Source organism: Vigna umbellata, chromosome 3 (genome assembly GCF_029865625.1).
Source record: "Vigna umbellata cultivar VRB3 chromosome 3, Vumbellata_1.0, whole genome shotgun sequence".
Classification (NCBI taxonomy): domain Eukaryota; kingdom Viridiplantae; phylum Streptophyta; class Magnoliopsida; order Fabales; family Fabaceae; genus Vigna; species Vigna umbellata.
The window spans coordinates 51996166-52067491 of NC_142167.1; the positions used below are offsets into that span (position 1 = coordinate 51996166).

General features: G+C 31.2%; 7 protein-coding genes across 9 annotated transcripts; 1 reads left to right on the forward strand and 6 right to left on the reverse strand.

Annotated features, from left to right (window-relative positions):
• Nucleotides 1-12915: 12915 nt before the first annotated feature.
• LOC124821284 (uncharacterized) lies at nucleotides 12916-19707 on the forward strand. Its single transcript, XM_047293150.2, has 4 exons — nucleotides 12916-13391; nucleotides 15620-15846; nucleotides 16192-17008; nucleotides 17251-19707. The coding sequence occupies exons 2-4, from the start codon at nucleotides 15622-15624 to the stop codon at nucleotides 19446-19448; spliced, it is 3240 nt and encodes a 1079-aa protein (XP_047149106.1). The 5' UTR covers nucleotides 12916-13391; nucleotides 15620-15621; the 3' UTR covers nucleotides 19449-19707.
• Nucleotides 19708-26517: 6810 nt separating this feature from the next.
• LOC124821286 (Tetratricopeptide repeat (TPR)-like superfamily protein) lies at nucleotides 26518-29423 on the reverse strand. The gene has a single exon (XM_047293152.2). The coding sequence runs from the start codon at nucleotides 29218-29220 to the stop codon at nucleotides 26761-26763; it is 2460 nt and encodes an 819-aa protein (XP_047149108.2). The 5' UTR covers nucleotides 29221-29423; the 3' UTR covers nucleotides 26518-26760.
• Nucleotides 29424-29711: 288 nt separating this feature from the next.
• Nucleotides 29712-34780, reverse strand: LOC124821287 (uvrB/uvrC motif-containing protein). 2 transcript variants are annotated; one of them, XM_047293155.2, is made up of 9 exons: nucleotides 34642-34780; nucleotides 33923-34341; nucleotides 33760-33819; nucleotides 33384-33478; nucleotides 33092-33264; nucleotides 32638-32750; nucleotides 30442-30487; nucleotides 30218-30258; nucleotides 29712-30133 (listed from the first exon to the last, which is right to left on the reverse strand). In XM_047293155.2, exons 2-9 carry the CDS (start codon nucleotides 34253-34255, stop codon nucleotides 29993-29995), a joined length of 1002 nt encoding a protein of 333 aa, XP_047149111.1. In that variant the 5' UTR covers nucleotides 34256-34341; nucleotides 34642-34780; the 3' UTR covers nucleotides 29712-29992. The 2 variants fall into 2 exon arrangements, with proteins under 2 accessions (XP_047149111.1, XP_087967171.1); XM_088111045.1 differs by having other exon boundaries at nucleotides 34571-34725.
• Nucleotides 34781-35432: 652 nt separating this feature from the next.
• LOC124821292 (hevamine-A-like) lies at nucleotides 35433-36721 on the reverse strand. Its single transcript, XM_047293159.2, has 2 exons — nucleotides 36090-36721; nucleotides 35433-35734 (listed from the first exon to the last, which is right to left on the reverse strand). The coding sequence occupies exons 1-2, from the start codon at nucleotides 36676-36678 to the stop codon at nucleotides 35433-35435; spliced, it is 891 nt and encodes a 296-aa protein (XP_047149115.1). The 5' UTR covers nucleotides 36679-36721.
• Nucleotides 36722-38722: 2001 nt separating this feature from the next.
• On the reverse strand, nucleotides 38723-48086 carry LOC124821290 (uncharacterized). 2 transcript variants are annotated; one of them, XM_047293157.2, is made up of 15 exons: nucleotides 47945-48086; nucleotides 47208-47672; nucleotides 45635-45712; nucleotides 45315-45370; nucleotides 44756-44875; nucleotides 44601-44671; nucleotides 43946-44039; nucleotides 43598-43801; nucleotides 42393-42644; nucleotides 41206-41314; nucleotides 40943-41010; nucleotides 39732-39801; nucleotides 39569-39643; nucleotides 39395-39486; nucleotides 38723-39029 (listed from the first exon to the last, which is right to left on the reverse strand). In XM_047293157.2, the coding sequence occupies exons 2-15, from the start codon at nucleotides 47526-47528 to the stop codon at nucleotides 38954-38956; spliced, it is 1686 nt and encodes a 561-aa protein (XP_047149113.1). In that variant the 5' UTR covers nucleotides 47529-47672; nucleotides 47945-48086; the 3' UTR covers nucleotides 38723-38953. The 2 variants fall into 2 exon arrangements, with proteins under 2 accessions (XP_047149113.1, XP_087967175.1); XM_088111049.1 differs by lacking the exon at nucleotides 47945-48086 and adding an exon at nucleotides 47719-47857 and having other exon boundaries at nucleotides 47208-47636.
• Nucleotides 48087-50559: 2473 nt separating this feature from the next.
• Nucleotides 50560-52760, reverse strand: LOC124821291 (uncharacterized). The gene is made up of 4 exons (XM_047293158.2): nucleotides 52475-52760; nucleotides 52238-52327; nucleotides 52049-52145; nucleotides 50560-50950 (listed from the first exon to the last, which is right to left on the reverse strand). The coding sequence occupies exons 1-4, from the start codon at nucleotides 52692-52694 to the stop codon at nucleotides 50812-50814; spliced, it is 546 nt and encodes a 181-aa protein (XP_047149114.1). The 5' UTR covers nucleotides 52695-52760; the 3' UTR covers nucleotides 50560-50811.
• Nucleotides 52761-56261: 3501 nt separating this feature from the next.
• LOC124821293 (Ankyrin repeat family protein) lies at nucleotides 56262-59956 on the reverse strand. Its single transcript, XM_047293161.2, has 5 exons — nucleotides 59598-59956; nucleotides 59307-59439; nucleotides 57980-58104; nucleotides 57715-57861; nucleotides 56262-56654 (listed from the first exon to the last, which is right to left on the reverse strand). The coding sequence occupies exons 1-5, from the start codon at nucleotides 59787-59789 to the stop codon at nucleotides 56523-56525; spliced, it is 729 nt and encodes a 242-aa protein (XP_047149117.1). The 5' UTR covers nucleotides 59790-59956; the 3' UTR covers nucleotides 56262-56522.
• Nucleotides 59957-71326: the final 11370 nt, after the last annotated feature.

Genomic DNA, 71326 nt, shown 5'->3' on the forward strand with positions numbered 1-71326 from the left:
ATTGTTATATCTTACCAACACATATTCAGATATCAACTTTGTTCTCCACCTCCTTAGTCAACTTGTTCAAGAATCTATTATTCAACACATTCTTTAATATGTCAAGGCTAACTTACACAAGGATTATTCTTTATTATTGATTCTACTATTCAATTAAATTCAAATTGGGTTTCATGTCCCAAAACTAAGTGTTAAACTATTGGGTTTTGTGTATTTATTGATCTTCTCTCATTTCATGAGAATTCAAGAAACAAACCACTGTTTGATGGTCGTCTTTTGAAGTTGAGTATCAACCCTTGCCCCTAATCCTTATGAGTTGTAATGTTAGGTTATCTTCTTTGTGATTTTTATATTTAACCAAGTGTTACTACTACTTTATATTGTGATAACGAGGGAGTCCGACATTTGCTTACAATCTTACTTTCCATAAACATATCAATCATATTGATATAAATTGCAATGTTATTCGTGAAAAACTTCAAGTCAACCTTTCTACCTTCTTTCTATTCGTTCATTCGATCAGCTAACAAATGTTTTTACCAAATCTATAAATAATACTAATTTCAAAACCATCATTTTTAAACTAGGTCAATGAGTACACATTATCCATAATGTATATAACCTATCATTTAACTTTTGTTTGTATTTGAGTTCTTATATTATTGTTTAGGAACTGGTCCTGTATTTGAACATATAAGTTTTCCTCTCAATTTTCCATTCTTTTATGATAATTAGTTTTCTGTTTTAGCTCACGTTTTCTTCTTTTCTATTATGCATTATTGATTTCAATATGGACATGTCTAAAGGAGTCTATGATTCTCAAGACTCATTGTTGTAACAGTGTTACTCTCTAAAAAAATATTATATTAATTTATTTTGTAAAGTGAGACCGAAATGAAAATATTCAAAATAATACAATGAAATTAAAAATATAAAAATAACAAAAGAAAACTTTTAAACTATTTCTAAATAATATATTTAATGAATGTTTTGATGTAAAACTACGGATGTCGTGTTTGGAAGAGTGTTGCCACAACAACATGTCCGTCATTTAAAATCGTGTCACTTGGTCCTTGTGATGCAGAAACTTCTTCTAATTACTTCCAATAAATGCGGAGAGAGAGAGTGTTGAAATAAGTTACAACGTTAGTTTCCAACGTGTGCCAAGGTTTGATTGATTACTTTTGGAGTGCAATTTGCAAAATGATCGATCAGATGTGATTTTCAAATATTTTCCATGATATATCAATTAATGATAATTTACATTTAGTTGTATGATTAAATATAAATTACTAATTAGATTTAAATGTAATTGAATTCTTTATTATTGTCATAAGATTTAACTATTTTGATCCATTATTAGTAAACTGTTAAAATTGACTTAGGTGTGAGAGGTAGTCACAATTTTTTAATGACCTTAAAATTCATATCAATTTAGACATATATCATGCATTAAAATGCATTATATTCAAGAGAAAAACAACCTCTTTTAGCTTGAAATATAGAATGAGATATTGAGAATACGAGTCACATGAATTTTGATGATATATTACTATTTTACAATAAAAAATAGAAGAAATAACAAGTAGGAAGTTGAGCTGCAGTCACTAATGCTAAGCAATGGAAGAAAAAAAAACACAAGACAACATATTTTAACTTTCTAGTTGAGCATGATAAACAAAACTGAGTTATAGAGGAAATCCCTCTTGTAGACTGACAACTTGAAGCACCAATGCATGAGATTGAGGAATTAAGAAAACTTTTTCAAGAAGGAAAGTTCAAGTGTTGAACACCAAAATAAAATGGTTAACCTTGAAGAAAATCTACCTTTGAAAAAAATAATGTTAAGTATTACCTAAAAATTTAATATAATTGGACTAAAATGACTATATTTATTATTTTTAAAACTCGAGAACGAATCAAAGTTTTAAACAGAAACGAATTTTAATTTTACGTCAAAATCCAAAGACTAAAAATATACTAAATATAAAAGTAAGGATTTCTGAAAAGTAATAATAACTTTCAAAGGTTTTTGGATTGTGAGAGAGCTAACTAATGATAAATTTTATTATCATGCAAATGAATTTTATTACGAATTGTTTGGTATTACATTTGTTTACTATTTTTCATCTATGTATTTACTTAGTTTTTCTTTTTATAATAGGTATTTTTTTTGCATATAGATTCAATGTAATTTTATCATAGATTTGAAGTAATCTTTTCATGTTTTCTTTTCAATAAAGTTTTTATATAATGACAGTAAAGCTTAGCACGATTATAGAGAAATGGATGTTCTTTTTTTTGTGATATGTTTTTTTTAATGTGGGAGGCATTTTTTTTATTACTAACAAAAGAAAAAGAAAAGAACTACTGTGATACAGATTTTTTTATTAGAAATACGTTAAACTAATTATACGAACTAATAATTACAAATTGAACAAATGTCGTTAGAAAGTATACAAAATAAATCTAGAGTTTAGACTTCTTCAAACTATAAACTTTTAACATTTTCTTTTCAAACAGAAACTTCTATTTTTATTTATTCATTCACTGAAGTTATATATAAACTCACTTAAATTTACAATTTAAGAAACAAGTAGGATTTATGACATTAAAAAGGTAATTAAATCAAATGATAATTCATATAGTAATTCTCCCGTTTTATAATCATCAAAATTTAAAATTTAAATTTAAATTAAAATTTTTAAACATTTGATAGAATGTACCAATATTTGTATCAACCAATATTATTAGGATAAGTTCTCACTTCACTCTGATACCTCACAAAACTAACTTATAAAGTGACGTTTGTACCCACTTATATATTATAATTGAGCTTTATCTTTAGTGGATGTGAGACTTTCAAGCCGGTTTTGAGGGATTGAATTAGACTTAAAGTCCACTTCTTAATATGGTATCAAAGTCACGTTAAAGTCTATCTTAGCGAGATTTGTATGAACATATTATTTTATCCGCTATCGGGCAACTATCGGACCACCTATTAATATCTAGTTTTATGCTCGAGATGTATATACCTCGGCGTGAAGGAGGTGTATTGGAAGCCTCATCGACTATAGATAAGGTCAATTTAGAGTATATAAGTGAGTTAGACTTAAAATACATTAATGTAATATATAAAATTTTGTAATATTAAATTAATTAAAATTTTTTCGTAATTTGAAACTAGAGCAACTATTTTAAAGCATAAAAAAACTAGAACAGTTATTTTAAAGTGGGGAAATAATTGATAATATATGTAACATTAATCTTAACATGATTTTGAATTTAAATGTAAGATTGTGGTAGTTTCTTAATAAAATTTTCAATTCAAAAAAATTCTAACAAGTTAAAAATTTATTTTAACATTTAGAAAAATCTAATAAAAATGGAGTTAATCCACATCCATAATTAATCTTTATTCCAACCGTATCTTTTCTCTTTGAAAAAACTTCACTAGAAAAAAAATGGAAATCCGTCAGACTAACAAGAGTCAATCTTTTTTAAGCTGAAAATGATTCCGATAAAAGAATTTAAAACAAAAGATAAAAAACAAAAAAAACCATAATTTTATAATTTTTATTTATTTAAAATTTATCTTAAAATAGAGCTCAAATCTTACTTTTATAAAATGTATTGGAAATGTGTTGTGAAAAAGAAAATGTTGTAATTGGAAAGAGACATTTTACTAAATCGATTAGTCAAATTTAAAAGAAAAATAGTTATGAAAAAGTGAGTTGAAAGATTATAATAACAGAAAAAGAAAGACATAAATAGAGTATTTGTTTGGTGGAGGGTATTATTGGATTTGACATTAAATTAATATTTAACATCTAATAATCTTTTCATAAATTTTGAGCCAATCAACAATCTCATTCCATTCCCCTTTCACAAATTTAGTATTAACAAGAATTAAGTAACATGATATTGGTTTGAGTAAAACTGGTTTAGCTTAGACTGATCCAAAATTCCATTGAGAACATTGAAATTAAAAAGGGTTTTGAAAGGAAAAATAAAAAAGTTTAATTGTGATGGTGGTAATTGAATTTGAATTATTGTTTGGGTTGGGTGCCATAATAAAGGGCAATTAAACATTGTAATGAAGATGGTTCAACCATAAAAGCACCCATGTGTGGAACTATTTTTTTGTTTATCAAATTAATTATAACTAAAAATGCTCTCAATGTCAATATTTTAAAAATTGATCTTAAAAATTAAAATTAAAATTAAAATTAAAATCATATAGATTGCAGGGGTCCACTTAGTATTGTTTTTTTCTAGGTCCTCGTTGTAATTTGATGTGGCCACAGGGGCATTTCCATTAATACAAAAACTTCTAAAATAACCTCTTTTTTCCCAGAGTTTCAAGGGGCCCACTTGTTGTCTGCTGCTGTATGAGCCAATGGAAAACAGTGCTTATAAATGGCAGTTTATTCAACTCTGTACTCTTAGGATAGAAAATATTTTAATATTACTAATAAATTAATTAACAATCAGTTTAGACAAAAAAAAGGTTAGATTTGTCAAGCTTTTATTGTTGTGGAGTCGTATACACATGTTTACAATAAATCTTGTTATCATAGTTATGTTGACTTCCTTGAATTTAGTTGTTTATATAAAAGAAAGTAGAAAATAAGGAAGTAAAATAAACAAAGGGGGAAAGAAAGAAATAGAGTAAAAAAATGAGATTATTTAGATTAAGAGGAAATTTCATGAGAAAAAATTGAGAGTGATTTAGTAATTTATTATAACATATAGAAAAAGATATTAGAATATTTATTATCATATAAGAAAAGGTATGTAGAAATTTATTTTATTATCTATGGTTATTTTGTTGATAAGTGTATAAAAAGTTACTTTTTATAGTCATTTGATATTGTTAACAAATTTATTATGTTGTCAAAATGTGCATAGAAGTTATTGTATTTATTTTATTTTTAAACTGATTTTTTCTAAAATGGAAATATATTTCTATATTATTTTTTCATTCTTAATTTTATCCTTTTATAATTCTAATTAATTGATTATTTAATAATGTAAAGAATTAAAAAATGACATTTTGAAAGTAATAATGGTTTAAAAATAGTAAAATTTGATTATTTTAATATTGAAATGTTATAATATAAATAGTTTGATATGACAAGTTTCATAATTTTAGAGCATGCATGTCTTTATAAATCACTTTTCTAGAGTTATCTAACTTCTTTTTAGGAGTTATTATCCTTTATTTGTCTGATTAAAGAATCGAGACTATAAGATTGATCCTTGTAGTGAGTTCTTCAATTTAGACCGATCAATTTCTCCATTTGAGTAAATTGAGTTTCAACAAATTTTCTTAGTCTTTTTTATTATCTATTGCATACTAGTCTTCTTCCACTTCTATGCGTCTTTTTTGACATCTATATGAGCCCCTGTTTATCAGTGATCATAACAGTTTGTCCTAATCATTTTTGTGTTGTTCCTATGTATATATAAGGCATCTTGTGAGTTTGAAGAAATTTGAGATTCGTTAGAGCAAGTTCATATGTATCTCAGGTAAGGGAAACTAATTTATAGTTTTTATGTGATTAATACCTGGTAATTTCTAATTGTATGCATGTATGGTATTTTTTTTTGTATGATCAAGCTGTGTGATTAGAACTTGATGAATCGAAATTGAAATTAGGGTTGTAGTTTGGTTTATTTGAATTGTATGATGAAATTGGAAATGTTGCCTTATTGGTATTTCATATGATGTAGTTTGAATCATTGATTGTCGCGTAATATGAATTTGGCATCTCTATTGGATGTTAGACTAAATTTGTAGGTTTGGAATGACATAAATCTACATAATTATGTTTTGTAGAATTATGCATACTTTTTGGGTGAGAATACACTCGGTAGGAGATAATATACTTGTTGGACAAAGCCAAAGTCAGAGAGATACTGACTTGGGCGAGAATATACTCGCTGGCGAAACCAAAGTCAAATAACTCACTGACTTCATTGTCATTGGACGAGAATATACTCATTGGGTGAAGTCAAAATCAAAGTCAAAGAGCTATTGATTTGGTGGTTGTTGGGCGAGGATACACCCGTTGGGTGTGACTAAAGTCAGAGAGCTCTCTGACTTGCTAGTGGCTAGGTGAGACAAGTCTTTTTGAGCAACTTTTGGCGAATTTAAGTTTATTAGTTCCAGTGTTATTCTGGTTGGGCAAGTTATCTAGTTATTTTGCAAATGTTCTTTTATGCATTACTCGCTAAGGAAATATTTATTATCATTGAGTGAGATTAAGAAAATCTTACTCTTTTTTTATATATTTTCTTTTGGTATGTTTAATGTGTGATTTTTGCGAATGTCAAAAGGATGAAACTAATGTATATGTATAATGTCGTTTATTATTAATACATGATTATGGTTATGGACATGTATGGTAATGGTATTAAGAGAATTTCAAAGAGAAATTCAATGTGGTGATGATCTTAATGTATGCATTAACATATGCGGGGTTAGAAATGAAGTATTGTGAACTTTAATAACTATTCACACCAAATAGAGTAGAATAAGTTATTTGGTACTTTAATAACTATTCACACCAAATAGAGTAGAATAAGTTATTTGGTGAAAGTTGGTCTTAGGCACAAAGGGGACTTATGTTATAAGTTGTATAGGGTGATAACCCCTTTGTTTATGACTTTATAGAGCATAAATACCATTATAAGTGCACGCCTACGTTGAAGCTCTATGTCAAAGACATGTATCCGAATAATGGAATCTAATGTCAATTGTTTGTGTGAACGTATATACATAATTTGTAATATTTTTATACATGTTTAGTTTATAATTGATGTAATTTAAATGTTTTATGAAAAACTCTTTTTGCGCATTAGTTTACCCTTTCTTTTATACTATTTTATATGTGTTTTTCTTTCCTTTGCGATGATCATCTTATCGATGTGAGTAGATGAGGGTAGGTGTTGATGTGTCTTTGGTGGAAGACAATGATGATATCAAGTAGGTTTTCTTCAATTTGGAGTAGTTATTCTATATAGAAGATTTATAAACTCTAAGTCATTCTTAGTTGTTTTATATACATTTTACTTATGCAATTATTTGCTTTTGATGATAATTATAGTTATATATATATATATTTTTTGAGACCATCTATTTTATTTTATCAATCTTCAAATATCTTATTTCTATCAATTATAAGAGCTACTCAAAATGAAATGTTACAAATAAATTATTATACAATAACATATATTTAAAGTAATCACTTTTTATATTATTATTTTTTATTTTATCCTTTTATGATTTCTAATTACTTAGTCATTTAAAATTATTAAAGAATAACTTACATTTAAACCATTAATAATATTTTTATACTATTTCTTTTATTTTAAAATTTATAGGTACTATATATGTTCGAGGACATCTCGACACTTGCTTAGATGTCCTCAAATCTCATGGTCTGAACCATGCAAGGAAACGACATGGCTAGGTACACATCGGTAAGGACAAGAGATATATGAAAGTATCTCAACCATTTACACTTAGGAATAATCAATCCTCAAGATTTGACCATGAACCATAGCAGTATGGTCGAATACATGTTGGCCAACAATTACATTATGTCAGCATGGTGGACTAGATGTGAGCCATGAGCCAAGTAGAGTCAATATGGAAAACTTATTTAAGGTGGTAATTAAGGCACGCTTAAGTAGATAGATTGACTAAAGGCTAATCAAGGTAATTATCCACATGGGCCAAGACCATCTAGGTAAAAAGTCCATAAACATAGTATAAATAGAACGAAATATATGGTAAATTATTACCTTGGTTATTATAGCATTAATTACCTTGTCACATACTTAGCTAATTTGAGCATAAGATAATTTTCTACAAGCACAACCCCTGTTGGGCTAACAAAGAACAAGTACTTTGACAGAGTTATCCCTCTAAAGAGTTGATTTTACTTTTTTATCTATTTAATTTGTTTTTAAATTGCTTTACCCATAAAAATGGACATATATTTCAACTCTATCATTTAATATATAATAAATTATTGGTTTAGTTTTTAAAGGGCAATATTAATTTCTCTAAAGTTTAGAATCTTCATATATCAATCTCTAACACAAGCATGTCTAAGTTTGAAATTGTTTTATTAATCAATCACATCCTAAAATTATTTTAAAATTAGTTTATTCTTAAAATAAATAATTACTTCGTGTTTCTTTAATTACACTTTAACCATAACTAAATTTTTTTAATGTATTTTCAAAATATTTCTTATTAAAGAATAACTTATTTTTAAATTATTAATTCTTTTATTTTTCTATGCTCTTTTTCATTCTTAATTTTATCCATTCATAATTTTTAACTACTTTGTCCTTTAATAAATTATTAATTTTAACTTTTATTTAAAAGTATTAATTCCTTTTTTATATTATTTTTAATTTTTAATTTTATTGTTTTATGATTAAACGAGTTTGTACATACATTGATGAGACAAAAATAGAAAAATCCATAACACGAGTTTAACAATGCACAATAAATGAGTATATTCATACATTAATTAGATGAGTCTAAGAATACACTAATTAGACAAGTATAACAAAAAAATATTATTCACATTTATTGATATACTAATTAGACAAGTTTAACAATACACATTAGATGAGTCTATACATACAAATATAGCAAAAAACATTAGATAAATCATTCCACACAATGATTACATGAGTTTTGGAATACCCATTAGACGAGTTTGTCCACATACTAATTAGATAAGTCTAGCAACAAACATTAAATGAGTTTGTGAATACACTAATAAGACAAGCTTGGAAATATACATTGCATATGCGAGTCTATTATACACATTTAGGCTATTTTATTCATTCACTGATTAAACGAGTCTTGCAAGGCACATTAAAACAGTATGAACATACATTGACTAGAGGACTATGTTCGTACATTAATTAAATGAGTATAGCAAAACATAGTATATGAGTATGTTTATACATTGATTAGACATGTCTAGTAGTATACATTAGACAAGTCTATCTATACATAAATTGGACGAGTCCATTAATATACATTAGATGAGTTTGTCCACTCATTGATTTATAATACACATTACACAAGTCTAAGCGTACATTGATTAAATGAGTCTAACAATACATATTATACGTGTGTGTCCATATACTGATTAGACAAGTCTAACAATACATATTAAACGAGTTTTTCGATGTATTGATTATATGAGTCTAACAATGTACATCAACATGTGTTTTCGTACCGATTAAAAGAATATAGCATAACAATTACACAAGTATAACAATACACATTAACGAGACTATCCATACAATAATAGGATGAATATAACAAAAAAAATTAGACAAGTCATTCCATATGTTGATTACACGAGTATAAAAAAAAATTATCAAACAACTCTAGGAATACATTGATTAGATGTAAAGCAAAAAAAATTAAATGAATCTAGCAATACACATTAGATGAGTCATTTACCTCTCCAGGTTTACACCAAGTATTTTTGTCACTCTTGGTTCCTTAGTTAACACGACTAGTTCAAGCTTAACCACTCGTGGTTTACAACAAGTATTTTTACCACATTTGGTTTCACCCTAGACAACACGTCCAGACAAGTGTTTTAATTCTCTTTAGAATTTAATAACAAAGGTAGAAGTGGTAAATCTCAAGGAGAGGATATAAATAATATGAAGTGTTTTATATTTGCTAAGATTTGTCTCTTAGAAGATATTAAGCTTTAGACGATGTATATGAACACAACAAGCTTAAGTTCACTTTTTCTTTCTATATGATAATTTGTTAAAGACAACATCGTTTATGTGCCCAAAAACTCTCATGTTTTGAAGTTTAATCAAATAACATTAAAACAAGATAATAATGAGAAAACAATTTAAGGTGAAAAATGTTACCCAACAATAGAAAATCAAAAAGCATTTTGTTGTTCTTAGCAAACATTAAATGACATTAAATACTCAATATTCAAAAACATCAAAAGTGATAACAAAAGTCATATTTGTTGCATGCACAATTTACTCTAATTTTGCAGATAAGCTATACTACCCGCATCCACAATGCTACAGATTAAATGTCAGAAAGTGGACGTTAGAGACAAAGAAGATATTCACATAATGTTCCTCATTGAAGAAAAGTATACAAAGATCGTACAACCTACTTCAAGCAAATGACTAAAAAGGCATGCCTGTTCTAACAAAGTTGACTTACCTAACGGTTGCTATGAAAAGAAGAAAGAGAAAGCACAAATATCAAGACTATAAACTATAAACTCAGTCTAACGGACATATATCCATGAAGCCTATAAATATAAGATCTCTCAAGAAGAAAATCAAGAGGATGACTTAAGAGCATAAGAAATGAAAAGCTTATAACGACATATTCATCCTGAAAAGAAGAAGAGAAAGAACTCTAGAAAAAGAATACATCTGAGCTTAAGCAAAGAGAAGACAAGAGAAGGGAAAAAGAAAAAGAGATACTCTCAAGCTTCATTGTCATATTGCTCTATGGTCTTGGCATTGGATAATGACTTGTTGGTGTTGGGCACTGGTGGGCTGAAGTTGGCGTTGGTTCTTGCACTGAGCGCGATCATGCTTTATAAAAGCTTATCAAATTGGAAATTAAAGTTGTTTTTATAATCTATGAAGATTTTCTTATTTGGTTATGATATCAATAAAAATAATTATATGGAGAATTGCTTCATTAAACATGTGTTAATGTATGTATTGAGTGAGAGTATCAATTTTAATCCATCTTAACTCTATTAAACTCATATAAAGATTAGAGTTTAAGTGGTGAGAGTTGAATGAGGTTCCTATCTTGCTGGGATTTTGGTTTGAAAGATAATCCATCTAATGATGATACAAAGAATTAACCTTATCATGATATATGTGAGCCAGGTGGAGCCATATTGATTATTTTTTCTTGACTCCACTATAGAGAATTTCTATGACAGGTGCTTGACTTGATGTGTATTTGACTTAATGTGCATTTGGCTCAATACGTGTTCTTCTGGAAAGTGAGTCTAGATATTGTCAAAGACTTGACAATTTTTTTATCTGATTGAATGATTATATGTATTACAAAATATGAATGAATAGTTAAAGTTTGTGCTAATTTATCTTTATAATATTAGTATATTATAGAACTTTATAAAAATCAATATGCACTTTTTGGTTGGTTGTTCACTTGCTATAATCATATGATTCATGTAAGCAGATGATAGTGCACAAGAAGGAGATGCCCATAATAGAGGCTAGAGATGGAAGAGATGCAAAATGTATAGTGTTTTCAATTATATATATATATATATAATAAAACAATTTAAGAAAATTATTATTTTTTAATTCACTTTACAAAATTGATGAAAAAATCATAAAAAAAAATAAGAGAAGAAAAAAATTTATGAAATAAGTATTAACATTGGAAAAGGAAAATTAGAAAGAAGAGAGATTTTTTTTTCTTAGAAAGAGATAAAATTAAGGAAAATGGAGTGAAGGGTGGGGGAGAATAACATTACATTTTGTCCTTAAATTTTCAAATTAGTTTCTTAAGTCTTCATAAATCTAGTTTCTTGACAAAAATGTCTTAGACATTATATATTGTCAAAATAAATATTTAAAAAGGAAAATAAACATGTGTTAAATAGGATAGAGGATACAAAATTAAAGTAAATGGTTATGTAAATAAGATGTAGTTATTAATCATACAAACAAAAAATATTTAACTAGGTTTAGAGATAAAGGACTAAAAAAATTGTATTCAAAATATATGAACTAAAACCATGATTCTTAAATGTAGAGAATGAAAAACACATTCACACAAAAATTTAACAGAATAAAATTATTTAAATTTTCTAAATAAAAATTATACAAGTATTTATTTGATAACGTTAATATTTGATACATATTATTTGTGGTCAGTTATAATGAGGCAGCATAAACATTACATTATTTATTTAATTAGTATAATTGCTAGAACCTTAATTACATCATTTAATTCAAAAAGAAATGCATTTATTTTCAAAGCGAAATTTATGTTAATTATAGAATGACCTTATTGTTAACATTTTTGAATATTTATAAAAAAGCAAAATAATCTATTCTCCTTAATAATTATTCATGTTAACAAATTTAAAATATATTCAATATGTTATTTAAAGGCTTTTTATAGGAAATTTAATCACCATGTATGCATGATAAATCTATTATTATATTTATATTAATAATATTATGTTTTTTTAATATAGCCTCATTATAATTAAATTTGTTTTAAAAAACATGATATAATTTAATATATATAATATTATATAAATATTATTTTTTCAAGTGTAACTCAGTCAGTAATTTTATATATTTTCTTATCATTATGATTGTTATATTAAATTTTGTTAAGATTAAATAGTGAGTGATTAAATTATCGACGTTTTGTGTGTTTAGAAAAATATATATTATGTTAATTTAGAGGTATAGTCGTTTAATTATTTAAATACAACTATGGAAGATATTGAATTGTATAACTTTTTAACAAAAGTCCATATGTACTTATGTATGTTTAAATGTTAAAATATTAAGTATAATAGTATGAATACTTATGCTGAAAATGTTCTGTTATCTTTTAATGATAATAATAGACAGCATATGATATGTTATTTGATCATTGATATGGTTAGGAAAAAACAAGGAAGATGGAGAGAATCTAGAAATGCCCATTTGTTTGTGATAAATAAAAATATATTCTGAAAAAATCAGCCAAAAAATAATTTTTATTTTTATATAATATAAATGGTAAAGGAAGGTTAAGAGAGAGAGAGAGAGAGAGAGAGAGAGAGAGAGAGAGAGAGAGAGAGGAGTGATGAAAAAGCAGAGAATAAAAAGAGACCGGATGTTGACAAATTTCATGTCACTGTTCTTAGAAGGTCGTTTGTTTGTGTGAAGATTTCTTATCTGGGATCTCTCTCTTTAAAAATGTTTCTCTCTCTAAGAAAAAAAGGTCCATTCTTTCTTCTCCTAATTGTGTGAGTCTTCTTTGAGAGAGAAAGAGAGAGAAGGAAGAGTGGCTGGCCCAGCAGATCGAAATCTCTTCTTTTTCTTCAACCTGATGACGATCTAAGCTCTTTCAATGGTGTTGCAACAACACCCTCTTTGTTATTTTGTCTTATAATTGTTATTGTTTTTAGTTCTAGTTACCCTTTTGGGCTTCAAATAGCTGGAGACTGAAAAGGCTCTGAATTTTCTCTCTCTCTCTCTCTCTCTCTCTATCTATCTCTCTCTCTGTGATTGTGTTGGTGCTTTGAATGGTGGAATCTCTATGGGATTCTTGAAAGAAGGTGTTTAGAGGATGTGGGTCTGAGGTAAATTTTCTTTTACTCTCACTGGATTTTTTTTTATTAATTTATGTATGGGTACATATATAATTTTTTTTTTCACTTTGTGAATGTTGGTTTTGTTTGTTTATTTTCGGTTCTTTATTGACTGTGATGAAAGTGGAGAATTCCTTGGATTCTGTTGTTGGGGAGATTGTTACTCCAATTAACTCCGGCGCACAAGTGTTTTCATTTTTAATTAGGCTTTGAATTTTGTTGACGGAAAGTTCTGATACTTAATTTTAGGCTTTCAAATGCTTCTTCAGGTTGAAAGCATCCACAGCTGTGTTGGTTTAGATAATTGCTGTAGTGGATCTGCTTAATTGCATTTTGTCATTCATTTGTCTGTGTTTGGTCCTTCAATCTTTCTGCCTCTGAAGTTTGAATTGAAGTGAGGGACCAGTGTTCCCTAAAATTTTCGGTTACTTTATGATGTGCCTTGTTTGTAACTGCTCTGGAGAATTTTCATCTACTATTTACAAAGGTTTTGAAAATTTCCCAGTCCTGAGATTAATTGGTGAAGTTTGAATGTGTTTCATGCATATGAAAGCTTTGACAAAACTCGTGTTATAGAAGGTTGTCTACTTTGCCAAGATTTAGGTTTATTGTGATCACTTGTGCTTGTGCTGCTACCTTTATGCATATATTTCAGCTTTTGTTTGCTTTGTTAGGATAATCAATGAATTTATAAACCTTTTCCACTTTCCTACCAAATGTGGTTTTGTGGATTTGGTTATTACTTCCATGGAGTGATTATTACTGGCAGGGTAATGGTTATGTTCAACTGTACTAGTTGACCTATGGCATTCTTGCGCAAAGTTCTCAACAACGAAATATTCAAATACACTAAGAGAATCTAGAGGGTATTCAATATAATGAAGTGTTTCCAGATTGGGGTAAAAGAGGCCATTATATATTGTTTGTATCAGTGCGTTAGATTGACTTCAAATTTATTATCGCATCTTTAGCGAATTGTGGGAGGTTTGCTGTTTGTGGATGTTGTCGGTTTGTCATTACAATAATAATAATCGCTATTATAAATCTTTTGACGTGTCAAAGTAAGCAGTAGAGTAACGGTAATGCATTTATGCATTCAGCGGTTGAAAATCATCTTTTCAAGGGTGTTGCATTCCTATCTACTTTCCTAAGCATTGGTAATTTGCCCATCTACATCCCTAAGCATTGGTAATTTGTGAGTTCTAACTGGTTGTGATAATGTGAACTAGTAATTGTTATGTTCCTTTTATAAATTCACTTCAAATTTATTGTTGCATCTTTAACAAATGATGGGTGGTTTGCTGGTCAATGATTGTTGTCGATTTGTCTTAACAATAATAATGATCCCTATTGTGAATCCTTTTGTGTCAAAAGCCAGCACTAGTGAAACGGTAATTCATTTACGTATTCAGTGGCATAAAATCCTCTATTCAAGGGTGTTTCATTTCGATATGCAACCCAAAGAATTTGTAATTTTGTGAATTCTCAACTGGTTATGGTAATATGGACTAGTAATAGTTATATCCTACAATAATTTTTAATATATTATATATTATATATTCTCTATGGCTAACATGGAAATTCTTAAATGCTTGTCATTCCTATTCTATATTGGATGAAGTACATACACATTTTCTTGTACCATAAAAGTTGATGCATGATGTTAAAAGTAGTAGCTGTGATTCATAGAGTATTTCACAAAAATTAGCTCTAGTATCATCATGCATTTAAAGGCTTTTAGAATTAGTGACTAAAAAATTGACATTGCTCAGAAAGAAATAGATCATAATTGCAACTGGTTAAGATTTAAGATACATGTCATAGGAACAAGTACATGGGAAGGAGTGAATGGGGTTTTATAGGCGGGGATTTACTTGAAGAATCCAATTCTTTGTTTTGACACCCCTATTTCTGAGATAAACTGAACTGAAGTGCAGAAATTCAATCTATCCAATTCTGACCATGTTCATCTTTGTGTGTTGAGAAGTTTACTAAACCATTCAAGTGGAATTCAATTTTTGTTAAAAAGTGAAAGTTTCTGGACATACTATTTGTGAGATTCCTTGCTATCATTGGATGTTACATTGAGTCTGGATTTGTGTTATCCAGTTGTTTGACTGCTTTTTATTGATGGGGTTTGTGGTAGTTGATACAGTGCAGCATCTGAAATGTTAATTTGTTCTCAAATACTGATTTGCATGTTACTGATCAATCATCAGGAATGGGAACCAAAGTTCAGAATCTTCCAGGATATTACTCAATGAGAGATCTTAATGAGGAATCTAGCAGTTGTGGCTGGCCTCTATTCTATGGGGATAAGTCGCTCTCAAATGGGCAGTACTATAATAGTTATTTGCCAAGTTCTGCAACAGATGCATGTTCTGGATATGATAGGGATGCTGTGAAGCGGATGATGCTTGAGCATGAGGCTGTATTTAAAAATCAGGTAGGAAACTTCTAGTTTCGGACTTTGTCCTCATGACTGCAGCATGAATAATTTGTATGGTGTGGATTCAGTGTTTATGGATTGAGTTTTATTGGTTCATTTTTTGTTGTATTTCTTTTCTTTTTATGCATCTGAGAGATCTCTGTCTTAAACTGTGTTATGTTTCAGTAGTTGCAGAAGGAGCTGATAACTCAGTAACTTATCATATTATGTTGCAAGATTAAGTTCACTCAGTTTTAGATTTCCTATATCATGGTTCAAGTGATGTTTTTTTTAAGTTTAATTTCTTTTGTATGCTATGATTGTTGAACCTTTTGATATATTTAAACAATGTATTTCAAGCAGGTCTATGAACTTCACCGTTTGTACAGAATACAAAGGGATTTGATGAGTGAGGTTAAAAAGAAAGAACTAGACAGAAACCAGATACCGATTGAGGCATCGTGTTCCACAGGTCAAATGGCATCTCAATTAACAAATGATGCCGGACAAAAGTGGCATATTCCTTTGGGAAATTCTTGTGGTGCTAAAACATCTGTGTCAGGAGTTGAGGGCATTCATTCTCCTTTGGATTCGATGAAAGGGATTGGCAAACAAACAAGTCCGTTTCCATCCCCAAATGGATGTAGTTCGAAAGATGTTGAGGTGCTTGAGTCCAGACCCTCGAAGGTGAGGAGAAAAATGTTTGACCTTCACCTCCCTGCCGATGAATACATTGATACTGAGGAAAGTGAAAAGCTCAGTGATGAAAAGACAAGTGATCCATCTTTCTTTCTTCCTGATCGAAACTGTAAAAATGGGAAGGAGGGTGATGGGGAACATTTTTGTGGCAATGGTGAGAAGACTGGCAATCAAGAAGACACTTCAAGATCTGAGCAATCTTTAAGGAGAAGAAATGGTTTGGCTGACTTAAACGAACCTCTTCAAGTGGAAGAAACATACAATTCTCCATATGTTCATGTTCTGGACCGTAATCCCTGTCAAGGGGAAGCTGAATGTTCTGATCTCTACGCCACTCCCAAACAAAAGTCAGAGCTTTTTGGTTTATCTAGGGAACAATTGCTCAACACAAATCATGGAACTGACAGTTGGACTCAAAATAATAGTTATTTGGAGAACAATAGGGGTGGAAAAGGGTGGTATCAATCAGTACCTGGGGCAGGTTAGAGAATGAATTACTGTACATTATGCACTTTGTTGCCTTTCTTCTTGTTTCCTGTTTATAAACTATGTTTTAGTAGTAGTAAAATTGAATCTTTTTTCTCCAAGTGAAATTTAAATCTGTTTCCTTTGTGTTTCTATATTTTTGGAGTACATTTGTCTTTCTTATCTGGCAACAATCACCATTGATATTTACTTCGGATAATAATTATTCCATGACAATCATGTTGCTAATATTGACAGGGAAAGCTAATATCAACACACAGTCTGGTCCACACGTCCTCAGACTGGAGAAATCACCCTTATCTTCCCAAACAATACAAGATGCATTTAGCAAATTTCATGAACCTGCATCTGATTATATAAATGGTCGAAACAAGGCTGCTGACATCTGGAGGGAAAAGACAGTTAGTGACTTGCATATCAGTGAGAGAAATCATGAATACTCCATCAACAAGCATCCTGAGTCTGTGATACCATTACTTAGACCTGGTCTTTTTGCAGCTGCTCCTTCCTCTGATTTCTCTAAGTCTTGGTCTCATTCAGCTTCTTCTTGGGAAATGGCCAATAGCAGCCTAAGCCAGAGGTTGATGTTAATTCAGACACCTCCATGTCATGCATCTGGTGCTTTGACTAGAATTTCCCAGTCACAAAGCAATGGGATATTGGAAGAATGCTGGCCTCTGAATATGAATTCCAAGCCTAGCACAGGTTCTCGTTGTGATGCACCTCTACAGAATGGATTTTTCCCTGGGTCTTCTTCTGGCTCCAAGGAACCATCAATGAACATCTCTTCTATTAGCTACGACTATCTCAATCATAAAAATGACTTTAAGATAATTCCCGATCACTTTGTCAATAATGTTCCATCCAAATCCTGTAAGGGTTCAGATTCAAATTGTAATAACATGAAGTCTGGAAAAGATATTGATTTGAATGTTCTGCTTCCGAATGGTTCATCCAACAACTTTTTTCCCCAGTCAGGCATTGTTGGGATAATGGATGGAGAAGAGAAGAATGAGGAGTGTCATGTTGCGTTACCCTGGCTTAGAGGAAAGACAACATGTAAGAATGGAGTACAAAGCTCTGCAGGAGAGTCAGGTTTATTCCATGCTGCCTCATTGTCCAACAAAGATGAAACTGGAAAGGGACCTAGTGGACAATTTATGCACAATATAACTTCAGTTTTGTGTTCTAATGACATTGAGGTGAGGAGGACAGAGGTGTATGAAAGCTCTAGGGATAAGAAAATTCTTGGAGTTCCCATATTTGAGATGCCTCGTATTTCTGCCAAGGAGTTTTCCTCAATAACTTCTCAGTCTGTGTCAAATCATAATCCATCTGATGTAAAAGCAGTGGAAAATAAGAAAAAACAGATATTTGATATCAACTTGCCTTGTGATGCTGCTGCTGTTGAGTTGGACAAAGAAGCATTCACTGAAACTGCTGCTAGCAAGACAAGGTCTCCTACAAAAGCAGACTCTAGAAATCAAATTGACCTGAACTTGAGTATGAGTGAGGATGAAGGATCTTTCACAACTATACCAAGTGACAATGTAAAAATGAAGGCAGATATAGATTTGGAAGCCCCTGTTGTTCTTGAGACAGAGGAAGATGTTCTTTCCGCAGAAAAGCCACTTGAAACTTCTCTACAATCATTGCAAGTCCTAAAACATTCAGTTGAACAGCCAAAGGATAATGAACTTATGACAAAGGCAGCAGAGGCAATTGTTGTCCTGTCATCTCTTTCCTTTGATGAAGTGGATGGTGTGACCAGTGAAAGTTTATCAGAATGTCCAAAGGTGGACTTGCTAAACTGGTTTGCAGACGTAGTTTCCTCATGCAAAGATAATGTAGAGGGAAATTGTGACGTTTCAAGGGAAAAAGATGCCGAGGACAACGACCAGCGTTCCTCAGGAGGATTGGATTACTTTGAGGCAATGACATTGAACTTGCCATACACCAAGGAAGAAGACTACATGCCCAAGCCTCTTGTTCCTGAAAACTTCAAAGTGGAAGAAACAACTACTTTGTTACCAACTCGGACACGAAAGGGGCCAGCAAGGAGAGGGCGGCAGCGAAGGGACTTCCAAAGGGACATTCTTCCAGGCCTTGCATCTTTATCAAGGCATGAAGTAACAGAAGATCTTCAGACATTTGGTGGGATCATGAGGGGAACAGGTTATTCATGGAATTCAGGATTAACTAGGAGAAGCTCATCTAGGAATGGTGGTGGCCGGGGAAGGCGACGGACCCAGGTTGCCCCCTCTCCTCCTACACCGGTGGCAACAAATGAAACTAGCACCCCACTGATTCAGCAGCTTAATAACATTGAAATTGCATTGGAAGATAGAAGCTTAACAGGTTGGGGCAAGACAACAAGGAGGCCCCGCCGACAAAGGTGCCCTGCCGGTAACCCTCCATTGATCCAGTTAACCTAATCACTACTAAGAGGCTTAAAACTTTTAGATGACAGTTTATAGAGGTAAGCAGTGCCGGTTTTTATATTAATGGAACACATGATGTTCTCAGGCATGAGGATTTCTCTTGTAAATTTCTTCAACCCGTATTTGGGTATATGCTTGATTCTCAGTCTTTGGGGTGGTAACAACTTGTATTATTCTTAAATAATGTTGCATGATTTCTTCTCATTTTTTCTTTATAGAACTGTTGAGATATATACAGTGTTCCTTCAATTCACCACTCTCTCACATTCTAGGATTTTTATCAATGATTTTATCATTACAGCCTCACTCTGCATCAGTTGATCCTTCATTTTAATCTAATAGCATTTATATTAGCTTACATTTCTTGATGAATTTATTAGCCGACATCTTAGTGTATTAGATTTGTTCCTTTCTATGGATATGCATGGTCATATTGTGGTCCCAAAACACAGCTCATTTTGTCGTGTAATCATAGATTTAATAAAATGTATTTTGTTGTGTAATCATAGATTTAATGAAATGTTTGTATGTCAAGGAACCGTAGGTATAAATTTTTCCCTTTTTTCCAAAGCATGTGCAAGGTTTTCTCTTCTAGTTCTGTGGTCCATTTGAAGCTGGTCAATGGTAGGTGGAGGGAAAAACTGATGAAACTTGTCTCATGAATGTTGGAATCTCAGAAATATATCATAGTTTGAGGAACACACAAGTAAATTATAAAATATTGGAGTATGTTGCAGTCCCAAGTAAATCTGAGAAAAGATATTTTTTTACAATTAAATCCATGTTTGAGCTTAAGATGACCATCACTAAGTCATAAGTGGGAGGTGCATTTGTTCTCTAACTTAGTATATGTTTTAAGGGTTTCTTCTTCAAAACATGTTATAAGAGAACAAAAAATAAGCACAATATAAGGAGAAAAAAGGTAGCATTACATACTCTATTAACAACAACATTGTCTCTGTTACCCTTCACAACTCTTGAGAAACAAAAAATATCTATAGATACTCTGGAAGAATAAAATAAAAATACTATTTTGTAGGTAAAATTATTATATGTGAAAGTTAGATTGAGAATTTTTTTCTTATTGGTTTCTCTACAAAAGTTATTTTCACTTGTGCTGAATTAATTTTAATTCTTGAGAAAAGTTTATTTTTAATTTATCGTGATTGCAACAAGATAGAATTGCAATAATAAGTAAGATGAAAATGAAAATTAAGAAGAAGAATAGAAATAAGAATGTTTGAAAAATGAGTAGTGTTGTATACAAGTAAAATAGAAAGCTACAAGCTTAAAATGATTATTGGTTCTATAATTTTCCTCTACCCACATGCTGCAGGAAATAGGTTGCAAATATTAAAACACTCAACATATTTAAAGAATTGTATTCATAATAATAATAATTTTAAGATAGATAAATAACTTATATTTTATGTTTTTTTTTAAATTATACAAATTAATATTATATGACAAAACTAGTAAATATTACTTGTAGTTGTCACACTGGAAGTACAATAACATCTAATACATGAAAAATACTAACTCAAACCTATTTTACTTAACTAAAATCACATTAAAATCTACTTTTAATTGCATTCTAAATTTATATAAACTATTAAACTTGACAACTCAATATTCATTTTAATTTTCTATTTCATTTGTTTGTGTTCACTTTATTTCTTTATGAAAATATAGTGAAACTAATCTCATCTGTTATGTAGAGAAAGGTACATGAACAATAAAAGAAGATAACTGAGGTGAAGCTTTTGAATGGTTGACTCAGAAAAACCAAAACAGAGGCATGCTAACATGTTTGTCCACCCTCTGGCCATATTAGGAAAAGTCACATATATGACTGAAAAATGCTCTTCTTTTGTTCTTTTACTTTTCTCTCTTTAACTCGAAAAATAGAAAAAAAAAAGAAAAAAGAAAGAACAAAGGTTGTGTGGTCTTCTTTGTTTCCTTTTTCTGACTTGCTACATATAAGATTGGTTCACATGGTAAAGACAAGAAAGAAAGAAGAGTAATCAAGACAGGATGCCAAACAGAATTGTTCACAGCAAGTGCATATTCTTATTTTAATGTGTTTGTCTATTATCATTTTTATTTATTTTTCTATTCTTTAAATCTTTGGTTTGATTGGTAAAGGAGCAGAAGAATATCTTAATTAAAATAAGTTAGACAAGAATAATCCCACACATGAAAGTGACAAGAGACAAAAATATATATGCAAAAAAGAAAAAGAAAAGAAATGTCATTTTTTTTATGCAATTATTGTTTTAAGTTGTATATTGACCACAACTTTATTATGTTTTGTTGGACTAGTGTTGATTATTACAAATGGCATAATTATTGTAAAATAAGAATTGTGTTATTTATTTATTATTTTTAGAAAAGAGACCTATTCCAAGGAGGGGAGAGATGACAATGACTTATTAGAGAGGGCAAAGAGATTTGTACAATTCTTTTTTTCCTTTGTGTTTTCATCTTTTGAGATAGAAATAATTCTTTTATTTTTTACAAGAAAAATAAAGAAAGAGATACACATTTATTAATATCAACTATCGTGTGTATTTTCATTAGATAAATATTTTTAATAATTTATAAGAAACAATTAATTCTTATCAGTTGATAGTTTTATAATTAAAAAAATGGTTACCTTTAAAAAATGTTAAATAAAAACAAACAATTAAATTTGATAAAAAACAGTTACTTAAAAATTAAAATTAATAAAATAATTATTTAAATTTTAAAAAACTTTTATTTAAAAGATCAAATTGAAAATAAATATGAACACAAACAAAATAAGGATCTCCTATAGAGAGGTATGGATACGGTAATATCCATCTTTATTATTTCATTTATAAATATTTTTTAATTTATTATTTGTAAGAAATTCTTTAATTTTTATAATTCAAAAAATTTAATTTTAATTTTAGTCAATATACTATTTTTAAATCAAACAAGGAAACTGAATATTATTTATTAAAAATATGAAGGAGGTTAATATTTATTCAAAAAAAATTTAAAAAAATTGCTGAATATGTATTTTGAAACCAGAAAGAATGGTAGGATTATTTAACATAATTTTGAGGAAGATAGCTATAATTTTTTAAAATACAATATCCATTGAAAAATAGATGTTTATATAGTAAGTTTTATTTATACACTTCTGTTAATGTGCTTCTTAATATTTCAAAATCATTTATAAAATGAATCTTGTTTCAGATCCATGGTTGTGTGGGACATAGAAAGATGGTATAACAGAGAAAAGAGAAATTTGGATTGGCTATGTCTCTGTTCAGTTGTTGTTATTGGTACTTACTTTCTTACCATAAAATAACATAATTTGGTTCTGTTGTTGTTCAGGATCTCTCTCTATCACTGTTTTTCAAACACAAAATAGGCAGAGGTACTTTTCTTGTCATACATTCATTCTCCAACTTCTCATAATTCACATCCCATTTCAGTGCTCTGCTGTTACTTTTTTTTGTCCTTTTTTCTTTCTTTCTCTAATTCAATCTTCTTCCTTCACCAAATCATTCACTAATTAACAACACCAATCTTTCCCTATCATTTATGTACTTCCAATACTTTTAAGTGGTAGTTCTTAAAAAAATAAAATAACTCAGATTTTTTTAAATTATTATTTTCAGTTTCTACAACTTCTTTTTAAAGTTTTTGTTAAATCCTTGTTTTATATATCAGTCTTTGTCATTACTTTTTTTTCGTTTGAAATTAATCTTTTAAAAATAAAAAATGAAAGTAAAAATCCCAGGTACTAAAAAAAATAACTAAAAAGACCCCACTTAAATAACTAAGGGTAGAAAATATTTTATAGAAATCAAAAGTCGAGTTTTTTCGTACAAAGAGAGAGAATAAAATATGATTTTGTTAGTGTAGAAGGACATAAAAAGGAAATTTATTTTTACAAAAGAAAAAGAAATAAAAGAAACGGTTTTTTTTTATATATATTAATTTATCTCAACTCCATATTATAGTTAGTTTTTGAAAATTATAATTTTTATTAAAATCAAACCTTAGAACAAAACTTATTCATCATCTATTTATGTAACATCCCACGGTTTTACAAAACCAAATAACTGAACGTTCAAAAATCAAAATTAACTAACTCTCATCTATTAATAACCGGACGCTCTCTAAGGCTCGGCCTTGACTTCCATATCTACCAGATTCTCCTCTTCAATTATATCTTCCAACAAGGCATCTCCTTCTGCTCACATTCACACGGATGATCATTGCAATTGACAGGACGGACGTACAAGAACGAAACAACACAAGGAGAGAACACATGGTAAGCTTATGTAATTTAATTCATACGTCAACATATAATTTAAACATTCCAATCACACAAGAATATTTCAACACATATAACCATCCAAAAACTCTCATTAGCCAGACCGTCCGGACTGTATGAATCTGTGTAGCTACAGGCGTTCTTGCACTCGGGTGATGTAGTAACTGGAATAATCACATCAGCTGCCACCCGAGGTTAGCCCTATCCAAAGTACCCCTAAGGACTAGGACCTCCTGCCGTTCCCACACATGACCTACCCTCCTCTACGTGAGGACGAGTACTCACGGAACATCAGGATGAACAACCAGCATTAGCATGCCCACAGTCATACTTTACAAAATTCCATATTCATTCATACATGAGTCGTTCCTCCCTGGAACGCTCGTTCAAATTCCACAACCATTATTTCATCTCATATACTGTTCATTCCTTATAATTTTTCACTTTAACCTCATTTTCGTCTTCCATTACAATTACATAAAATAACGAGCGTTCAGCCCTCTTCATAACGAGGACGAACGTGAAAACGAGATCGAGGACTTCTTGTTTCAGAACCGAATAAAACCAACACATCATATTTGACGAACGTCATTTTCTACTCGAATCAGTTGAATGAACTGACTCTAAGAAGATCAAATCATTCCTCAAAGAATAATTTAAGTAGGAAGGCTCTAGGCCGAATCCAATTAGATAAGGACACCTCAAGATGATTAAATGACCATACCGAGAACAATTTAATTATAGAAGCCGACTGCCAGTCAATGACCGAACGCGGTACACGGATTTACAGAATTTTGGACGAACGCTATTTCCACCCGTTTGGTAAGTAATGACAAGGACGAGCGTTCGGTATAAGATCGAGCGCCACTCGTAACGTACGCTTTGGGTCAAGACCCATCGCGGAGTTGTACTCATAATAGAAATAAAAATAAAGGTAATACAAGATGGTGAAGTTAGGATTTAGGAATAACTGAGTGTTCAAAGGTATATTTATAAAGTTTCTCAACTCCTCACATAATACTCAGGGCATCTACGTTTGGCCGAACGCTCAAACATAGCACTAATACAAGAGGGCGTTCGTCCTCAACTAGGATTCTTTCCGAATGAAAGAATCCATTACCAAATCATTTTCATTAGAAAACCGAACGGTCAAGGACCGTCCAATAACGTACGTACACACTCATAAGGGAATTTCTTATCATAGTCAATGTTATCAAATTTCAGTTTTAACATTAGTCTCACCCATCTACAATCATACCATATTCAAATAATCATATCTTATATCATTAAATCACAGAAATCTTATATCATTAAATCACAGAAATCTCATACAGTTCATGCATCATAACATAGCCCCATCATTTTCATATCCAAATCAATTCAACGAACGTTCATGCAACACATATTCATATAAATTAAATTAATAAGCTTCCCTTACCTTGATTCGTGAGTGAAACGTTCTAAGCGCAAGATTTTGGTTCGTCCGCTTACAGCTTTCTATCCTCAAGATCACTTAACTATTCCAACTTAATCTAACCACATAAAAATTAGGAACAACTTAGACTTACAACCCATGCATGCAACCAGAACTTGGTTTTGCATGTAACCCAAGAACGAACGACTAGGGACAAGAAACTTACCAGTTTCAGAATCTGGAACTGTTCGGTCTAGAATGAAGCTCACGACGCCTGGAATACGTCTACGGTCTCTGAATGTTGATCGGAGAAGAGAATGGTGAGTTACAGTAGAGAGAAGAGAGAAGCTTTCTAGAGAGAAGGAGGAGAAAATGAAAATCAGTTTTCAGGAGGAAGAAGGGTGCATGCAGAGAGAGTGGGAAGAAGGTTTCAGAAAATCCTTTTTCTTCCCAAGGTAAAACGGACGCACTCTCTCACACTGACACCTGTCTTCCATTACTGATTTTCGAACCTTCCATTCTTGACACCTGACGTTAGTGTGCAGAGTTTGGGAGTGCGTTTTAAATGCACATGAGCAGGATTTTGGGAGTAATAATTAAAGCTAACGGGTGGGGTTTGGTGTTCAATTTCCAAGATCTGACAATTTACAACAACTATATTACAAGTCAAATTAAGTGCGTCGATTAATTATCAAATTGAAAACCAAGAAAATAATTATGAAATTGAAAACCAATAAGAACATACTAGTAGTTAATTTAAATCAAGCATACTAATGCACTAATTGACCATTCTAAACCAACAAGATCAAATTAAAACTAATCATTCAACCATTCAATCTAAACATACTAAAATTAATCATTCAACCATTCAATCTAAACATACTAAAATCTCAATATTTTTCAATAGTGATGCTTTATATTCAAGATTTTTTTTTTATGATTCAAAATAGTTTATTTTATCTGAATTCTTGTTCTCAATTTGTTCCAAAGGCTTAATCACTACTAATCTATACATACATCTTGCATAGATTTCACAGTCATCTTCAAAACCATGCATGCAAAATGCTAAAAGAAAAAAAAATCTATATATTTTAGAGAACAAAAAAAACTCACTCAAAACAAAGTTTTATTTGATCCATTTTGGTCATTTATTTGTTGTCTAAACAAAAGTGTGATTTAATTGTGAAAATTATGAAATATCGTTCCAGAAAATTAAAATAAAGATAGAGAAAAAGGAAATTTAAAGAGGGACACAATAAAGAATAGAAGTAATAGAAGAAAGAAGAAAGAAAAGAAGAATAAAAGCAAAAAAAAGAAGAATAAAACTATTAATAGGATTATCAAATTCAGTCATTTATATCAAGTTCAGTCATTTATGGTCATAGAGTCGTTAGAAATTTTGGTGCAAATTAAGAAGAAAGAAATTTAATCTCTACAAATATTCTCTATGTAAGTTGGTGGTCAGGTCAGTATGACACAACAGAATAATCTCTACAAACATTTTCCTAAAACGATTATATCATTCTAAGATTGGATTGATTTGTTCAAAATGCAACTTTCTGATTTCTCTCTGCAAGTTACAAAATGCAACTTCTGGTTTCTCTCTGCACGTTATACGGTCTATAATCCTCAAAAAACACACTAGTTCCAAACATTGTGCCATGACATTCTACATCACATCCTTGTTCCTGTGCCAAACTCTGAAAATTTTCTAAAAATATATAAATTTCTTTCATTTGCCATTCAGAAGAAGTATCTCCGGCTCCGAATCTGTAAATTTTCTTATCTATCTCAATTGAACTGAAGCCAGGGACCTTCTTTAGGCCCAGTCCTTCCATCTTTGATCTCACCTTTCTGGATTCATACCAGTTTCCTCCCTCAGCATATATGTTAGATAACAAAGTGTAGTGTCCTGTATCACCCGTTCTTAATTCTCTAAGTTCTTTATGAATGTTGTTAATCAAATCCATCCTCCCATGTATTCTACAGCCATTAAGCAAAGCACCCCATATGCTAGCATCTATAGGTAGACATGTTGACTTAATTATTTCATATGCTCCATTGATATCACCGGCACGGCTTAGAAGGTCAACTATAGAGGCAAAATGTTCTGCATTAGGCACCATGCCATAATCCTTCATTAAGTCAAAATAGAACTTTCCTTTTTCAACTGATCCAGCATGCCTGCATGCAGAAAGGATGTTCAAGAAAGTTATTTCATTTGGTTTAATATGTGAGTCTACCATTTTTGTGAAGAGGGTGGTGGCAGAATTTAGTTGACCATGTATGCCATAAGCAGCAATCATGGCACTCCATGACACCACACTTTTCTCTGCCATGTTATCAAAAACTCCTTTGGCCGTTAGAAGGTCCCCACTCTTGGCATACATGTCAACCAGAGCTGTATCTATGTATAGATCCCTCTGCATACCAGATACAATGAGCTTATGGTGAATCCATTTTCCCTTCTCGAGATAACCCGAATTGGAGCATGCTTGAATTGCACTTAAGAAGGTTACTTCATTAATGTCAATACAATTGAAGTACATCTCGTCAAATAGCTTGAGTGCTTCTAATGAAATGCCATTTTGAGAAAACCCAGAAATCATACAGTTCCATGTCACAATGCTTTTCTCCCTAATCTTGTCAAAAATTGCGTATGCGAAATCCACAAAGCCACATTTTGAATACATATCCATCAATGAGTTCTGAACAAATTCATCCCGGAAGCCTCTTTTCATCACATGGCCGTGTATCTGCTGTCCAAATAGTATTGAACCAGCATCTGCACTGGCTGAAGTAGAACTTGCTAAGCTAAACGGGTCCGGCATTAGCCCCTTTTCTAACATACGTGCAAAGAGCACCATGGCTTCCTTGTTTAAACCCTCCTGCGCATAAATTGATATTAGAGTGTTCCATGATACAACACTGCTGTTTCCAATTAAATGAAGAAGCTTTTCACAACTGCTTATTTTCCAAAACGCAGCATAGAAATCCATCAGTGCAGGCCCTATATCAAGATCAGCACCATTCATTTCTCTCCTCAAAATAAAGCTATGAACTGACATTCCCTCTTTCAACCAGCCTAACCTAGCACAACAAGACAGAACACTGATCATAGTCACCTCATTGACTTCAACTCCTGATTTCTGCATTTTCCTAAAAGCATCAATCGCCTCTTCAAAGCACCCATTCTGATTACACGAAGAGATCATAGAAGTCCAACAAGAAGTACTTCGATCACCAACACCTTCAAAAACCCCCTTTGCTCCACATAAGTAACTACACTGACTGTACATAACAATAAGAGAATTCCTCAAACTCGAATCACCGACCATCTCTTTCCTTATTCCATACCCATGCACCGATTTTGCCAGCTTAAGGCAACCAACCTTGCCACAAGCCTCAGCCACGCTGAGCATTGTAACAGAGTCCAGTTCGATTCCCTCGTAAACCATCCCACGCAACATTACCAACCCTTCTTGCGGTCGCCCATTCTCCACATAACACGCAATAACCGAACTCCACGAAACTAAATCTCTAACATGCATTTCATCAAACACCTTCCGGGCATCATTCAAACAATCCAATTCCCCATACATGCTCAACAACGAAGTTCCAATGACATGATCAGCGCCAAAACCGGACCTAAGTATCTTGCCATGCACTTTCCTGCCCATAACCAAGTCCCCAACACCAGAAACAGCTTTGAGAACAGAAGGGTAAAGGAAAGTGCAGTCCTGGATTAGGTGGGAACCCTTTTGAATGTTATTGTGGTAAAGGGAAACTACTTGGTGAAACAATTGGTGCCATAAGTAACACTTGATGAGGACACCGAACATGAAGGAATCGGGAGATGGGTGGGTTTCAAAAACGACTCTTGATGAAGGGAGAGACCCCATTTGGGCGTAGGACTCGAGAAGCTTGGTGGAGGCAAGTGGGTCGGTGTGGAGACCAGTGACGACGAGGTGGGCATGGAGTTGGGTGAGTGATCTTAAGGTAAAACATGACCTGAACAATGGCATGTACAATGTCATCTTTTATTTCTCCTATTATTAGTTCTGTGTTTGGGTTTTGGTTGATAATGAAGAAGGGAATGGAGTGAGGTAAAGATGCGGAAGAATGAAGGAAAGGAAATAAGGGGAGAAGAGATGACATCAGAAGATACAGAAAATGCATCAAGCTCGCGGGAACACAAAAGTTTGGATTCTTATGAATTGCAGCCATGAAGTGTTATATTCAGTCTGCTCTCTTACCTTTTAAACAACTCAGTTTAACCCATTTTTTATGTTGTTAAAATGGTTCATGATAACCATTCTGTCAACTAAAAGTAAAATTTCAACGTGAGAGAGATTAAGTTAGGCTAAACAGTGAATGGGGAAGATGAAGGGTAGTTCATGTTTCAATCTCAATTGAAAAAAACATTTGATATATAAAAAAATTTAATAAAATTAAATTAAAAAAAAAACTATATCTGTTCCTTTTTAAAGTTTAATAAATTATAATTTTGCTTTAAAATACTAAAAAGTACAGGAAAATATGTTCATCTATAGACAAACTCTCCACTGTTTGATGAAGTAACACTTTTTAGCAATATACACATATAAGGTTATGTAGTTATTCAGTATCTTCACCACTGTGATGGAGAAATGGAAAGTTATACACAGAATATAAGGTGGGCTAAGTGCGTGATCTCATAGCAGGGCCATAATCATTGTGCTGGCGGAAGATTTTCAACTTCTCAATTCTCGACCCGGTTGAACAGGGCATATAGTTCACATTGGTTTTTAAGCTTTGAATCCATCTTTTTCATTCATCATTTGGTGGGTCAATGGGTATTTCATGCCTTGGTTTATTGTACTTCTCCCGTAGTTGCTTAATTGGGATGAAATCTCCAGCTGAATCCATTCCATAGAAAAGAAAAGAGATGTAGGGATGATCAAATCTTCCCTGAACACCGACAAAAGTTCAAATTAAATTATAGAAATAACAGCATGGTGTGCATGGCTTTCAAGTATAGATCTATCTACTCACCATGTCTGGCTTATCAGGTGTTAAAAGATTCTCTTCTGGAACTGCAAAACAATAAGAGAAAAATCAATCAGCAAGTTATTTGTATCCAGACAGAAACCAATAACTATGCACATCAAAGCAATCCACTTATGAGAAAAATGTAAAGATAAGCAATACTAAATAAGCACAATTAAATGTAATGTAAGTAAACACATAAGCCTAAAGAATTAAGTAATCAGCTTTACCATATGCCACTAATAGATTTGGTTCAGCACGTACATCAACAAGAACCTAGACATTATAAAGAAAACAGATTAAATTCCAGCAGTAGCACACTTCTTGACCATAGCCAGTTCAAAAATAGATAAATTTGTATGGCAAGAGATCAAAATACAACATATACACTTCCAACCACATTGTCTTGCATAACTAATCATGAAAATGATTTTTATACAAAATTTCTGCTCAGTATGAAGAGAAACAATTTAAAGCGAAAATATATTCCTTCTTGAATTCTGATATATACATAATAATAAGGAACAAAGTCAACATCCAAGATTAGGTATCATGAGACAAGTTTTTTTTGTTTGTTTTTGAAGGGAGGTTCAACACTCACATAAATCACCATACCGGTATCACTCCAAAAGGCCTCTTACCAATGGAGGTATCTTATGTGTATATAAACTCATGTCCATCTCTTGTTTTATCTGATTTGGGACTTTGTTTGTACCTAACAAGGTATCTTATGTGTATATAAACTCATGTCCATCCCTTATTTTATCTGATTTAGGACTTTGTTTGTACCTAACAGTTTCAAATGCCATCAAAACAAGACTCCCTGAGAGACCTAGTGAATATTTGCTCTTCTAGGACATAATTTTCTCTTTGTCTAAATGACAATCAATTTGATATATGGTTCATCCTTTCAAATCATATCCTTAACAGAACTTGAGAAAATGTACCATACAAGTCAAGCTTGTGCAAAATGGTCACAGGACATAACACTTGCTAGAAAGCAAAAAGACGCTCAGAGAATGCAGCGGTTGCTGGAAAACAAAAATGATAAATGGGTCTGGTTAAAATGCATACAATTGATTAAACATACATTCTGCGAAGAAAGAAAGACAACCAAATATTCTTGGAGGATAAAGAACATCAATTCGTTAAAATCAAGATTACATGCATCCAGGCATAGTCGGATGTAGCTAAGGAGTGACATTCTGGTTTCTTGTGTAAAATTCACACTTGAGGTGTTTTTGTTTATGTACTCTTGTTGTAAACTTGTTTACCGCTGTTATACTTGCTGTGTAGGCAAGGTCTTAGGATGATTATGTGTAGCATCACCATAAATAATTGTTCTTGTTTGTTAGAGGTTAAGATTGCATAGGTGATCTTGTAATTGTGTAATCTCTACATTCATATAGTGAAATTCCTTCCAACTTAGGTTGTTTTGTTTGTTAGAGGTTAAGATTGCATAGATGATCTTGTAATTGTGTAATCTCTACATTCATATAGTGAAATTCCTTCCAACTTAGGTTGTTTGGAAGAAGACTGGATGTAAACTCGTTAGAGTTGAACCAGTATAAAATCTTGTGTGTGTCTTGTTCTATTCTCTTCTCTTGTATTTGTTAAAATCTTTGAAAAGTTGAAAAAGCTCTTTTAAGACAGCTAGTATACACTAAAATTTTCAAGAAGGGTAAAATTAGATTCTAAACCAATTCAATCCCTCTTGGTTGAGATTTATTGATCCTAACATTTTAACATTTTATAGTTGAGTTGAACAAAACCTACTTACTAAATCAATACGTATATGAGTATTCTTATCTATAATGAAGAAGAGATACAATAATAAAGAACAAAATCAACATTTAATAATGAGAAATGTTTGGTAAAATATTTACTTATGAAGAAAAAGAAAAAAAAAATCTAGGCAAATTTATTAAAAAAATCTAGACAAATTTATTTGACACACACAGAGACACATATAATGAACTGAAAATGATGTTCAAAATTTTGGTCATACAAATAAAAAATGGTATCTTTTTTAAATGTGATTTTGGAATTAGAATTTAAATTTAAATTTCACAAACACAAATATGCATGAGTACAAATGGCACCATAAAAAGAGTGTCAAGTTAAAACAAAAATAAACTTATAAGTGATCTTCTACATAGTTGTTTGAAAGGAGACAACTGATTATGGTTGAGGACATCTTAAGACATAATCAATCATGTAGCCACCCATAATTGATTATATGCCGAGGCATAATCAATCATATCCTCAACCATAATCTCTAACGCTACTATTCTACAAGGTGAGACTGAAGTATATTTAATAAGAATTGAAAGTGTACAAGATGGATTAAGTAAAAATTAAAATTTGATCTTACAGAAACTGAATAATTCATGCAAATGCAATTTCTATGCTGAAGTTAATCAAACCTGATAAAATGGTTGAGTGGAACCACGAGTCAACTTCTTAACTTGTGCATTGTCCATCCATGAACTTGTTTCACTGCATACCGGATCCATTCCACAGATCACAGCTCTATAGCCTGCAACTTATTTTGAGCAATCAAAATGTAGGAAGGGGTACGGAAATCATCCTCCACAATTATTAGATATTCAACTTATGATTGTGCACATCAATGACCCATATGAAAGATTTACAAGGTGATGTCAATGGAGTTCTGTTTTCCTGCATTATCGATATTTTAGCTCCTGACCCTAAATTGGGTATGACAATTTTATCACAACATAATTATAACTTTATCTATTGAAAAGCTTTATATTACAACTAAGAAGCACAATTTTTTATTATTAGATCATATTGCATACTTGAAATGAAATTAATAATAATTTTCTGTATTCAATGGAAGGTAATTCAACCGCTTACCAAATTTTTTATGTCTCACTTTCTGACCCAAGCGAAATGCATATTGTGCATTTTCATGAGCCAAAGCTTTAGCTGATGCAGCTAGAGACTCTGCTTCTAGTTTGGAAATTTCATCCCGTAATTCAGCAGCCAAGGCATAATTTTCCTTCTCAACAGCATTCTGGAGGTCTGAACTGAAAGGAAACAGAAATCACTGTCAGTATTCAAGTTGACCCACAGATATGTGGAAAGGGAAAAAAGCCAATTTTATCATGATGAACAAAACAGCTTGACACAAAAGAAGAAAACTCACCGAAGACGTATAATACTTAGAGCTTTATCTTGAGCTTCACTTTTTGAAGACAATCCCCTTTTTGACTGTTGTTGCTTGATTACCTCTTCTTCAACCTTCCAAAAACATCCAAACAAGCTGCAAGTTATTCAATGCTCCAATCCCACAAAATTTAGATATCTTGAAGACATGTATATAGACAAAGATAAACTGATAAACATGTTATTGCTTCAAATTATAGAGGGACTAGACTCATATTCAAGGCTGATACAAAAACGACATTTAATTAAATCACTGACAGAAACTGAAAAGTGTAAATTCAACCTCAATTAAGCCTACACAATCAATCAAACTCGTTATACCCATATAGAATAGGATAAGTGGCAATTTATCTAACCTCAGTAAGTTTGTTTCTCAGTTGCTGTGCAGCGTCATACTGCTCCATATTCAAAGCATACTGATATTCAAAAGTTCCAAAGAAATGAAGCATTAAAAATCCATAAATTTGAAATAACCCCTAATCCACTAAACTTCTTAAAGAGGAGTAAAAGCAGCCAGACCTGTACTCTTGTGGCCAGGTCTAGCTGAAAGAAGAACATCAAGATATCCTCATTAGCACTCTCACTGTGCTCTGAACTTGCATCCAACCCTTGCTCTCCCCCTCTAAACATCCATGCTGCTTTAGCCTTAAAACCACCGTGCCTTGAAACATAAGGGTACCCAATCAAGAAAAAGCTGTGCACAGAATGGTTACAACAAACCAAGTGTCTGCCAGAGGCAGAGGTAATTTGGGATCTGTTGAATGGCTCAAAGGGTGTCATCCAAGATGGTATCTTTTGATTTGGGATCTTTCCGCAAGTAGCTAGAGTACTCAACGACAAACTTTGCACCATTTTGGGGGGAAGCCAAAAAGAAATTGTTCCTCTCCCAAAGAGGTAAAATAGAAACTAAAATTCACCCTTTCTTCGGGAGAACGTTCCTGCATTAATGAAATTACGAGAGGGAAAATTATGCAGCTTCAAAACCATGCTATGCAAACTCAATAATTCAATATGCACACCCCATTGAAAAAGCAGAGAAAAAAATCACTTTTACGTCAAAATTAGTGAAACTTTGGTTAAATTGGACTTCAACTAAACCGTTTCTTATCTGGGTATTGCGAGAAAATGGAGGATTAGAAATGGAAGCTGGAAACAACTAGAAGGTACCGTGAGGACAGGAGTTTTGCTTTCCAGAAAATTAGAGATAGGTTTCCCGGGAAATGAACAGAAAAAATTACCAAAGAGTGGTGCAGAAAAGGAAGTAGGAACGATTTCAAACTGCGACGATGACCTCACAGTCACATGAGCAGCAAATAATAAAACGAAGAATATACATAAAAAGTTTCAAAAAAATGCAACGAGTATCTTGAAAATTTCTGTTACTTTTGTTTTTTATGAGAATGAACTTTTTATTATACTTTTTTGTGCTCTCATCTCAAAAAAATATAAAAATATGGTTAGCTGGTAGTTAAAACGGTATTCGTTAATTATGGTAATTAAGGGTAGTTAATTCAGATATTATAGTTTTGATTTCTCAGATGAGAATATTTTTTAGAAGGAAGTAAAAATTTTAGTTTGAGTTTTATGCTGAAAGAGAATTACATTTACTTTGTAAATGCTGCTAATTTAAACAAACTGTGAAGTTAAAATAAAATACCGATAATTAAACACAATATATATAGAAGGGAAAAAAATATAAATGATTTTGAATGTTTAAGTGTGGCATCTTTTAATAAATAACAGTGAAAATGAGATTATTTGTGAATGCAACTAGTGTGCCAAAAAATTATTTGGAAGTGCAACAGTAGCAGCACCAAGTACAAATTCTTATTGGGATGTGTATACTGTTAGCATTGATTTCTGTTATCTTCATATTCAATTGTGACTTTCTGGTTGATTTCTATTATGCTAAGAACTTGTTCAGAGCACATGTAATGATATATATATTGATCACACACCCTCAGTACAATATCAAATGTTACACGTTACATACACATAATATGAATAAAAACTCAGACAGATTTATATTTTAGACATGGCTCTTGATGGAGGAGCTGTATCCACTCTGGCCATCATAGTACCTAGACCAGAGCATAACACCCCCATATTTGGAAGAGTCCTTAATTGCTGGAAGCACTTTGGAAGTAAGATCATCCACATCAATGAATCCACTTCCAGCAGCAGCAGGGGAAGCTGGTAGCCCCAAGAAGATCTTGTTGGCTGGAATATCAGAAGACCACTGCTTCCATGCATCTTCAAGGTTCGTAATCTCACTAGAGAATTGGCAAGGAGGATTGTTGTAGAATTGGACCCAAACATTGTCAAAAAGACCTGCAAAAATTATAGGCATACACCTTATGTTATTTGACATGTGAGAAAGAGAAATATACATTACATAGAGTAGTTCAGTATTTAAATGATTCACATATATATGGTCCGATTACAGTTTGATAATGAATAATAGGTTCAACAATCAACACATTTCATTAGCGTATCTTTCAACCTAATTCAACTTTTCAAAACTGACTTATTTGTATTTATATATACTATAAAATCACTATGTCTAATAGATATAATATCTCCACCAAACTATAATATCTGTGTTTTTTCTTCATTTGGTATGTATTGTTGTAAGTAACATGATAGGAGGTAAAATTATATGAAGACTGTATGTTGTTTGATGTACCTGTTTTGAGGGCATTTCCTATCCAAGCATCAGGAAAGGGGCATTGAGGGGCTGCTGTCAAGTACACTTTTCTGCCCTTGTTGCTGTACCCTTTGAGGTACCTTGCAAGATCATCCCAATAAAGGTTTGATCCTCCTTCAATGTCAAAGTCAATGCCATCAAGAACAGCAGGTCCAAGAGGGCGAGAAGGAGAGCTTCCCCCCAAGAAATTGTTCCAAAGGTAAGTGGCAACTTGCCTTGCATCCTGAGGGGATGCAAGGGAGTAGCTACCAGCACCTCCTCCCAAAGACAGCAACACTTTTATGCCTTTGGCTTGGCAAGATTTGATGTCTGAGCTCAACTTGGTGCAACCATCACTATAAGGGTCACAATGACCAGCAAGGTTTATCATTGGCGTTTGGCCATTCCCAAATGTTGGCAAAAAGGCCAAGATGGCATATTCATAGTTCCCTGTGGCACATGTCTCTGCTAAGGTTCCTTCATTGCCATTCTGGCCCCAGTAGATTGCAATGCTGCCACCGTTTGAACCACTTGCCAGTGCCAACAGTGCCAATGTGAAGAATGAGAATGAGGTTCCAATGTTTGCCATTTCTTTTGAAACAACTGAACAAAAACAAGTGTGTTTTCTTTTGCTGATGATACATGGTGTTAGAGAAAGTTCCTTTTTATAAGGATAACATAACATAACATGCATGTAATCCTAAACTGTCTGTTTTTGGTTTTGCCCATGACACCGTGGATTTGCAGTTACTTCATCTCATAGAGTCCGATGTTTCAATTTTTAATGTTGATATTGGAGAAGCACCGTGCAAATTTGCCTACATCTACTACTGTTTCAACTCCTATTTTGCAGATAGAATCATTACACTGGTCAAATGTAATGTAACTGAGAGCCATACTGTTTCAAATTTTAAGAAAATTGATTCCAGTGTGAACTGACTTAATAATTCTTTTCAAAATATTTGAAGAAAAATAAAACTAATTTTACCAAATGAACTGCATCGTCCAATAAAAAACAAGGGCAAAATAGTAAAATTAACCATGACCCTTTGTCTTTCTTTCTTCAAATCAACAAATGCAAACACAAATGAACCACTCATTTCCATTTTCGACAAAAACAAAAAGAGTGTAAATGTTACAAATTAATTTACTCCAAAACCAAGTCTTTAATATTAGTACAATATAAACCATAGCAAATTTTCACTATGACAACCAAAGTTCAAAATAAAGAAACAACATTTTGACTATTTTCTCAATACCGTTTCTTAACGCAAGCCACCAAATTAATTATTTAAAAAAAAAAACTAAAATGAAATTGTGAAACTAAATTTAAAAATAAAATTCGAAAGTGTAAAAACAAGTTATTAAACCACAAATAAATAAGCGTATTTTCTAATTTTTGTTGGCGTTCTGCAATAGTAACGTGATTCACATGCTAAATATATTTATAGCGTAAACCTTTAACGTTCAAACATCGACCAACAGGGAATATTTGAATGATAATTTGGATACACAAACGGTATATCTTTTCTTCCTTCTTTCACCCAAATTTAAATGGGCATATATAAATAAAGGTAAATTTCTTGACATGATGACAAAGTTTTCATTATTTTTACTACATTTAATAGTCTTATATACCTTAAGAATTAGTTTAAATATTTTCTTTTTCTTTTTTCATTCTCTATAACATATTTTATGAACAAAATCCTGACAATTTCAATCTCACCATACTTTCCTTTCACGCATTAATGAATTAGACTGAGATTATCCTTTTTTAGAGTTGGTTTTATCAATACTTTTGAACAAATGTTGTTGTGTGCAGTTTCCTTTCAAAAAAATTTCTAAGTTAAATATATTTTTAATTTCTCAATTTTCAATGAAAATTAGAATTAGTTCATAATCGAAACATTAAACTAATTTAGTTTCTTATTTTTACAATTTATATTAATCAAATTTTGTTAAATTTATTTAAAATTTTAAATGCATTTCATGATAGTAGTTAAATTCTTTACAATGTTTAACTTTTTTCAATATATTTAAAACGTCAAATAAACTTAATAATATTTGATAAAAAAAATAGATCTATACATTTCTAAATTGAGAGTCTAAATTAGGTCAAAACTTTTAAAGAATTAAAAGTTAAGAAATCAAAACCATATTTAATTATTATATGAAGTGAATGTTAAATATATCAGTATCCTTTGCTTTTAGGCTGGAAGCAATGCCTCCTTAGTGAATTATTGTGGTTGCAAGTCTTTTTCCGTTGCTACATTAATTTCTCAACCGTTCTTTGAATTTATTTTTCTAGCCAACATTTTTATTTCTACTTCTTCGTATGGATGAACTAATGTATAACTCCATACTAATTAATATCCAAGTTATGATTGAAATTATCAGTAGCCTGGTAGAAATGTGGAAGGATTTTGAGGCTTTTGGGATTGAGAAGGTTGGTGACTGAAATCTTTTGGACCTATTACGATATTGTGGTATTGTTACGGAGTGTATCGGTTGCTCAAAATTAGAGGGCTTTGTAATACAGATTTCAAAGGTGTTGATCAAGTAATTTTAACAATATTGGTCAAGGGGGATAGAGGCAACAGTGTTACCATAAACGTAAGAAGCCAGCTTCAACAGAGATCAAAATCACCTTAAAATTATATTCACAACTTGGTTCGGCACTACAAAGAAAGACGATGCTATTATTTTACTTACAGAAAAACTTGCCAGTACTTCAAAAAAAGTAACTAAGTCTTCCATACACATATATAGACCCTCTTCCTCTTGCCAAAGAGAATAATGGCATGGCAAAACTAATGAAGAAACTACATTCAGTTAAGCTCTTGTATCAGCTGATGATGGCATGATCATGGTCGGTGATAGACATATTTTGTTCTAGGATCCACAATGAGACCTTTTCCTCCATTCACTTCCAAGTCATGCCTATGAAAACGAGTAAAGAATGAATTAGAACCTGTAATCTAACCAACATTTACCAGGAAATAGATAACAACAAACAAAATATGATAGCAACAAAATTTGTAACATTTTAAGAAGCCAAAATAATTTTTAACATACTCTTCAAACACTGTTTCTTATTGTTTGAAATTTATTGAAAACTAAACCAGTTTGCCTTTGCTTTCACAAGGTAAGTGGATAACTGCTTAGCGCACCTTTTTAAGAAAGTGAAATTTAAACCTAATTCTATTCAAAAAGACCGAATTAGAAAGATAAGATTTGTATCTACTTATATATTATAATCTTCTACGGTATTAAAATATGCAAACAGGAAAACATAAAGACTCAACTGGAAGACGAAATCTGGGATGGTCAACTGTTCACGGGGTACGTATCTGAAGAGCTGCAGTAATCTATCAACATACACCACTTTCTTCCATACCTAAAAGTTAATCATCAATGTTAATAACACGTAAATGATGTTCTTAAAAAGGTTTACGTCTGTTAATAAAACTGATTCATACCACACCATCGACAAGCAACTGAAGCGCGTAAACAGTCAATTTTAGTCCAAGAGTTGGGTGAAGGATGTATATTGCCTGTGCATATCAGATTGAGAGATCATCACAAGAATTACAAAGGCATAACAGAAATACATTTAAGGAAAAAGATGTGTTGTATGCATACATGCAGGTTGTGCTGGTGCTTGCGCCCAAGTATTTGTTGTAATCTTCTCATCCAACCTAGGTCCGGTTGCCTATTTATGTGAAAAAAGGTGGACAAAGGTTAAAAGCGATCATCAGGAAACCACACCACTGAGTATTGCATACAAATCTTGAGAAACTGATGATAAGCTTTATTCATAAACACAGTTTCATAATTGTTAACCAACCATCAAAAGAACAATTGTCTTCCTATATATTCTATATTAAAGTATGGTTCACTTTATTGGCATGCTGTATTAGCTATAGAACAACTTCCCCCAATTACTTTCACCTTGCCCCTCTTAAGTTTTTTTTCACAAAAAATCTACTACTCATACATGCAAATCTGCTACCATAATAAGATAATGAATTCAAACTTATCAGAAAAATCCACCCTTGACAAAGGAACATACATTAAAATACAGTACAACACATCAAAAGATTGCCACATTTAAATGAAGTATGTAGCCATATTTACTAATGTTAAACGGGCACAACAATAAGGCAGAACCAACCACAACAACGGTACATGACTACATAAAGTAACAAGGAAACCATGGCACAAATGGAAAATGGTCAACCTAATGTTTCCAGCATCAATAGAAAGTGCTATTTATACAATGTTAGCTGTTTTGCCAATTAAGTACTCTCAAGTTTAGGAATAATTTGTGATATATCATTTTACGAGATACATCAGATTTATATATACAAGAACCTGCTGACAATTTTAGGAACTAGGAAAGACTTATTCTTCTAGGGAACAAATCCCTGTGATTATGAGATTGTTTCTACATATACACTCCTAGTATTAATAGCAAGACATATTGTAATGATATAAAATAAAAATACAGCAAGGCTAAATAAAACTTCCTGAAATGCATAAAGAAAAACATGGTTTTGGGAAATACCATACAAGCTGAAACAAAAATGTTCAGCCACATTTTGCAACATTGACAATGGAATTTCCAATACCCTTTTTTCTATTTGAAAGTGAATTTAAGAGTTTCAGATACTATAGAATATTTTATCTGTGCAATCAACTAATTCACAAATTATATAACAACTAGCTAAGCAATTAAGGTATACAGTTAGCTCATCCAAATATTTTCAAAGACAACCCTAGCAAATTTCATATCTATAACACAAGAAATAGACCAATCTGAAAATCCCAGAATTCAATCATTTAACACTTACACTTGCAGAGATGCAGCCGAGTGAAAGTATACAATAGTATATGGTTTGTGCATTATAGGCTCAAACTCCTGAAATTTAATACACAACATTTAGTGTACTCAAAAAGTTGACAGCATAAACCAAAAGGATAAGGATTAAAAATTAGTCATAAATGAAGATAAATTAAGAAAATTACACTTCCCAACATTGAAGTTAAACTTATAATAGCTAAACTTATGATTGTCAGCAGTACAATGTCAAGCTGAAGGATATAACTCAATCACCTTCACTACATAAAGCACAAATCGCTCGAGATCAAGACATCTAAGCAAAAAGTGGGCCCCGACAACAACCATAACAGGACGACCTTCACTATCTACCCCTCCACGATAACTGAAAAACATAAATATTTCTGAAATTAAAAGTAAATACCAACCTGAACACATGCATGAAATCTGTTAAGAGATGCAAGAGTGCCAGAAAAAGTCAAAGAGCGTAAAACTGTTATTTATTGTATCTATGGTTGAAATATTATAAGAATTAGATATTATTAAGAAAGTGCAATGTAAACCTAACTCAACTTCGTAAAATCAATTTGTAAAATGAGGTTTACATTTACTTATATATTATAATTTTTGTCATATCTTTAGACGGTATGAGATTTCTAATAGATATAATCTGAAAACATTTTTCTTTTCTCTCTACAATATAAAATTTGTATCATAAATATTGCAAGAGTATCTTAGTATTGTATCACCAGAAAATATATTTTCGAGTTAGTTGTTGAAAAAGCCATAGCGAAAAGGACTGAAGAATTTAGCACCCCAATGTTCAGTTTATCACTTGTTCATATGACAAATTTCTCAACCTAGAAATTTTACTAACAATCAATTGAATTCATTAATCTTGCTACTGTTAAGCAAGCATACAATGAATGGTACTAGGAACTAGCTACTAGTTCTTTTATGGACTAGATTTAGGCCTAACTCAACCTTCGATGTGAAGTTTGCAGTCACTTTTATACTATAATTTGGTTAAATCTCTAGTTGACATGAGATCTCCAACAAGTTCCGCATTTATAGTTCATGCTAATGAGCTCTAAATTAGGATATGGTTCTAATAGGGACTTGGGTGTTATGAGGTGCCCAAGACCCACATTGAGTAATATGGGGGGTCCTTAATGGAGTATTTTAAGTGTTTGATTCACCACCCTTAAAAACTAGTTAGGGTTGATTCTCCAAGTGTTTGAGTGCTTAAGCGTGGTTGGCCCATAATCCATAGGTCCCTAGATCAGAACCTGGCTCAGATAGCAAGTTGAAGTAATACAAAGGAATTAGAATGAATTTTAGACAGTTAAATTTCCCTCCCTTAGGATCTTATATTTATAACAATCTTAGACAGTTAAATATCCCTGACTAATTTAGGACTGAAAGTATGCATGACTCAAACAATGAAATAGATAGATACTTACACAATTTTCATCTCTGCAATTTCGGACAAATTTAAGGATTTTGCTTTTGAAAGATATCTAGAGTGCAGAGAATATTCTTCGGCGGCAGACAATGGAGCTCCACCTATATCACCAAATCCAAGCAAGTTAGAAAAATTCCAGCCTCTCTGCGCTTGAACAGTTTTTTCCCATTGCTCCAGACGTCTTTCATCAGGGTCCTTAATCAGTGACATGAAGGCAGGATCCAGAAATGTATCTAAATAAGATGTAGTCCTGTAAACACCAAATTAATCAGGAAAGTTATACAAGTTATAAAAATGGATGACGCCTATTTAGATGAATACAATGAAAAAGCTCCAAGAAAATATAGCTTATGGCAATTAATACTGTGGAAAACAGACATAAAGCCACAAGAACAGTGATTTTTAAGTGCTTGTTTGAATTGCACGGCAAAAATATTTGAGGATATGAAAAAGTTTTGACCATTTTTTTCATTTCTCAGCATACATTTTAGTTCAGCTGAAGGGGCATTTAAAGAAGAAATTGTTGTGTCTGTTGCAATATGAAGCACAGTAGCATCAAAATTGCAACAGAAAAGTTAGATTGTTGACCAAAATCATATTTTAATCTAGCATCTGCTTTCATTCTTAATATAATTCTTGACATTTAGCATTTTTCACTTTAGTCCTTGACATTTATACAATCCACTCCTTCTACCTACTTTACATCTACGAAACAAAAATGTTTGTTAAAACAAATCTATTGGTTTCCATATTTTGTTATCTCATTTGTTTTCTCTTAGGATAATGCGTCAGTGCTTTAGGCTTCATAGAATATCAACACAATGTAATACATTATAGAATATGTACAAAGTATCTTGTCCCTCCACAACAATACCTAAGACCAAGCAATTTCAACAATTCCAAATTATTACCGTTAGAGATGATAATTAAGAACAAATCTGACAATCGATAGAATGACTGGATGACAACAACTAAAATGATAGTTTCATTTGTCAATTACCATTTGAAGAGAGAAAAAAATTCATCCCACATTCCAAATGGCAAGAAAAATCATAATGGTGTCCCATAACTAGTATATTGATAGATAGACCAAAAAGTGAATTTATAGGGTCTTAGAATAGATTCAGTGAGATCTACTATTAATCTGTGCTTAGTATGGTGATGTATATTCAAGCATCTTGCACTAAATTAAAATTTACTAACCTGCGAAGTGAACCGACATCACTAACAGGAAGATCAACTGGAGCTTTAGCAGGCTTTGAAACAATCTTTTTAGGCAATGGTTTTATTCTGATTTTGCGCTCATCTATGACAGTCTCACCATTCTCATCCCCAACATCTGCAGGAAGCTTTGCCAAAGCCATCAACTCCTCTTGTTTATCCCGGGGAAAGTAGAGTGGAAGCAACCTATATGGATTTTATATGAAAGGTAACAGTGAATAGATAACAGATAGTCCAAACTTGAAAAGAAAAGAAAATTAAACAAATATACTTTTGACAAGTTTATTTCAATAAAGCACTGCATATGTCAATAACAGAAAAACAAATTACCTTTTATATATCTCAGTGTCAATTGTGCTGGTAGTGCAAAAGATGACAGCTGTTATATTGTCTTTGTACTTCTCAAGAAATCGCCGGACAGTTCCTGAATACAAACACCTTAGCAAAGATATACAAAAATACAAAGTGTAGAAACCTAATAATAATAATAATCAGAGATCACAAACAGTTAAAACCAATCATTCGTTATGTCTATACAATGAAATGAGGGTTTTGGAACTACATAAAATGGTATAATTTTGCACAAAAGGATGCACCTATACAAGCCCCAGAGTTCTTCGTAATTTTCACCTTGTCATCCCCTTAATCAATAATCTAAGACTAGTTAGTAAGATGGAACGCTAAAGAAGTAAACTGATATGCACCACAGTGTGTTTTGTCATTCTATCTTCTTCATCTCCCTTTCAACCAATGATTGATTTACTTTTTCTACTTAAGATAAAGTTAGCTTGTTATTTTTTTCATTTTTCACATTAAAGGCTGATATTCTCTGTATGGATAGAACAGCAATAAAGTAATTTATCTCCACAAGAAGGTCAGTTTAATTCCTACAACATTATCAGCGTTAGCCTGTTTAATTTATTTGGTTAGAATAAATATCACAATAATGAACATATGAACTGTAAAATGTGCAAAAAAAACTCACTTATAGCTACATGCGCAGCTGGCTCACGGGGATAGTTCTTTGCCTCAGAATAAATACATCCCATAGCAATACTGATTGATAAGTGCCAACAAAAAAAGTAAGTCTCAGATCTTTAAAGCTACATGGAAAACAAACTGTTTCAAGGAAACAAAAACCTTTTAAGCCCATGTTCAACTAAAAGTTCTAGGCAAGAACGGTAGCAATGGCTTAAAGCATTCTCGGCAGCAGTTTGGTACTTTGAAGCATACTTTGGCCCAACTGTATGGATAACTTTCCTGCAGGAAATTAATTGATGATTTAAATTTCATATGGAATGAAATACAGATCAGAAACAAGGTTGCAGAACCCATTAACATAATTTGTGTAGCATGACAAAAGAGAAAACATGTTTTTGCCAATGTCCACTTACACACATGCACTCACAATCGCATAGGCTACAATTTACATATCCAAATCCGTGCCACTGTCCACTTATACAAATGCACTGAATCACTTATGCCATCCATAATATACAACCAAAATTCAAAAGGGATCAAAGGTAGCATGAGAGAATGCAACAGCACTAACTTAAAGATATTCTCAGTTTCTTTTCTCCAAGAGATTAGACCAAAAAAGTAAACTGTAAAAGCATGGTGGCATTCATCTTTCCATGTGGTAAATGTATACATTGACTTTCGACTTTAAAAAGGAAAAAGAGGGAGCCAATATACAAACCTTGCAGGAAGGTCATAGGCATTTGTTACTTTAGCCATCCCTGTTCGACATCCACCCTGTCAATAATTGAGATGTGTGATATCAATTAAATTATCAATTTCCAGAAAGCTGCTTCCTGACATGTCATTTTATGGATTGTTGAAACATAATCATGACACAATGCTTCCATCTTGAGTCAATCTCCCAACCAAAATATTATCACACCCAAGAAATAAAAAATTCCAAAGAAAATATAATAATCACTAAATTTACGAGCTCAAATAACATTGAGTGCATGACAAAATTATTGCAGAACAATTTATAAATTATAAGAACTATACCAAAGTTGCACATTCTTCTGCAAGGCCAGGTCCAGCTGCGGCATGCAATCCTGGGCTGCTGTGTGCTTCATCCAAGACCTGTAGACAATAAATGAAAGCAAGCTAAGAAATATAATGCTATTAGCTCAAAGTTATTTGCTGGAGGTCCAGTACCGACATGCTACATAGTATCATTATGTACATAATCACAATAGTCTAAGGTGCAACATAATTTTTGAGAATTCATAGAACTTATATGTGACTCAATTTCCAATGACATGACAGACACAGGACAGCAACAAGTGAACAGTGAGTAACAGGCCGATAAAAATTGGTCTTTGTCAAGTTTATTTCAAATATAGACCCTGCGTTATTGACATTATTTGAATAAATTTACCAGAGATTCTTTTTAAGGTTCAATATTGTGAAAATTTAATTACACTCAAGCATCCGAAAGCAAGTGCCACTAAGAATTCAATGACTCAGAAATATTTATGCAATTATAGATTGGTTTCTTGTATGTTGAAATTATTAGGGAAAGTGGAAAGGAGAGAATACAAAAGACAGAATAGTCTATTTAGTATCTATTATAACATTATTGAACTCCTAAATCCTAATTCTAGTTAAATAAAGGAACAAATCCTGAAATATGAAAACACCGTTAAGACTACGAGAACATGTACAATATTCTAAAATACCATAAAGGTACTATCAAATATTTTCTACATATTCTCAAGCTAAAGCTTATTCAGCTTCCAACTTGCTAATGAACATTTAAACGCTCAGGAAGGTGGCAAATGCTAATCAGGGACAAGGAGGTCTGATCTGACAAGAGAGATCAGCGTCTGAAGATTGGAGGTAACAGTGACCAAAAAGGGGCAAAAGGCACCCCATGATGGACATGAAGTCATACATTAGACAAACTATTAGCTCTGATTTATTATATAATAAGCTCCTAGTTCTAGTTAATTAAGCAAACAAAATATTATAAAAAAGGTGGAAATAAATTGTAAGAAATCATTTACAGTAATCTAAAATACTTCAAATAATACAATGACAGTATGAGATATTTTATAGATATTCTAATATCATCAATGCCTGTGTCCAATAGGAGATGCATGCAAATAAAGAAATTGAGCTTGAAGAACAATAGCACTTTCTCAATTGGAGAGAACATGCACACGAATAAAGCAATCGCTTTATATAATAAAACAACCACTGGTGTTCTTTTCAGTCCAAACTGTTCCCTAGGAGTCCTTACAGATCATAATATCATAAAAGAATGAATTATGATCATAAAAGAATGAAGAAAGGAAAACCGATCAGAACAGCAGTAGAAATTTATATTTTATCCAAAATGTTCAATGCCAATTGTTTTCTAGTGTGACACAAACAAGTAAATATCGCAAACTCCTTCAACAGGTGGTCCTATTTTCTTGCTTTGTTTGCACAACTTGAATTACAGTAAAAACAAAGACAATAACATAACATGAAATAACTTTGCAATTACCAAATCAAGAAAAGCTAAACCAAACTACACAAATATATAAAGAAAAATCAAACTATATCACTAAACACACATACACTCACTCACCTCATTTGTTGAATTTACCACAGCATCCACCTCAAGGTTCCAGGGGTTACCCCTCCACAAGTATATCTTCGAATTAACTTCATGGTTAACAGGAAACCTCGACTCAGAACCACTGCCACCGCTCTCTGTCCCGGACTTGAATGTCAAGGGATCAGGAAAGTATGAACTAGAAAATGCTGAGTCTCCGTTGTTATGCTCTAAGGAATGTTCAGCATCAATCCACCTTGGAACTTGATCCAAACTCACAACAGAGTCCCCACTATCATTTGGCAATCCACCCCGGGATGTGGCTGAATCTGGAGTAGCCACAGGCCTATACATTTCAGGGACTCCTAAAATCAACAGCACCAATGCCTATGTTGAGGTTCTTCCAAATAACCTTTGCAAGTTCCACAATTGCACGCTAACAATCCCGAATTCACACCTTGGCTATTCAATCACCACAATCCCAACCATGAGAACCTCCTATAAAACAAAACATGAGATTCCAAAACAAATTTGAAGGACAAACCTTTTCTTCAACTAACATTTGTCCAGTCAGGAAGAAAATGCAATAACAGAAAAAAAATAACTGGATTTTCAATTTTCAGGCTAAAATGAAGAGGAAAACTCATCATATTATTTCCCTTCAATAAAAAGGGGGCAAATTTTTATGTGTATGAAAAGGAAAAACCTTAATTTGATGGAAAAAACGTAAATATCTGAAAAACTGAAATCTGGGTTTGGAAAAGGAGTACCTTTTTTCGCTTCTTTCTCCTTAAAGTTTGTTCATTTGGGGATCAAATGAGATAAAATACAACACTGTTGATGCTGGTTACACGGGACGATGAATTGAAAAGTTTAAATTTTTAATTATTTTATAAACTAAAAAAGATTACATTTCAGATTTCGGTGTCAATGATTAAACAACAATTTCATACTAATTTATTGATTAGTTACTGCAATATTTTTCAAGAATAATTGCAATGTTAGTATTTTTATACAATTATGGTTCTATTTACTGTTTATTTTTACAGATCTTACCTAATTATATATAATTAAATATCTAAATTTACCTTCAAATAAATTTTTCAATTATATATTTCCATGAAAATTTAAGATTCATTTACACAAAAACATTAATAAAACACACCTATCTATCAATCATTATATTCATCATCGTAAGTATTTACTTAATTATATACAAAATCTCCTAAAAATAATTGAGAATAAAATAAACATGCACAAAAGATAATATTTCAATCAATTTCAAATGAAATAATATTTAAGTGAATCCTGTAATATTTATGATAATTTTATAAAAATATAAATGTTAACCCATATTCTTTAAGTTTAAATGAAGTGTGATTCCTAAATATGAAAAAATTATATTAACCATTCGTGTATCTATGATATTCTTAATTTGAACGTGCCAGTAAATCTATCAAAACAGAGGAAATAATGAGAAAAACAGAGAAAATATTTTTAAATGTAGCAATGCATTCATTTCTAAATAAATTACGAATAATATTATGTGATATTATATTAAAAATTGAGTTTAAATCTAATTTGTTATCATAAAATTAGATTATAAGATAAACATTACTTTATTTATATATTATAAATTAGTTTTATATTTTATTGATGTAAAAATTTTAAAGAAGAAAAAAACACAAAAAATCACTTATTAGATTAGGTAATGATAGAGGAGAATTTATGCATGGATTATTTCTGAATTATTATTGCTAATAAGTTCATGTAAAACGAGATTTATATTTGAAACGGGAACTTACCAGTGCTACGAAAAACACTCAATAAATCAATATTTTTGAACTTGATAGTACAAAAGTAATGATATATTAATATAGATTGTTTATAATATTATATAATGTATGCATTATTTTTTAATTAAATTTAAAATATGTCAACATAATAATAATTAAATAATAAATCAATAAAAATATGATGTTTATATTATTTTAAAATATTAATAAAAATTTGTGTTAAAATATATTTTGTATGAATATGAATAAAAATAAGAATGCAATGCACCTTTTAGTGTGAATTGCAGCAATTTATGTTAAAAGAAAAACATCATATACTGTTTTTTTAGTGCAAAATAGAATATATTGAACTACCTTTGTCTAAAAAGTGATTTTGGCATGGTGAAAAGAAGGGTAATTAACTGAGACCAAAAACATCTTGAGAAGTTTGAAACATGGTGACAGAAATGACCGAAGTGATTTTACGTGACCAAACAGAACTTAACATGCCGATGAACAGAAGAGGCAAAGGGAAAAGGACAGAATTGAAGTGGTTTCTAGAAAAAACCCTAACTTTATGGTCATTCAACACACATTCACGTGCTATGTTTCCCTCATCACCAACTAATACATTCATTGGAAGACCGTGCAATTCTTTTTTTCAATCCATAACAACTATTTGCTTCTATGATTTTTGTGTATGAAACATAAATTCAAGTTTATAAATTAAGATTTATGTCTATTTAAATTTATCTTACTTTTAGTTGATATGAAATTATCTTTAATATTATATATATATATATATATATATATATATATATATATATATATAAAATATTTGATAGTGATGAATTTGTTTACTTTAAGGTCTAAGTAGATAAAACCTTGTTTTAAGAGTTTTAGAAAAAAAGACCTTAAAAATAATTTTATTTTAGTACTAATATATTTTTATTAAATTAACTATAAAATTTTGTTATAAAATTTAAGTAAATAATTATGAGTGACTATTAATTTTTATTGGTATTAAGAATTATATTTAATGAGTTGACAACTTTTTCTCAATAAATCATATAACTTTGTTTAGTTATCTTTATTTTTTTTCATAATCAATTATTATTTGTATCTTTTTTTTTTTCTGGTTATGACTTCTCATATACTAATTGGTTCATTGTTTTCTTATTGAACATTTTGTTAGTAGGTCAATTTAACACATTAATCAATACTCTACTCATCTCATTGATTTGTTGTTGTTATTTTTATTTTGTTAATTGAAGTTGTATTAAGATTATAAATACGCTTATTTTATCTGGTTTTATTTCTTGGTACTTTCGAGTTATGTATTGTTATAAGTTCTCTTCAATTGCAAGCTTATATTTTCATGCTTAAATGCTTTATAACTATAAGCTTATTAGGATTCTTTATTATGCCTTCTTCACTTTCCTTCAACTTTGAATTTTGCATCATGGTAACTTTTTACATTCAGAAAGTGTGTAATTTCTGAAAGCTTTTGAACTATATGGTTTTTATTACTTTCTGTTCTTAGAATGCTTATCAGATTTTACCAACAGTCTACTCACTTTGGATGTGATAAACCTGCACAAGAATGCTGGTAACACAACAAGCATAAAGGAAAATCATATTAAACCATCTAATGTAGGAATCAAGAAGATGTATGAGTTTTTCTTTCTGAAAAATTCACATAAATAAATCATGTGGGAAGGATTCAGAACAAGTTATGAAATCTGCAATAGGCCTAATTGTTTCTTCACCTTGTACAATTCTAAATGATAAAAGTTGTACACATGTTTATAATTTATATATGAAACCTTTTTCATTTATCTTTTCTTCTCTGTATGATCATGTTACTCTACTCCAGCCTTCTGCTTCAACATAGCTATGAATTTGTCCCTCTCAGCTGGAGACATTCCCTCTGTAGAACAATCTCCAACTCCCCATTCTGCTCCTCTTATGCAGTACTTGTTCTCAATTTCTTTACGGTTCCTGAAGAGCAACAAAGTGTTATTGTTTCTTCATGACAATAGATGCAACAAAATCATAAAGAAAAATATAACAGTTTATCGGAAAATGTTAGTTGTCAGTATTTTGTTAAAGAAGAAAGTTGAATTCATTATATAATATGTACTGTATGGCTAGACGGCGTATAATTAGGATTAGATACGTCTAAACCTATGAAATTCAGATAAAGGACACGAGGGCCAAGCGGCCAGACATGAATAGAGACCAAACGGATGCTAAACATCTCTAAAGAACCGTTACAAATCAATATTAAGAATAAGTGTTACTTAGTAGATAATGGATCAAGATGGGACCATGATTAGAGTTTTACTAATCCTAAACTCATCTCAAAAATTATAAATAGAGATCAAAGATAAGAGGTAGATGATGATATTTATCGTAAATTTAAGACTTTGTTCTAACCATCAATTAATATAATTACTAACTTAAGCATCAGAGTGACTTTGACAGATATTTCGAGAAGGTTTGGAATGTGAAGGAGGAAAAGTTTGATAAAAGACATTCAGAATTACCAAAGCAAATTTGAAGCAAAGCGTGAATATGTGATTAGTAGAGATACTCGATCCATACCCGAAACATAATACGTATTATTTTGTTAGTATTTTTTGAGCCAACAAGTCATTGTAATCATTAAGGTATTGCAGTCATAAGGGTTTTGTCCTAAATTTTAACATGGAAAGAAACTGAAAAAGAGAAGAAGTAATTTACTAATCATTCATCACATGACTAACATTAGGTTTCAAACCTTGAACCATTTGGTTGATAACTCATTCTATGATTATTGTCTAAAATTTACTACATAAGGAGAAAAATCTACACAGTTTAGTGTCAAAATACTATACTAGAGTGTGTGCTAACATTTCTACAGCAAACAATTGTGGCCAATGCAGTCTCAAATGTAAATGAAATACAGTCACAGAAAACACAGAAAAATTGATGTTGTCACAGAAACTGCATTCGCATTTAAAAGCTCAATTATCATTGACCATCTATATAGTCCATTGCAGCATCATTAGGTTTTGACTTTGCAAATAACACACGCAGTTAAAATAAAAAGATTACTTCTCTTTATTCAACTTGGATTGCTCAAGCAGTTTCTTCAGCAAAGGAGAAGACTTAATTCTTTCATCATTCTCTGCATATTTCTTCTGGTTTTCATCTGCAAAACAGAAATGATGAACCCAGTTACAGTTTCATCAATTTGAGCTGATTTCAGAAAACAGAAGCACAATAGTTCAAGTTAATTGGGACCGTTGAGATTTTTGAGAAAGTCAATCTGTGGTAGCTGAGGACCAGGAACAGCCTCTAGACCAGAAATTCCAGACATGAATCCAGCATTTGCTGCAGAATATGAAAATGCTCAGACTTTCAGTTAGTAATTAGCATGTTTATGCTTTGCCCAATGAATGAAATTTGAGCCAACACAACAGCACATAATGAGACAACATAATACATCAAAAAGCAGCATCACATGGTACTAGAATCTACCAGGGGTTGACCAAAGAAGAATGGCAAGTGAAGCAGCAAAAGGAACTGAGTTTTGAAGTGCTTTGCATGAAGGAAGAGAAGGAAAAGGCAAAGAAATTGAGTGTGTGTGTCTTGTAGATATTCTAATTTGAAACTTGTTTTGAGGGATGCTGAGTTTTTCAGTGAAAGAGGAATTTGTGGATGAGATCTGAATGAAAGAGGGTAGTGAAGTGGAAACCATGGTTGGCTTCTCCCTTCTCTGCAGAACACTGAGAAGGAAAAGGCAAATGAGATAAGGGAGAGCAGAAACAGAAGGCTCATATTGCTTCCTTATATAATCTATTTTATGTTATCTTAATTTTTTACTCTGGTATATTTTGCTTTAACTATTAAACTAGTGCACTTTTTAATATGGTAATTTTTATGTTTTTATTTAACTAAACTTAAATTTTCATTAATAATTAATATCTTATTAAAAAAATTAAATAATAATAATATAATAATAAAGTAGATATGATGTTGTTAAGTTTATTTTTCTTCTTTAAAATTTTATCACTTAAAAATTGTGTAAAGAAGTCAAATAGATTATGTAATAAGATCATATTGAATTTACAATGTTTAAATTGAAAACTATGTAAATATTACATTTATAAAATATTTAAAATTAATTAGGCAAGATTACAAGAAAAAAACTAAGATTTAATTATTCATTTAGTTCTTAATGTTTGAGATAATTTTTGTAGTCTCCTAAATTTAAAAATAAAGTTTTTTTTTCTTTCAACATTAAATTTGGGAGACTAAATGATAATGTTTGAAGGTTAGAATTAAAAGTTTAAGATTTTGATTTTAAACTTGTTTTAGCCCCTTCAATTTACTGTTTAGGTATTGAAATATATATATTTTTTTCAATTTTAAGAGACTTAAAAAAGTAAATTTGAGGATAAAAACTAGAATTATCCTAAATTTCAGATTAAAAATAATTAAACTAATATTTATACACTGATTTTAAATATCACCAATAATTAAATACATGAAAAGAAAATGGGATATGTATGGACGTTGGGTTGTGTACAAAAGAAGTGTAGAAAGATGGGGGAGTGAGAATGATGACCAGAGTAGTGCATAAAACCACAAATGCTTACATGAAAGTCTATCTGTTCGGATGAAGTTGAGTTGGCGTTAGGTTAAGCTCCCTCAGCACATCCATTTGAAAGTCGTCGAATGAAAAACGAATGAGAAGGTCTTTGAAAAGACACATGTACATGAAGAAAAAGTCTTTAGAGCTACCCTCCATTTCGTGGACCACCTTCTCATTCCCTTTACAAATAATGAGGTTGAAGCTCTAAGCATCCATAGAGGACTTGACAAAGCAAGCTTGCTCGGCAAGCCATTGCAGTTGGTTCCCCATGCGGAAGCAGGTGACATACTATCTCACTTCATAGGACACCCAATTATAGCTTGCCACGATCGAAAGCGATTAAGCAACCACATCCCCCTGATTGGCCACATTAATTTCTAATGTCACATCAGACTCGACAAAAGCGACTGAGCGACCTTATTAGTATCTACATTGTCAACCGAGTTTGACTCTCACTCGGTTGATAATAAAATCGAAGAAGAAACCGACAATGACACTGATGACGACAATGTGTCATCATCATACCTTCGGTCGCCCCTCTTCACGGACTCCTCAGATGACAAATCAATAGTCGAAAATATTACCTGAAAGACAAAGAAAAGTTGGACAATCGGTTGAAAGAGAAAAGTTAAAGGGAAAGGTGAAAATGACAAGCAAGACCTACCCCTATTTATAGCGAAAAGGCACCTCCCCGCTAGTCATTCTCAACCATTGGATCAAGCCAAATCCAATGACTCATAACATCAAACTCTGCGAATTCCTATCAGGGAAAGGCTGGAAGTGCCACACGTCTTTCCCTCAACAATAAGGTTTCAAAATTTTGAAAATCGTTAACTGCTCAATTGAACGGTCTAAAGGCCAACCAGATGAGCGACCAGGGTTGAGGTTACTTCAAAAGAGATCGAATGGCAAAAGTCTCATCCCATTACAAACACCTTCGCTTATCATGATAGGCTTGGGCTTGGTGTGTCTATGTATCGTATGACCATCCTATCAGCCACAGACCGAACAATCAACCATTAGTGAGACTCCTTCACAAACCATTATTGTGATTGCACGACCTAGGAGGTAGGTCGAACAACCAGTTGATGGAGAGATTAACTCTAATGTTGATTAACTTAAGGTAAAAAACAATTACCACCAATTGGATCACAGTTAGGTCGTTGTTAATCAAATGTCCACTCTAAAATATATATAAATATAAAGTTAAAGTAAAGAGTTAGGTGATAACATTTACTACAATATTAATATCTAAACTATCAAATGTTAAATTAACTTTAACATCAAAATATCTTTCAAAGATGCTCTTTAAATGGGACTAGACAAACATATATAAAAATTTTGGAGCAAAATAAATGATTATCTAAATATTAGATGATGACATCAACCATACATCTGAACCACTAATATAGGAGAAATCTAAGAGAAAGTAAAAACACAAACAAAACGGAATTTTAAAGTGAAAAAGATTGTTGCATAGGTAAAAAAAAGCAACGAAGAAGAAAAGCTTTGAACTGAAGAAGTTGCACAACAAAAGCAAGAATGATGAAAGAGAAAAATCGAAAAGAGAAAAAAGAAGGTAAAAAGAAAAAGTGAGCTGCCACAAACATTTTATTACTATTTTATTAAAAGAATTAGTATTTTTATTATTATTTTATTATTATAACATATTATATTACATGTTTCAATAGTCATAATTTAATAGTTTCTAATTATTTAGTTATAATTGATTAAATTTTATGATATCTAAAATTGATACTTTATTTGTAGTCCGGAAGACTTTTATAGTAGTTCCAAGTAATATCATACTTCATTTTCTATTTACTCATTTTTAGAAATGAAGATTCCAAAGAAAACTCACTTAGCAGTAGTATCACATGTAAAGCCAGGAGAGGGATCAATTATAAAGGAGCAACATCACTGCACCAACATGCATCTACTCCCTCACTCATTTTAATAACTTAAACACCTAATGAAATTATAATAACTTAAAATTAATTACTAATTTATATTAAAAATTATAGTAAATATTTTGTAATAAACTCGATAAATAATATGTTGTTACATAATTAAATTAACTTTAATATTATAGCCAAATTAAATTATTCGATATTTGATTTCAGTTAAGTAAATTTATCGATTTCAGTTAAGTAACTCTACCAGATTTTCCTATTTTTTATTTAGGCAAAATCTTACAAAACTTATAGGAAATCTGACGACATGTGCCTCACTTTGAAGGCGAGTTAGAGACACCACAAGTTCACAACATTTTCTATAAACAAAAACTTGCTTATATAGAAGTTAAATTTTGATTTTGAAGAAACTAATGAATAAGTTCCTTAAAATTAGTTATATATAAACTAGTTTTATTCTATGAAGAAACATCTTTATCTCATAAATAAATAAGTTAATTCAAACTAACCCAATTATGTTAAAAAATAGAGACTTGGGTGTTTTTTTCTTCTTTTGTGTAAAAACAACTAGTTGTGAGTTGTAAAACTATCCATAATTAAAATGCTCAATTTGTAGTAAATCTTTTGAACATATATTTAATTATTGTTAAAATGGATTATCTTGTACAAATTTTTTAGTTTCTCATCTTATTCAAGGAACACAGTTCTCAGTAATTATTTAACCAATAACATAGATTGTTAGAAAGATTCCTAGCACTCCTCAAAAAACAAATGTATTCTACATGTGTTTAGTATAAAATCATATCAAAACAGGTATTCCACATCTTTCTAATCTAAAAAGATGACAAAATTTTACAACTAAATATATATATATATAGGTAAAGATGAGTTTTTGCCTGAACAGTGGTATGATGGTCTGAGTTTTTGCAGAAAACCACTACTAATGAATCCAATAATATAACTACCACAATTCTGCTCTTTTATAGTGATAACATTTTCTCATTTTCTTACAGATATATTACTCCAACATGGCCTTGGCAGCATCGATTAATATAGGTCTTAATTCATCTGTAGCACGACCAAGTACTGTGTACCCTTCCTTGTCCTCCATATCCACATCTGCTCCATGTCTTATCAGAAGGAGAGCTACCTGTAAAACATACACATCAAAAAGGTTTATGCCCCAAGAGTTAATGTATAATGCTCAACAATTATAGGACTCCAATAACAAAACTGTCATCAAAACATTCCTCATCATTCATGAAATGTACTCCATATAACAAGTTACCAGATAGTTTCTTGACTAGTTTTGTCAGACATAGCCAACATCTAACAACTACTAGCCAGAATTTCCTTTTTCAAGTGCCAAAAGCAAAGCAGCAGTTTATTAGAGTCTTGACTAGAAAATGTTTGGGTATCAACTTTCATTCTTTATTGCTGAACTTACATAACCAGTAAATCAGTTAATAGTAGAATAGCAAATTATATGCCATTGCAACTAACCAACTTTTTATATTTAATATTACATAAAATAAGATGCAAAATGTAAGAATCAAATATGTATGAACCCTTTTGTTTTTAATATAAGAACCAAAAATTATTTATTTTATGAGAATTCCCCTCTATGCAGAATGCATGCATTCATTAATACTTAGAAGACCAAACCCTTACCACTATTTTTAAGATTAAAAATAAAAGATAGTGACTAGTGAGACAGCATGACAGAATAAGAAACGGTGAGGAACTAACAAAGTACAATTAGCATTACACAGCTCCATCCTAGCGTTAAATGCTTCAATGTTGTTGACCAGGCACTACAAGCAAGGCCCAAACATAATTTTAATTTGAAATGAGTGGGGAGAGATATCTGTTAAGAGTGCATCAAATAAAGAGAAAATACTTCACGATTCAGTTATGATTTTTGAACAATCAACATAGCATCCTCCTCCAAAAATTCACTTGTAAAGAAACTAATTAAGCCATTGGATTAATAAAAAACAAACAAATGAATGAGAAGTCACATCTTTTTCTTTATTACAAAGGTACATGTGAATTATGCAAACAAAAACATTAAGCATGATTAAAAGGAGGTTTGTCATCTAATATAATTATATACACATTTCTGAGTAAAATTGTTCAGATGGTTCAATGTGTACTTTTGCTATTGCAGAGTACACACGTGTGCATGCTCACATATAAAATAAGCATACCTCTTTGTTATGGTAAATCACAGCATTCATCAGAGGAGTTTGACCAGTTCTGTCCGTAATGTCAACCTCTGCTCCCTCTTCAATCAAAAGTTCACACATATCAGATTTACCAGTGCTAGCTGCTCGGTGCAATGGAGTGCTACCAATCTAAGTACAATACATACACTAAATTAGTCTACATGTTATCTTTAACAATGCGATTATGAAGAAAAGGGATACAGTGAAACTAGTGTTACAAACCAATCAAATGATTCCAGGCTACAACCTTATCCTTTATATTAATCTTGGCATCATGCGAGATGAGGATTTCAGCAATCTTCATCCAACCTTTGCTGGCTGCATAGTGTAAAGCAGAGCGACCCCCATCATTTTTCAGATTAACATCAGCTCCTACCAAACACGAGAAACAAGAACATTTTTGAGATGATTGATGAATCTTTAGCAAATGAAGTTTTAGTCTGGAAAGGTATAGGTTATCACACAGGAGCTACATTTTATCAATAGACTTGTGATTCTTCAAGATCAATTCCACAATTTACAAAATACATGCAGCGCACAATAGTAGCCTACATATTCAATCAACGATATAGAAAATGAAAATTAATAGAAATCCAAAATTGACACTTGAAAGCACCCGACAAACTGTTACCACCATTTTCATCACAAAAACTACATAAATTTAAAAGCTTCCCAACACTAATCCACAATCTGAACAGAGCAAAAAGATGGGCACAATGTGCAGTAAAAGGCTGGAACACAATGAACATGGAGAAAGATGCACATCAAGTCCTCAACTCTATTATAGAATACTAAGAAATTGAAATCAAACATCAGAGAAACACCATAGAGAAGATGACTATTAATAAGCAACTATAACCAAATAAATAGTACCAGCTCCAAGGGTTTTAAATCGTTGCTACCCTCACAATCCTTGATAATGTGGTAGACTACTGGCCAATGCAGCTGAACTTATGATTGTAATGCCTTCACAGAACCCCAAAAAATCTTGCATCTATAGGTCACAGTCACCGGAACGGTTTTCCTAAAACCATTGTACAACATCTTTCCTAATATCAAGTCTCACAATAAAGTTGCATTCAAATCTCTTAGGAAGTTAACTCAACTTTTAACACCGGCTTAGTAAGACTAGGTTTGTACTCATCTATATATTATTATTTGGCCATATTATGGAAGTTGTGACCATATCTATAAAAAATGTGAGATTTCTAACACTCCCCTGATGATTAGACATGTGAATAGAGGAATGCCAAATAACAGATAACACAATAAACACAACAAACCTTTCACTAGAATGAAATTTAAATCTAATTCATTCTTAAAAAACTTACTTAGTAAGATGAGATTTTCAACCATATATGTAGTATTATTTGGCCATATCTATATATTATGCGAGATCTCCAACCAAATCAATCATCATTCTTAGTAAACAGAAACTAACAACTTATCCACCCAGATTACACTTCAATTCTGAAGGGGGAAATGGTACTGATTGAGATAAAGAATAAATAATAATGATAATTAAGTAAAAAGCGATGTGTAGAGTAAACTTTAGAAAAGAGCATTATTTTGACCTTTGCTCAATAGAGTATCTACTATCTCCAAATTCCCAATGCTGGCGGCGGAGTGAAGCGGTGCCCAACCTTCCTCATCGACACTATTCACCACACAAGCAGACCCATCACAAGATAACAGTGTCTTCACCACCTAAACAAATTCATTCAAACAAACAACAATAAAAACAACGATTCCACCAACCAAAAAACCCTAATTTCAAAGTGTGGTGGCAAATGCACAACGAATGCACATTTATAACAATTGAAGGAAAAACAAGGAGACCCTTTTGAAAAGGAGCAAAAGGGTACCTGGGAGTGGCCGAAAGAGGCGGCAACGTGAAGAAGGGAGCGAGCATCTTCGTTTCTGAGAGAGAGCGCTTTGGAGAGAGTTTCAGCGGAGAGAGCTTGGAACGTTGCAGCATCACCTTCTTCAGCTGCTTTGAACAAGTCCTTCTCTTTCAAGTATTCTTGCTTCTTCTCGCTGTCCACTTCCATCTCCATCGTTTTCTTCTCTCACTGATTTTCACGTTTCTCTGGGAGCCACTGCACTGTAACGTCAAAATTCTAATGCATTTGGGATTGATTTTTTATATTTTTTCGGAGAGTAATGTTCGGAAAGACAATAACTGAAGATTTCCTCAAATCTAAGTAGCAAACACACAAGCGAAAAAAAAGGTAAATCACAAACTGAATCAATATATATATATACACACACAAATTATAAAAGATATAAATTTACATATTAATATTATGAATTATATTTTACTTTATTGGTTTTAAAATTTCTGTGTAACTTTTATTTTAAGGATTAATATTTTATTTAATTATTGATATTTGTAACAATCTTTTTAATAATTTAAACTACTAAATATTGATAGAGTTATTCATAATAAATAATTATATCAACAAAAACTCTAAAGAGTCAATAAGTCTTTTTCTAAAGTAGAAGCTATCCTACAAAACATATAACTAAAATCTATTAAAATCATCAATCTTCATCATTTCTCCACAAGTTAACACATATCTCATCATGTTAACTGCAAAATTAATAAAATGAATTTGTAAACAATTTTTCAAAAAATGAGGACTAATTAAGTTGATACATGCTAATAAAAATAATGACAAACTAAACAATTAAATCTAAAAATTTCAATATACATACCAACCATTTTAGTTATGATGAGTTACATACATTCTTAATTACATGTAGTATTTGATTTTATTTCAAGATTCAATTTCATCTCATTAACCAAAAATGCATTTTTTCTAATCAGTATCTTGTATCACACGATTACTAACATCATTAAGATTTACGAGCTTAACAACATATTGGATGAACCTCTTTATAATAACTTTTTAAAAGGAATAAAATAGATTTTCTATAAATTCAAATTAGTTTATAGACCATTTAAAAATAAAAATTAAAAAACAATTTTTTTTGACACACTATTTTAAATGAAAACGAATTTGATTTTTTTTTTCTGTTAAGTGTTAATAAAAAAATAATCTAATATTGTAATTTGAATTTTAATACCTTTTCTATTAAGTGTAATATGTTATTATTATTATTATTATTATTATTATTATTATTATTATTATTTGCTTCCCATAGTTAATTTTTTGGGAATTAGTCTTTTTGTTAGATCCAATCTACGTGTATCAATACACTATTTTAATTAAGTCAAAAAAAATTCGTGAGAACAAGTATCTCAAAAAAAAAAAAGAGACAACCTTCTAAAATTCTAATACGTGGTCTCCTTCTATACACAAATAGACTATATTTATAGCATCTTTGAATAAACGTTAAAGGAGGATTTAACTTAAACTAAAAGCAAGAAAGATTTTGGTACACAAGATTGGTATCTTTTTTTTCCTCCTTTATGATACAAAATATTTCTTTATCATTGAACTAAAAATGAATGATAGAAATACTATCTCAATCCTATTATTCATATCTTATTTAAATTATATTATTTTGAGATGAAACATTTACAATACACCAGGAAAGAAAAAAATCATCTTCAATTTTATGCTTTCTTTGTACTTGAAATGCCTTCCACCAACATTGCCACATCAATTATTAAGCACTTAAGCTTTAGAATTGAGACAACTTAATTTCTTCCCAGCATTTTTTTTCTTTTTCAAGAGAAGAACTTGTTGAAAATTGCTTACATTTGTATTTTAACTTTCCATTGTCCTTAATTTTCCTGCACCAAAATAAACACAAAAATAGAAAGAACCACCAATTTATACCATAGTTAAACACAATCAGTACCATCAACTTGAAGAAAAAAAAGAAGACGTGGTGAGTCTTATCTTGCCAATGGAATCTTCTACTTTTTGCGTTCCTAAAACTGATGTATATAAGAATTCACACAATAGGGTCATTTTCTCTTCAAAAACTGTGTAAATAGCTGCAACCACAAGCACTTCTATATCACAATGATATCATTTTTACTCTGCATTTTCTATGTTTTTCCCCTACAACTCCCTTTGATTGAAAAGAACAGAATCCACTTTTTTTCTCCAATAAAAGAGAGCTGTAGAAGAAAAACATACAAAATGAAATGCAAAAGTGACAACATTGATTTCTATACCGTACAGAAAGACAACCTCTGCAACATTTCCCGAAATCTGAAAACATGTGATAAGTTGTAAAAGATGAGAAACTTAGGAAGAAGGATTCACCTTTTGGTGAATGTCAACAGGTTGGCTCAAAGGGGTGACCTGAGAACACAAAGTAAATTCACCAAAATACCAACAAATGATGATATGAACTGCAAACCAGCTTTGTGTTCTCAGATTCACTCCTCTGAGATAAACCTTATGACTTGACTGAAACATTTGATGAGAAAAACAACAGATTCACTTTCTTGGACCAGCAGCTTTCTTTATATATAAACATCAAGGCCTCATGTCACGGATTCACTATGTTGTCATTCACAAAACATCATTTATTTTCTAAGTTTGGCAAAGCCTTTTACGAGTTTAACTTTTTATGTTTGTGTGGAGATTTTTCTGCACTCTGCTAATTAAATAACATCAAGTATGCTGCTAAAACTGTTTAATGCTAAAGTTAATACTTTACATATAATAATATAATTAGTCATGAAATCATGGTAATTAATCTAAGGTAATGAGCTAAATTTGTTGTTTTGTATGAATATGTTTGAGGGGTTTCATAATGGATGATATCGCTGACATGGTCTCACATTATGTTGTCATTGTATCAACAGCATGAGAGAGATGTCCACACTTTTGACAGCTTGTGACGTAGCTTACGTTTGGAAACAAACACAAACACAGAAGATGTTGTCATTGTGACATTTAGAAATTTTAGAACTCGTCATGGTTGGTAATGAATTGTGATTATAGAAAGTCCTTTTATCCATGTCAATAAATAATTTGAAAGATATTAATGATTCATATTGTGGTTGAGATTTTAATGTCTTTAAGATTTTAACGATTTATGTTATATGACTCTAGAGTATTTGGATGAAAAATTATGAGTTTGTAATATTTGAGAAAATTTGACCTTTAGAAAAAAAAATCCAAACTAACAATAGTTAATAAAAGACTATAATTAGGTTTAATTTAAATATAGAAAAATAAAACCATTTTTTATTTTTTATTTTTTTTAGGTAATTAATTTAAGTTTAGTGTCCAACTCTCCATTAGTATAATTCATTACCATAAAAAGGTTCAAAGTTATAACTTTTCATTGATAATATTAAATTTTAATTAGTTATTTAGTTTATATTTTCGTCAAAAATGTTAAATTGACCCTCCAGTCTTTTAAGTCTTAATTTGATTTTAATTTGTGAGAATCAAAGTAATTTGGTCTTGATTTATGAAAATTTGATGTAGATCAATGATTTTTCATCAACATTCACATGGATTATTATAATTACATTAACAAAACAAATCATTCTTATTATCATCTTCAATTTTGATGCAAAATCTTTAATTTGTTTTAAAAAATTTAATGAAAAAGACTAAATTGTATTAATTTTTTACAAATTAGGACCAAATTAAATCAATTTTTACAAATAAGATCAAATTGAGATTAAAAAAATATTATAAGACCAACTTAACATTTTTGAATGAAAACAAGGATCAAATAATTAATTAAATCTAATATTAAAAGTGAAAATTTATTGTATTAAAAACTCATCCAAACATTTTTTTTGACTAAATTATCTTGTATTAGTGCATAGTAAAGAGAGAAAATTTAGAAAATATACGAAGTTAATTCAAACCGGGAGTAGAATATATGTTGTTAGTAGTAATTACTATTTTATTAATGATTCTTATATGGTTGTTGAATATGTGAGAGGACATTGGTTCTCAAAAAGTTAATTATTAGAAATGATTATGTTTTATAAAAATATGCTAGCTTATATTATTACTTTATATGCTATAATTGTGCGTTACACGAGACGAGATAATGATACAAATAAGAATGATCAACATCGAAATAGACTAAAAGTTATAGAAACACATGGATTTGTAAATATTTATATGCGTTTTAATCTTATGATGAGTTAATATTTTATATTAAAAGAAATAATTCATAAAAAATTCTAAATAAACTAAATATATATATATATATATATATATATATATATATATATATATATATAAAGAGTAATAATAGAAATTTACTCTTTTAATGTGCGTAAATGTTATTCAATTTTATTTTTAAATAATTAATCTTTTAACCTCAAATAACTATTCATAATAAACAAATATATTTATACAATAAAATAAATCACAACAAAAATAAAAATGAAAAAATTAATTTATTTTATTATAATATCGTTAAAAAATTATAACAGAATCAATTCTACATAGAAGAGAATACAGCAAAAAAACATGAAAGATGGCATAGAAGAAAAATTAGGTTCCAAAAAGGTTCCTAAGCTCTTTTTAACGTGTTTTTTTTAAGTTTTTCTATATAGAAATTGGATTGAGTTTTGTTTTGGATTTTTTTTTATGTAATCTTCTTTTTGATAATATAATATCCTCCAATGCTATATAAATCCAATATTTTCAAGATATCTTTGGTTGTTATGAAAATTTAAAAATATTTAAGAAGATTTTGTCACATTAAAATGGCAAATATTATTTTTTATATTTACTGATATAGTTAAATAAGATAATTATTTAAAAATATCAATAAAAAATCTAAAGATATACTTGCCCTAAATTATTTTTTATCATAAATGTAAGACCCAGGAAAAATATTTACTTTAATAGTAATAATTTTATTACTAGTAGTAATAAATTTCTTTGTGAATGGAAAATATAATAAGTTTATAAAATGTGGAAAGATTAATAAGAAATTTTGGTAGCTTAATTTGTGAGACTCATGAAAAATATTTATAATAGTAAATTTTAGCATTTTATTAGTAATAATAATGGATAGAAAAATTTAAATTTTGGATATAAAATTATAGTAATTCTAGAAAGAGAGGTTCAAATTTTTGATAACTTATTTAGGATTTTTTTTGAATAGTAAAAGGTGAATAGTGAATAGTAAAAAGTGAATAGTAAAAGTGAATAGTAACAAAGGGATAAGCCATTCACGTTGGTGTAGAGTAAGATCAGATATGTTTAAGATTAAAATAATATTTTTAATAAAATAATGAATAGTAAAACTAAATAGTAAAAAAAAATGAATAGTAAAAATGAATAGTAAAAATTTTTTTGGCTATAAATAGCAAGGGAGGGAAGGCTAAAACTTACACCAAAATTCTAGAAAAATTTGTGAGAGAAGAGAGTTGGAGGATATTCTAGTTGTAGAGGGGAAATTCTGGAAGTTTTTGGAGAACGGTCTCAGAGGAGGAAATTAAGTCTGGAATAGAGGTAAGGGGAGTTACATTTTTGTTTTGTATTATCTTGAGTCTTGCATATGTTGCTTTTGTTTGATCTTAAATCTTGAATATGAAGTATTTTGTTCCTGTATGATCTTGAATTTTGAATGAGAACATGCTTCGGTGTTTAGATCCAAGTGTGATAGTTGTAAAATGTGATGTTGATTATGTTATGCCATTTGTATGTTATTAGTTGTTTATTTTTGTATTTTTGGATGGATTAGAAGTTGTCTAACCGGCTCTGCCAGATTCAACTTCTTGTTTCCCCATACTTTTTATTGTTTTCCTTATTAGTTTTTATTTTTGGAAGGATTAGAAGTTGTCTAACCGGCTCTGCCAGATTCAACTTCTTATTTCCCCAGACCTGTTATTGTTCTTATTATTTAATTACATTGTATTCCTGGAAGGATGAGAAGTTGTCTAACCGGCTCTGCCAGATTCAACTTCTTGTTTCCCCAGAACTTTTACTATTCTATTTAATTTTTATTGCATCTTCCTGAAATGATGAGAAGTTGTCTAACCGGCTCTGCCAGATTCAACTTCTTGTTTCCTCAAGAAATTTTATTAAGATTATTTTAATGATTGTCAAACATTTGATTCTTCTTCGGTGACCATTTATAGTAATATTTTATTATTGTTAATTTGTTTGTAATATATTTATCTTGTATGATTTCTGTGATGAATGTATTTTATGATGTTGATATGAAATTATGCATCTGAACATGATATGAGTATTATGGGGAGATTTTGTAATGGTATGGTATGAGTTGATAAATATGAACATGATATGAGTCTCGCGGAGAGATTTTTTAGTGGCATGGTATTGTGTACACGTTGATGTTGAGGGTCCTGTATGGAAAGTCATCCTGGATACTCTAATAACTCTCCAATCTCAAGTAGAGAAGGATGAGTTATGTGGTGAGAGGGGCAGGAAGTCCTTGTCTATGTCCCCATTTTGGACATAGTGTTAACGGACTAACCTTGTGGTTGACAAGTTGTATCTGGCCATGATTTTTAGTGTGAGGAGTGGAGGTCATCACAAGTGCACGACCATCCGAGACTTCCATCAACGTTAGATCCGGATAATTGAGTCTAGCAAAAATCATTTTCATAAATGAGTTAGGTGTAGTAGTAGTATCATGCCTCATTTTAATAGTTTGTTGCATGGTAGCTCACCCTTACTTATTTGTGCATGTACCGAAAAAATCATATTTTTGCGATGATCGTATAAAGTATTTGTTATACGGGAGCAGATGAGGGAGTATCGTCTAATCCAGTACAAGTGAAGATGGAGGAGGAAGGATAGTAAAGAAAAACTCAGGTTATCTTTAAGTTGAAATCTGAGTTTAAAATATGTAATTAATGTGAAATATTTTATATTTCCAAAATAAATGACTGTAGAAATGTTACAGTTTTCATATTATTTATGAAATATCAAGTATGAGAATTTGGGATGTTACAATAAAGATTTATCAATTATCAAAGGTTCAAAAAAAGAATAGAGAAAATTGCAAGGTTCAATTTTGGTTGATTATTCCCTCTTTTGGTTTAGCTAAACTTTTTCACTTTTTAATTTTTTTTTACTTTTTTATTCAATGCTTGGATTTACTTTTTCATGATTTTGATCATTTTTTATTCTTGAATTTATCTTTAAGGTGTCATGAATCTTTAATAAATTTATTTTCACACCTCCATGAATTTAACTTAGTTGTAGTTGTACTAAAGCACTTCAAAATATCTAAAGAATATTTAGTTTTACTTTTATATTGTTTAGTTGTAAATTGTAATTATAAGGTTGATTTTTATATGTTAGCTCACCCCTATTTGTTTGTGTGTGATTGCAATGTTTGTATTTTTATACGCAAACAAATGGTAAAACAAATGCAGATGGATATGCATAACAATTAGGAGATGTATCGTGGTTTTAGTGGACATAGTTTTATTTTGGAACAATCTTTTTCTCTTAGGTTTTTCCTTTTTAATAAAATCTATGTTTGTAAAACAAACTTCTTATTTTTTTTAGATTTCAAATAAGAGAGGAATATTTTTTTCTTTTAACTATGTAATTTGTGTTAATTATAGATTTTAGTAAGTGAAAATTAGGGTGTTACATTTGTCATATATTTGTTCTAAAATTATAAATACCTATTATACCTTATTTTATTTTAGTTACTTTGTGGATAAAAAAAAGTTGTCACATGTATACACAACTTATAGACCATTTTAAATAATACTATTCATCCCTTGAGCAAGGTGAGATGATGTCTCAAAAAGATAAAATTAGACACACACACATGGGATGATGTCTAAAAAAGATAAAATTAGACACACATGTGCATGCTTTGCACCCATGCAGAATCGCACGCGTGCGCGTTCACATACACACATCCACCCACCCACACATACACACACGGACACACACGCACACTCACGCATACACATGCGCACACACACACACACTCCCACACCCCTCCCACCCATACCCACACACACATATCCACACACACTAGCCCACACTCGCATGCGCGTGCACACACACACACATACCTACACCCATACACACACACACCCTCCTCCTCACACACACACACAAACCCACACACATACATACACACCCACAGACATACACATACACACCCACACTCACCCATCCATACCTACTCACACACACATATATAATATTCTTGCAATGCTAAAAGCACACTACAAAGACTTCATAAGAAGCTTATTTTATCTTACTCTTGGACCTCCTAGTTGATATGTCTTTAAATCTAGGTTTCGTCCTAAGTTGAAAGGGAGTACACCTATAAAATGACATTTCGACACTTAAGTCATGTATGGATGATTTGTTTAAGATGATTGAAGATAAGTATGAATTGTGATCGTCTTAGCCATGTACGTAAACTATTATATAGGTCGAGATTCATCTCAAGTACATGATATATATATATTAATAAGTATTACACAAAAATTCGAAAACCAATTTTTACCAAATTACAAAAATAAATTTATTTAGATTAGATTTTTTTTTTCTATTCTCAAACCGGGATCCGGTATATATTTAACGTAGAATTAGATGTATTTTAAAAATAAAAGTATAACCAAATCACACCACAAGTGTTAACAGAATTATTATTTTAATTAAACAGTTGTATATGTAATTGGAAGAGCTAATCTAGTGACTAATCATAATTTCAATTCTTATTTAAAAAAGTACTTCATTTAAAAGATTTCTATAAGACAGTTACCTTTAATTTTAATCTTCAAGGTTTTATAATTTTTGAAAGAAAAATCCTTATAAAGTAGTGATGGATCAAAATATATTATATCCCTGACTTATAAAATAGCATGTAAAGGCACTTACCTGTATGCACGTGATGCCATTAATTAAAAAATTGGCAGAAAATTTTCAGTATTTTCTATTTTACAAGAATCAAAATTAAGAAAATAAATTTAAACACATATAGTATATTTATCTATTTTTATTTATTGATTTTATACTATATTAACATATGTTTGAATAATGAAATATTTTTTTATATTTATTCATTTTCTTTGGCGCTTTTTATTTAAGAAATTTTGAATAGAAAAATGCAGAAAAAGAAAGATCGAAGAATACGTTGAGAACATAGAAAAGTGTTGGTGTAGATAAGGTCAAAAGTTCCGGTGGAGATGGAGAAACGCACATGATCCAACTCCAACACCTCAACCATAGCTTCTGTAAGATCTTTCCATGGACACACTTTTCCCTTTTTCTTACAAATACCCATCTTTCACTTCATACAATCTAACCAATACAAATCACGAAGTTTATAAACATTAATTCATTCTTGCAACAATGGATTCCAGAAGTCACAACTCCTCTTCTAAGGGTCAAGATCAACAACATTCTCCCATGGACTTGTTATCTTCTGCGAAGAATGCAACACAATCTGCTATTTCAAATGCTGCGGGTAACATTGCAAATGCAGTTGGTGACAAGGTTGATGATTTTCTCCACCTTAATGACTCAACTACTGCATGGAACAAGTCCACCACCACCACCCATTCTAGTAGCAAGCTTGATAATGATAACCGCACTAGCAGTGGTTATGGGAAAAGTGGTAAATCAGAAAGTGAATATGGAGGAAGTGGACGTTCGAGTAGCCATGACTATAAGTCTGCTGCTAGTGCGTATGATGATGCAGGTCGTTCTAGTGGAGATCGTTCTGGTTTAGGTTATGGTGGTAATGGTTATTCTAGTGGTGGATATGGCGGGGACGGAATTTCTAGTGGGGGAGTTCGTTCCGCTAGTGGTTACGGAGGTGATGGAATTTCTAGTGGTGGAGGTCGTTCTAACAGTGGTTATAGTGATGGAATTTCTAGCGGTGGAGGTCGTTCTAACAGTGGCTATGGTGATGAAATTTTTAGTGGTGGAGGTCGTTCAAGCAGTGGTTATGGTGGCGATGGAATTTCTAGTGGTGGAGGTCGTTCTGAAAGTAGGTATGGTAGTGATGGAATTTCGAGGGGAAATCGTACTAGTGGTGGTTATGGTGGTGATGGATTTTCTAGTGGTGGAGGTCATTTGAGCAGTGGCGATGGAATTTCAAGTGGTGGAGGTCGTCCGAGCAGTGATTATGGTGGCAATGGAATTTTCGATGGTGAAAGTCATTTGAGCAGTGGTGATTGTATTTCAAGTGGTGAAGGTCGTTCGAGTAGTGGTTATGGCAATGGAGGTCGTTCTAGTAGTGGTTATGGTCACTCTGGTGGTGGCTATAGTGGTGATGGAATATCTAGTGAAAAAGGAGGTTCCACCGGTGGATATGAAGGTGATGGAGGTCGTTCTGGTAGTAGATATGGTGACAAAGGTCGTTCTGGTAGTGGTTATGGTGACAAAGGTCGTTCTGGTAGTGGTTATGGCGGTGATGATGACAATCATTCTGGTGGAAGATCTAGGAATGAGAGTTATGGAAGTGGTGGATATGAAAATGATAGTCATTCAAGAAGTGGATATACTTATACAAATTAAATATTTGAGACGCCTTTAGTAATGTTAAAAAACTAGGGGTAACAAATTATACATATAAACTTATATTTTTAGTAAAGAAAATGTTGAAAATTGAACTATTTCGACTTGTCAATCTTTCAAAAAATGAGTGGGTCATGTCATTCCATTATATTAAAATGGATTGAAAATTTTGACCTTACTTATAAAAGATGGATCAACAAGTTAAGGGACTAACTTATATTTTTTAAAATTTTGTTATATATATTTATATTTATGTATAAATATTGAAAACATATTTAATTATATAAATATTTTCTAAATACATCTAATTTTATAAATATTTTTTAAGTTTATTATTTTGAATAAAATAAAATAATTATTATATTTACATATTATATTATTCTATTATAAGTTACAATATTATTATATTTTTATATATTTAAAGAAATATACTAAAATTTTATTTTTTATTTTAATTTTTAGTTAAAAAAAATGAATCAACCTGCCTCAATTTGCACAGGATTGAAAACTCCATCCCCAAATATTAGCATACTAATGGACTTGTTTGTACCCTCTCTAATTTACAAATAAGGTCTTAGTTGAGTTTGTTTTTATAGTCATGTATTAGTGTTTGTATAATATAATTCTATATATTACCATTATGATATTCTAGCTAATTTTTAAGGTGGTGATGTTTCAACCATTTGCTCTCACATTGAAATAAAAGCTAAAACTATTATTATACATGCTCTTGTCCTGAATGAAGAATAATATACATATATCTTTTAAAAAAGTAAATATTTATTTGATGTTAACATTCACTTCGTATCAATGTCTTTCTCTCTTGACGTAAATTAGGTTTGAATAATAAAAAGAAAAAAAAAAACATTCTCCAATGAAAATTGTGGTTGTAGACAGAAAGTAAGAAATAAATAAAAATAGTTACAAGTTTAGGAATCGTTCATGTGATAAAATGAAAATATGAAAATTGGTATATTTAAAAAATACCGAAGTAAACTTACGTTAAGAATGAATATTAATTAAATATTAAAAAATATTTAAATATCTATCACTTATTAAAGAAAACGCATTATAAATCAGGTAATCACTTTCATACATTTTGTAAAATAATTACTTGTTTTCTATCAAATAAACAAGGACAGTGAAGTAATTGT

Coding starts and splice junctions, on each gene's coding strand:
- LOC124821284 (XM_047293150.2), top strand. CDS start 15,622: ATGGGAACCAAAGTTCAGAATCTTCCAGGATATTACTCAATGAGAGAT. Junction 15,847..16,191: donor AGGCTGTATTTAAAAATCAG/GTAGGAAACTTC, acceptor TATTTCAAGCAG/GTCTATGAACTTCACCGTTT. Junction 17,009..17,250: donor TCAATCAGTACCTGGGGCAG/GTTAGAGAATGA, acceptor TAATATTGACAG/GGAAAGCTAATATCAACACA.
- LOC124821286 (XM_047293152.2), bottom strand. CDS start 29,220: ATGACATTGTACATGCCATTGTTCAGGTCATGTTTTACCTTAAGATCA.
- LOC124821287 (XM_047293155.2), bottom strand. CDS start 34,255: ATGGTGCAAAGTTTGTCGTTGAGTACTCTAGCTACTTGCGGAAAGATC. Junction 33,265..33,383: donor CTAAGTATTATACGTCTTCG/GTGAGTTTTCTT, acceptor GTTTCCTTTCAG/TTCAGACCTCCAGAATGCTG. Junction 32,751..33,091: donor AGTGAGACATAAAAAATTTG/GTAAGCGGTTGA, acceptor AATAAGTTGCAG/GCTATAGAGCTGTGATCTGT.
- LOC124821292 (XM_047293159.2), bottom strand. CDS start 36,678: ATGGCAAACATTGGAACCTCATTCTCATTCTTCACATTGGCACTGTTG. Junction 35,735..36,089: donor AGGAAATGCCCTCAAAACAG/GTACATCAAACA, acceptor TAATTTTTGCAG/GTCTTTTTGACAATGTTTGG.
- LOC124821290 (XM_047293157.2), bottom strand. CDS start 47,528: ATGTATAGGCCTGTGGCTACTCCAGATTCAGCCACATCCCGGGGTGGA. Junction 45,371..45,634: donor CAGAAGAATGTGCAACTTTG/GTATAGTTCTTA, acceptor AATTATTGACAG/GGTGGATGTCGAACAGGGAT. Junction 43,802..43,945: donor GACACTGAGATATATAAAAG/GTAATTTGTTTT, acceptor AAATCCATATAG/GTTGCTTCCACTCTACTTTC.
- LOC124821291 (XM_047293158.2), bottom strand. CDS start 52,694: ATGGTTTCCACTTCACTACCCTCTTTCATTCAGATCTCATCCACAAAT. Junction 52,328..52,474: donor TCTTCTTTGGTCAACCCCTG/GTAGATTCTAGT, acceptor CATATTCTGCAG/CAAATGCTGGATTCATGTCT. Junction 50,951..52,048: donor TCCAAGTTGAATAAAGAGAA/GTAATCTTTTTA, acceptor GTTGCTCTTCAG/GAACCGTAAAGAAATTGAGA.
- LOC124821293 (XM_047293161.2), bottom strand. CDS start 59,789: ATGGAGATGGAAGTGGACAGCGAGAAGAAGCAAGAATACTTGAAAGAG. Junction 59,440..59,597: donor CCTCTTTCGGCCACTCCCAG/GTACCCTTTTGC, acceptor GAATTTGTTTAG/GTGGTGAAGACACTGTTATC. Junction 58,105..59,306: donor AGATACTCTATTGAGCAAAG/GTCAAAATAATG, acceptor CGTGTTTGGTAG/GAGCTGATGTTAATCTGAAA.